The sequence below is a fragment of the Thunnus maccoyii genome, chromosome 4 (assembly GCF_910596095.1).
Source record: "Thunnus maccoyii chromosome 4, fThuMac1.1, whole genome shotgun sequence".
NCBI classification, from domain to species: Eukaryota; Metazoa; Chordata; class Actinopteri; order Scombriformes; family Scombridae; genus Thunnus; species Thunnus maccoyii.
The window spans coordinates 3,466,349-3,520,107 of record NC_056536.1 but is presented as its reverse complement, the minus strand read 5'-3'; the positions used below and the strand labels follow the sequence as shown (position 1 = coordinate 3,520,107).

At 41.0% G+C, this 53,759-nt stretch overlaps 1 protein-coding gene across 7 annotated transcripts; it reads right to left on the bottom strand.

The window, feature by feature from the left end:
- Positions 1-26,331: 26,331 nt before the first annotated feature.
- wu:fa11c10 (protein FAM110A) lies at positions 26,332-52,176 on the bottom strand. Of its 7 annotated transcripts, none has more exons than XM_042407854.1 (5): positions 51,958-52,176; positions 46,499-46,572; positions 44,863-44,976; positions 29,270-29,662; positions 26,332-28,857 (listed from the first exon to the last, which is right to left on the bottom strand). In XM_042407854.1, exon 5 carries the CDS (start codon positions 28,845-28,847, stop codon positions 27,426-27,428), a length of 1,422 nt encoding a protein of 473 aa, XP_042263788.1. In that variant the 5' UTR covers positions 28,848-28,857; positions 29,270-29,662; positions 44,863-44,976; positions 46,499-46,572; positions 51,958-52,176; the 3' UTR covers positions 26,332-27,425. The 7 variants fall into 7 exon arrangements, with proteins under 7 accessions (XP_042263788.1, XP_042263789.1, XP_042263787.1 ...); XM_042407855.1 differs by having other exon boundaries at positions 44,870-44,976; XM_042407853.1 differs by lacking the exon at positions 44,863-44,976.
- Positions 52,177-53,759: the final 1,583 nt, after the last annotated feature.

The following is a 53,759-nucleotide window of genomic DNA, read 5'->3' as shown; positions in this document are numbered from 1 at the left end:
AACACAGAGATAGAAAGATACAGAAAACACTGTCTAGCAGTCAGTCACACACACGTGCACATACAGACACACACACTCTCTCCAGTGAAATTCCACACCGTTGCTCTGTTCTGCCTCAGGTTACATCGTGGTGTACGAACAGCAGCTCCAGTGATAGGACTGAATTATAGAAAACAAGTGAGCATACTACTGAGAACTTTTTCAAATGGGAAATTCTTGACAAGAAGAGAAAAAGACAAATGCTTTAATTGGAGGGTGAAGTCTATTTGTGTGTTTCCTTCAGAACGGCACGAACTTGCTGTGTTAAGACAAAGCTCAAGGCAAATTTTAGAGGTGGTGCAATCTAATTTCAGTGTCAACACACACAGACAAACTCCCACACACACTGTCAATGCATCCATTTCTAGCTTGTTTGCGTCTAATGTCTTCACAGACAGTAAAGTGGTTGTTTGGGGTGAATTAATGGGGATTGCACAAATGGTCCACTGGTTAAATTTGTGCAATATCACGTGAAGTGAAAATATGCTTCGCTCTCTGTTTGGACACACTTTTAAACTCAGATTCATAGCTTTATTTTTATTTTTCTGGACACTTCATACATTTTCCTACTGACTTCATTCAAAATGTTGGGCTCATTTAGGACATCTGTGCTTTTATTCCAACTTTGCAATTACTTGCATTGGAATTTTAAATGCTTTTACCACTGACATGTCAACTGACATGAACTGTTTTATCTCTTAGGTGGCATTCAGACTGACTTGACTCCCACATGAAAAAACAAAACCTCATCTTTCAACACGCCCCCACCGACAAAGCACCTTGCATTGTTTTAACACAGGGCTGAATGCCTGCTTATTCTTAAACTCACATTTCATCTGCTTTCATCTCTTACTCTTCAAATAACAATTCAACTGCTTTCAGAACTCCACTGATTTCATCTCTTATTCTTTAGCTGTAAGTTCATCTACTTCCAGTGATTACACTTAAACTAACACATCAACTCCTTTCACAGTTTACACTATCACAGTTTACACTACCACCCTTTCAAGTCTCTGGTCTTCACCTGGAAAAAAAAGCCTTAAGCTAAGTCCCACAACTTCCACTCTCATACACTATCAACTCACACTTGCTTTATACACTTCAACTGGTATTTCTTTCTTTCAGGACTTACACTTCAACTGACTCTTCTGGCTACAACCTATATTTTCTATTCTTTTCAGCACTTTCAGTTCAGCTGATAACTTCACTTGGCACTAAATGAACGCTTCAACATCACTCACTCTAACTTTCTTTCAGCACTTCCATTTATAAATTCTCTCACAATTTCAACTATTTCAAATGTTTCAACACACCCACAAACACTAGTTGTTCCTCTCTCAGCCCACACTTACCAATCTGATCTGACTTTGCACTGTTGCACTGAAGGCTTCCAATCTCAATAATTAACACTTGAGCCAATCATTTCTGCATTGTGGGGATGTAACAGATTGCATCAGTGAGTATTGAGAGGGAGATAGGTTTATTTAAATTAGTGGGGCTTTTTTCTATACCATCAATATTTCTATCCTTTATGCCCCTTCCAATTCTCCTAAGTGACAGCATTTCATATTTGTTTACTACAGATAATACAACATTATACTCATGAGGGGTGTTGAATTATTTTCAGTTATGTTTTTATCATTCCTTCTACATGCTTACAATACCAGCTGTACTTTCCAACATACCATTAGAACCAAAAATACAGTTTTGTCTACTAAATCTATTTTGAAAGTGGAAGTGTGTTTTGCCAGATGAGGTCAGCTGGATAAGAATGCAGACTATTCATGAAGGCACTGATGTTAAATCGTTTGTACAGAAACTGATACTCACACCTTGGTTATTGATCTTTACTGTCCTTTCTATAACCTTGGACATGTTAAAAAGAACTCTGAGAGAGAAAAATGTGGGAAAAGTACCATTGATGATTCACTGTATGCTGAAATGCCTCAATGAGTCAATGGACAGTGTTGCATAACATAAAGCCAGAATGTTAAGGAGTCAATGTGTGAATAACAGACATGTGATGAATGTTGTTTGCCAAGCTTCAGTCCTTCCATGAGGGCTGCTGCCTGAAAAAACACTTTGTTTACACTTTGCAAACCTGGAACAACAGTCTGATGATGCACAGATAATAACAAAATGTTCTCCAAATCTGGGTAGCTTGACTCCTACTCAGCTGCAGCAGGCAGATGTTTTCAGCAAAAAAAAAACTATACATTTTCAGCCATGGAGCACATAAGATTGCTGGCTTCATCTATCTGATAAATGAATGTTCCTTACAGCCTGGTTCAGACATAACAGGACATCTATGGAGAGAGAGCAGTGAAGAGTATATAACGGAGGAAGAGTGTTTTCTGTTCTCTCAGGCTGTATCACTGATAGATTATAAAACTTATTTTACTGTGAGCATGAGGGACACTCTCCCCCACATCTCACAGTGAACCTGCTGATACATTTTCACGTTCAATTTTATCATTTAAAATCATTAGACATCAAATTTTGCTGCCTGTTTTATAAAGTCCAACATGCACATGCATTGAATGACAGGACGTTAAGTTGTGATTTCCCTTCATATATATATATATTTTTTTTTCAAAGTTTATTTAACTGATTTTATTTTATTTGTGAATAATAAATGCTGATTGAGATAATAAATATATTAAAGTGGCAGCATTCAGTTCAGACTTGTGCCATGTTCAAAGTGTTAGGAAAATGTCACTAGGTCCAACCTAACAAGATTGCTGGTGTGACTATGACATAAAAGTGACATGGGCGTCTATTCAGACATGAGACCGATATGTTAAATTGCCATCAGATGAACGTGACAGGGTGCATGTCTGAAAGGAGCTAAAACAGTGGAACATTTAGCGGCTAAAAAGCCAGATATTTTCTTCAGGAGTTACTGGAGACCAAAAACAGAGCAAAAAGGAGAGTGAATATTGGACTTACACTCAGTAAGTGGGCACAAAAATGACTCCAAATGAATGATAACATCGCTCTGTGTCCACAGGATATGTAAATAAGGAATTATGTGCTAACAGGTTTGCCATATCAACTTAATATGGCAAAGGTGTGTTTACGGTTTCAATAAATGGCAGTAAATCCAGCTTCAGTCAACTTCCATTCTTAAGTCATCCAAACCTTCACGTCCACCCACCTTCAAGAAGTAGTTTGACATTTTGGGAAATAAGCTTATTCCCTTTCTTGCAGAGAGTTAGATGAGAAGACTGATAAAGTTCATAACCCCACATACGGCAGTTTTACTTAATGTTGTCTCCGGAACCAATTAGCAAATCAAACCCTTGACATGTGTTTGTGGGATTGTATTATAGCAGATTGAGGGCCAGACGTTAAAAGACTGTTTCTGTTCTAGCATTGATAATAGACTTAAGCAAAATGGAACCAAAGGAGCTAAAAAGTACAAAAGCATTTTTTTTACAACTCTCCTGTCGTCACTGCAGGCAACAGCAAACGCTTCCAATGAAAGGATTTCCAATCAATGACTGACGCAGGTTGGGTAAAACACTGCAGTGCTCTGTAACTGTGTGGAGCTGACTGGGAATAAGAGGTTGAGGATTAGATGGCCGCAGGTCGGGGTATATGTAAGAGGATTGGTCGTATATCCAATAGTCTGTGGGGAAAACAGACAGATGAACAATCAACCAGCTGTAAGCCTGGAGTCAACTACAATATACCATAATCTGCCCTCATCTCCTTTCTGGCCCCATCTATCTCGTTTTTTATATGCTACCTTCCCCTTAAATTCAACCCAAAAGCTCTGTCTATTGAATCTTATTCATGCATTCACAGGTCCCCATGTATTCACTGTTTACTGTATGATCCATTTTTATTTGCTCTCTAACCTCTGTAGTCTTTTTTCATCTCCTGCCTCCGTTATCACCCCCTACTCTCTCTTTGCGACTCCTCTTCTCATCCTCTTTTTATCCCCCTTTCATTTACAGTATGTACCCAGCAGACAATATGAAAGAGGTTTACTATAATCATTACTCTAATCACCCTTTCCCCTCTGAGTACCCCTGTTTCTTCTCCGTATAATGAGGGAAATTGTAGGTCATCAGGCAGAGGCCTCTGTGAGCTGAACCAATCAAAACAGACGTTCACATAAAGAAGCACCCCAGTCAAAGCCATAACAGAGATTACACTGCTGATGTTTCAGAATGAAGATATTACATCATTTGACTCGAACTGTAACGATCAGAATATCTGTCTGTTCTGTTTATTCAATAGTTTTCATCCTTATGCCAAGAGGAATTTAAAAGGGAAATTCACTGCACTGGATAATCTGTCAAATCCTCAAAATGGACTAAAAACCTGTTATTTTATGCTTTTATGTTATTTTATTACATATTTAATTATATCATGTCAATGGTACTATTGACTTTATGAGATATTACATTAACAGTTAGAGCTATGTTTAAATAAAATTATAATAAAAATATATATCATGAAAAAAATGAACAGTAGTCATGAGCATGATTCTATCATAACTAAAACAAGTGAAAAAAAATGTGAAGGAGAGGTGGATACCAGGTTCAAAGATGGCACCCCGTTCATTCCTATGAAAGTTGCTCAGTGGAGCATGACGCCAAAGAATCGGCTTCCAGCTGAGAGTAATTACGTGAATGTTCCTCACACCTCTGTGTTTTTTGGGCCCATGGAACATACTCAGAAGAGTCCTTCTCAAGTTCGTCCGAGACTTCGGCTGACCAAGTCAGCTAACTTCTGGTCAGCTCTCCGCTCACTTGAATGGGATAAAATTATTTAATCATACGACTCTTCTAGACTTTCCAAATGTCATTGGAACGAATTAATCAAATTCTGAAAATAAACCAAGTAATTTCATTGGGATTAAGAAGTTCAAAAACTGTATTCACCATTTTACAGCTGCTCCTTTTCTGGTCCTTGTGTGGGAAAAATGCTTTTTGGGCCGGTTTGCATCACGCGATGGACCTGGAAGTTGTAATTACACGTTTTGGCCACTAGGCGCTGTTCCTGAGGACTTGATTGTAACACACATAATATGCCTGGGCTTTTGATTGTGGTTCATGAATATTTTTTCAGGAGAACTCTGACATTATTTATTGTAAACTGTATACTTACAGGAATAGTTGTCCAGTCTTTGTGCTAAGCTAGGCTAATCACCTCCAGGCTCCAGTTTCATATTTAACACACAGAAATGAGAGTGGTATTGATCTTATCACGTAACTCTCTGCAAGAAAACAAAGAGTATTTCCCAAAATGTATTCCTTTAACATAAAATGTGCTGTTCCAATTCAGCCCTTTTAAAATATTATATTATAATTGGCAGATAAACATTTGAAGTGACAGCCAGTAGATCAGAGTGGGTCTCATCTCTCCCACAAAGCAAAGCACTCATCTACAAGTCAGTCTGAGGAAAATATTTCAAGTTAAAAGCAGATATGTAGATATATGATTGTTGTGTTTCAGTTACAGCCATGCTGCTCTCCCTGCAGACTGAAGCTGTGTGTGTGTGTGTGTTGACATTAGAAGCTGCAGATCTTTTGAATCAGCTCTTCATCTGGCCTCACACTCAGGATTTCAACTCTATATTTACCTGGCCTCTTTCTTTCACTGCTCATGTGAGCTACACACACACCCACACACACACATATCAGACATACTGTACATACTACATTACCCCCTCCCCCCTGCCTCACATGTTCTGCATGAGCAGACAGATTTCTTCTGCTTCTCTTTTCATTTTCACAACCATTGCTGTATGGAAAAGTGTTTTGGCTAAATCCTTCGTGATATGACCACTCCACAATTCACCAAAGGTTTGACTTTCCATTTCCAAAGACAAGTCAAATCGGAATTCTTGTAAAATCTTTCCATATGGGAACCATGTCTTTTTCCTATTCTTTATTTTCTCTCTCTAATCCTCTCTTCCTGACCCTATTTGCCTCTGATCCCCCCACCCCCCCACCCCCTCCCCTCCATTTCTTTTCCATGTTAATGTCCTTCTTTTCACCCTCATCTTTGTCTCCACTGCTGTTTTCTCATCTCTCAGCTTGATCTCCATCATTGCTTATCATTGCTAGTCTAGTGGTATCATACAAGATTCCCATTCTTGTGACCTTGGTTCAATCACCAGGCAGTGCACACATATTATGTCAATCTTTTTGTTTCTTCCACTTGTTATCTCTAGCCTTAGATTTAAAAATTGATTTTCTATGTCTGTTATGTTTTCTATGCATGTTTTGCATCATTTTAAAAAGTCATGTCAGTAGGTTAGTCCACCACTTTGGTCCAGACTGAAATACCTCAACAAGTGTTCGATGTTTTGCCTTGAAATTATTTACAGACATTCATGGTGACCACACAATGTATCCTACATTTGTTTATTCCCTGACTTTTCCTCCAGCCCTACAATGAGATGACTTTTGTGGTTTTGAGCAAAATCTGTCATTAGATAGATGGCCATTAAATTTGGTCCACACGTTCATTTTCCCACAGGATGAATTGAATCATGTCAGAATTTAATTGTGTCAACAACTGACATTTTCACCAGCCTCAGCTGTACTAAGATGGTAAACATGGTAAACATTATACCTGCTAAACATCAGCATGTTAGCATTGTCTTTGTAAGTATGTTAGCATGCCTATTTTAGCATTTAACGCAAAGCACCGCTGTGCCTAAAGGTCAAATTATGGTCAAGCAGAACTGATTCTTACAATGATAAATCTAAGGCGTTGTGAGATGATTAATGAGAGAGAAAAGAAGAAAAAACAAAGTTCTTTTTGGACTTTTCCTCTAATCATATCCTCTAATCTATTCTAAAAACCAGTGATTTTTGACCATTAAACCATGTGAGAAGTCGACATCAAAGACACCAAAAGCCAAAAAGGTTGGAAACCTCTGGTTTCATCTTTAACAATGTGTTGTAATTTTAAACTTGTTATATTATCCATTGTGTCAAATCTTCATCTGAAAAGTAACTAAAGCTGTCAAATAAATGTAGTGGAGTAAAAAAAAACTGCCGAAGGAGTATACCGGCCCCTTAAGGGCTCAGTTAGGCTAGCAAAGAACTAGTTTGTACAAGATGTTGTCCGACCCCGTCACGAGGAAAATGTTTGTTTATAGCTTTTCTGAAGGGTCACACTCAAAGGCGGGGTGAAAAGCTAGCCGTCATAGAGCAGAGGGAAACATGATAAATCACATTTAAATATGGGGATAACGGCTTACATTCCTCATTCAACAGTCTTATCTGGAACTTGGTTGTAAATGCAATAAAAGTTTTGTGTAAAGAATGAGCAAAAAGGCTAAAACCATGCCCACCACCTTTCTCACCTCCACACAGCTGGCCAGTTGCTGCACGAGGCAGGTGTGAATGTTGGATTGCTGATTTTGGAAAGTAACAGAAATTGTCAGACAGAGCCACCCAATTCCAATGTCAGAAATGTGTGGGAGCAGGGGGTTTCTGTAGCCATTCGACCATTCGACATGCGTTTATGATGGAGTACAGCAGCAGCTTCAGTACAGCCTCACAGAGCCGCTAGCATCGATGTAGACTCTTAGTCTTGTTAAATGAGTAATCTAGGAAGCTCGTTCTTTTACTGCATGTATTTAGTGTAAAGTCTCTCCAGAAAAGCTGCATCCAGCCAATGTGAAAAGCAAAGAAATAAAATATGTTACTGCCTTCAACTAACTTATTCTCACTTATATTCACTCCTTTTTTAGAAGCAGTGCCTTCATTTTCCACCACTTTCATGCATCAGCTATACAGCTGAAATATGAGCTGTAATGTCTGCTCACTTCCAGGCCATTTTATTAACCAGTCCTTATTTGAGGCTTCTACTTCTCACATGAGAATTCTCGCATGAACAACCACCAGAATTTGCCTTTTTCTGCTTCTTTTGATCCCACAACCACAGGCAGGGCTATGTGGGAAAACCACGCTAATAGGGTACATACTTGTCCCTCCACCAGTAAATTACACATAAAAACCACATGCATTTACATCGCAGATGAGCCAAATCTGAACTAGAAGCTACTTTTTGTTTTTTTAGTCATGAGTGATGTCTTGAATTTTACATTTTTTTCTAGGCTTTAAAGAAACTTATCAAAACTGCTAACTTTTCAAAGCTAAGAGGCATGGCAGTCAGCTGTAGCACCACTAGCAAGTTAGCAGGATCTGCTAAGTGTATTATTAACTATATCAGTGTGGCTGCGTGCAAAGGCAGGTCAAAGAATGTAAAGATTATATGCATGCTGGACCAGAACCATGTTCATCAGCTGCAACTACAGCTGCTACCCTTCTCTGATAGCCTGATCTCAGAGAGCCAGTGCCTCTCTATAATTCATCTACAACCTTTCTACACACTCGTACAGCAGACACACACATACACGCCCATGCATGCTTGCAGGCACACATCCACAACTGTCAACTCACACACTCACACACGCACACAAAGGGCTAGGCTTATGACAAAATTGTTTACAGAGTCTCTGTTTACATATTTCATGACTTAGACATGCAGCTCTGAGTTTTAAAGGAGAAATGCAGTTGAATTATAAGCCCCCAGGGTGCCATTTTTTTTTACTGGTCACATGCATACACGAGCTTAACAAAGATGCTACTGTGGCACACTTGCTCACACACATTCAAACCAACACCAATACCTCTTCACCTCTTCACTTCTTCTCTTTCTTTTTGAATCTTTATCTCTCTCTCTCTCTCTCTATCTCTCTCTCTCTCACATGCACACACACACACACACACACACACACACACACACTCAGCTGCAGTTTGTGTTCTCTGTTTGACAGTAAGATGTTGAAAAGGCCCACGGGATCTCACCTCGTCAAATGTAAAAGCTTCCTGGGTCTGGCACTCAACTAGGCTATTATCCTCACATGCAAGAACCCCCCTATCTCAAACCATTAGCCACACACACATACACTCATACCCCTCCTAACCACCAGCATTAGGGCAGAAAGAGAAAGGGAGGGGACCTTTAATGGTGTGACACCTCTTGCAGATGGGACGATGTCAATCAGACAAAAACGGATGGAGACGGGGGGAATACCATCATCATTATCTTCCACCTCTTCCACACGGGAGGCAGTGGTGCATTTGAATGCTCATGCACAAGGCCTCAGAGGTTAAAACATGCCCTTATCTGAGATAGTTGTTGTCTGAATTTGTCGACAATGCTGGCAGAGGAACATTCTGTCCTCTTCTCTCGCCGTACCCCTCGTGATTTCACCCTCATCTTACCTTCAACTCTGCCTTAGTTTTGCATACAGTAACTCTCTAAACAAACAATACAAACGTGCCTCTTAAATAAATTAATGCCTTTATGGCATTTTTAAAGCAAAAAAGCAACATTTTGAAGTGTCTCCCCAGACCCAAATAAATCCAACCAGAAGCATTCACTCAGGCCCGAGCGATTACACCTTAATAATGCACTATTTTAACCCCCCACCCCCCACCCGCACACACGCACACACACACACACACACACACACACACATACACATACACACAAACTTTCTTTCCTGTCTTGCAAAATTCCTTGGCTCATTCTGGCGACCTAGTTTACAGCCCTCGCCTCTGAGCCACAGAGAGTTGGTTCCTTTTGAAGATGCATTGAGCAGCACAGCATGACAAGCCCATTATAGAGCCGGAGGAGGAGAAATCGCTAAATTACCAACTGGCAATTCTTGAGGGAAAGGCAACATGCACTATTCACTTAACAATATCATTTTTTTTATGACTCAGTAATAAATATTCTCAACTGTTATATTTCACACAATAATCTAAGAGTAAGAGTTATATTGATATATTTTCTTTAATATGTAATCTAGTTTTGTTGACATGAATGACCATGTGACAGACAGATGGTTGCTTCTTGTGCCAGAGCTAGGTAGCATAATTGTAATAATTACTTTTTATTACATTTGTGTATCAGCGATCATATGTCACTGTGCGCATATAAAAACACTCCTACACACTGTTGTACCTTAACACAATGTTTCCTGGCCCACGGTAAGTAGAGGAGCGACAGAGAAAACCACAGACTACTGTGCATTAAGTAATGGTGAACTGTCAGTGTCAACACATAAACATTGGATTGAAAAAGTATTCAGACATTTTAAATTATTTATTGTGTTAGATTTGTGTAGATTTGATTTTTGACTTTGACTTTTAGCAATTAATTCTTTTAAATCCCAAAATGACGAAGTCAAAAACACAAATCGTTATTCCCATTATTCAGACTTGATTCAGCACTTCGTAGCTGTTGACAGCAAATACAGGCTCAAGTCTTCTTGGGTTACGGTAAAATTCATCCATGTGTCTTTGTGAAATACGTGATTCTAGAAGCTTGGAGAATGACTCCCAGGGCTAGTTGGTATACTATTGTAGCCGGAGAGCTAACTGCTAACATACTAGCGAGCCAGTAACATGCTAGTTCTAGTCATTCACAATAGCTTCTTTCTGTTTTCTCTGCATTGTGCCATGTAATCCCCCCTTGCATTTTGCTCTCAGTATTGTAGTTGGGCAAGCTAGTTTGCTCAGTTGCTAATGGGAAAATAAGCCCACACAGTCAACTCAAAAAACGTATTTATACCATCGACTCCTGTCTCATAACTGTCTCTCTCTTGCTTAAGTTAATACTCCAGCAGAGGAGAAGTGGATGGTACAACACAGCTAATAAGATACAATACTTTTCTACATTTTCTAATGTCCATCTCTCCGTTCTGTATGTCAAGACAGTTGCTATTGGTACAAGGTGCAAATTCACGTGTCAAAATTTACCATTTTGCACAGATTCATTTTGCCCCCATGAGGGAATCAGTGTTATTGCAGTGATTCCATCAGAATGAATTGTTGTGACTGGGCAGCTGGTTTGGCAACCAGTATCTAGGCTATTTCTCCTATTCTTCCTGGCAGATCCTCTCAGGCTCAGTCTGATTAGATGAGGAACGTCTGTGAACATCTCCAGGTCTCTCCACAGATGTTCTCTGGGGTTCAAGTCTGGCCGTTCGAGGACATTCAGAGATTTACCCCCAAATCAACTCCATCGCTGTGTGGCTGGTGTTTCTGATTGTTGTAGTGCTGAAAGGTGTACCTTTGCCCCAGTTTGAGGTTGTATGCACTCTGGTGCAGGTTTTCTTTAAGAACCGTTTGGTATTTCAGTGCGTTCATCTTTACCAAGCAGCCCTATGAGCACAATGCTGCCATCACCATGCTTCACTGTAGGGATGGTATTACCCAGGTGATGAGCTGTACCTGGTTTTCACCAGATATCAGCTCTTGAAGTTCAGGTCAAACAGTTAAACGTTTATCTTGTTAGATGAGAGAATCCTATTTGCCAAGCTCTCTGAGTCCTTTTAGTGCCTTTTGACAAACTCCAGGCATGCTGTCATATGCCTTTTAGTCAGCAGTAGCTTCCTCTACCCTAAAGGTCTGACTGACAGAGTGCTTCTGAGATGGTTGTACTTCCAGCAGGTTCTTCCATCTCTGCAGAGGACTGGCTGTCACAGACTCACAGTGGACATTGGGTTCTTCAACTCCCTGACTAAGGCCACTCTAACTTGGTTACTGAGCTTTCTCTAAGAAGAGTCCTTTGGTTCTAAACTTCTTCCATTTCACAGTGATGGAGCCAACTATGCTCCTGGGAATTCATTCCCAATAAAATTAACTCAGTCCATTTATGGACATATGTGCAAAAAGTGAAGGGATCTGAATACCTTTACTGGAAGCTACTGTATAATACAAGATTTGAAGATAACTGTCCTTGTGGTTTGTTGTTTGTTTTGTACAGTTTATGTCCTGTTGCAGCAAGGCAGGTCTGCAGAGCCCATTATCCAGCATCAAGAACAAGACAGTGATCTTTGACCCGATAAAGTAATGATGGCTTTGTAAAATAACACATAAGTGTGCATGCAAACACACTTGAGCACACACACTCAAATGAGTATGCGAATGCATTCGCAGAAGCAATCAGGCAGACATGCAGTACAGTAGATGCAACCATGCTGCACTGATGAATCTGCAAACACACACACACACACACACATACACACTAAAATCCCTTGTACAACAATAGTGAAATATTAATCCAGGCACACAGCCGGACTCATCCTCAGCAAGTTGAGTGGTGAGATGGGCCAGCGAGATGGGACACAACACCCAACAGTAACCTACATTTCAGAAGGTTTCATGCTGGATCACCAGGTTTTTTCACATTAAAATCGCTCCACTTATTTTACAGTCTTGCAATGCACAATTATAATTCTGTAACAGGCTTCTGGCTGTGCAGCCCTGCATGGAAGATGAAAAGAAGGCAGTGTGTTAAAATAGAATAAATCTGTGTGACAAACTGCCACGACAGCCCTCTGAATCTGTTTATGATCTGAGTCTGTGTAGCAGCAGCGCTATCTCGTCGCGCACAGATTGAATGTGACATAACGTTTACATAGTCTGTATGTGGATGCAGCTCAAGCAGTGTTAAATTCATCAGGGCGTCTTTCCTTCTCTGTGTATTGGATGTGTTTTTCTTCTTCAAAAGCTCAGCCATCATCAGAGTGTGTTTTTCACTATCTGCACCATCAGAGACGAGGTTTATTTACCATACTATGGCACTGAAGGGTATATGGTACGGTATTAGACCTGCATCTATGTGCGTTCAACATGACACGACATATCAGCATGCAAGAGGAGAGGATATTTTGTGTGTTTCTGCCTGTGTGACATATTGCACGTTTAACTGAAACAAAAGAGATTGAGCAACGTGCAGCCTCATTGTGCAGTCGAGTATAAGCTTTACAGCCTTATGGAGGCAGTTTTAGCTGTAGCCAAAAGTGGGCTACATCGTGCATTTGTAATTAGAGCAGGATTTTTACTCCCCAGCTCAGAGGATGAAAGAAGAGCTGAAAGAAAAACATAAAGGGTTGTCATTGTGAAAATGTTTTTGTTGCAACTGTGTGTATTATTTACATGGTCTGAGCACCCTTAGTGTGTAACTGTCTCTGTGTGTATTTGTTTGTGTCTGTCTTTGTTGCAGACAGAAGAGATTTGGGTTGAATTCATTACAAATTCTGGTCAATTTGTGAAATCGAGGTTCTGCCCTGGGAGTTTTTCATTCACTTTACCATGTCAGCAGGGAAGCAGCGCCTGAATCAACTTGAATTCGGCTTCAATTGTGAAAGCATCAGGCTTCTCTTTTTCCTCTGGGAAATGCTCCATTGAGAAGACCACACTTAAAGTACAGATGAAGCCATCAAGCAAGTTTTTTTCCAGCTGTGCTGCTGCTGTTTTGTTCACTAAAACGCTTTAAAGGTTTAAATTGGATTCACATGTACAAATCAAGTTGTCAGATGAAACATATGCAGATGCTGTATATGTGTAATGTATGTTTTTCCAGTATAGTTTTCTTGTCCGCTACATCATAACTGGCATAAACACACTGTACTTGGCTGGTTGTTTTCTATTAGATACTTTCCCACAGTTCAGTTGGAATGACAGCTGCTCCTGACGGATTTACTGTATCGCTGAGTACCAGCTGTGGTCCAACGGTCCACTCTGAGAGACAACTGGTGCACACACACACACACACATACACATACATTCTCTTTGCACATGAGGCACCATGACCAACTGGCATAATGACCCTAGTGGCACATGAGGACGCAATTGAGGCACGTGTTGAAAACATCACCACTACAGATTTCCCAAGCACAATTTTGCACAAATTTTCCTTTTAACGATGACCTCAATTTTGCTTAACATAGAAAATGGGACTCAGATAATATAACAGTCCTATAGGTTTATGTTCTGACCATCAGTTTTAATCATTTCAACTTGAGACACAAGCAAAATCATGTTGGCATGGTGGACGCTTCTAAATACTACAATACCCATGAGCCTCGCCACCATTAGTGTGGAGAAGAAGCCAGACACACTGTAACTGATTTTGTGAGCAAAACATGGCACCATAGAATTACTGAATTACTCAAAAATGAACCCATAATCTGCAAATGAACTGATGTAAACCGCAGATTGTATTATTATTTTTCACAACAGCGTAATCTTTAGCTTCCACCTGCCAATAGCAGCGCACATAGCAGAAGTTTCAGCTCTGTGATTGGATGTTTATTGCCAAAATTCACCTTGGGAGTTGTACTTCACTTCTCTAATGTACACAGACGTACCTTTGAATTTTTAAGAACCGGCTATTTTCTTACACAGTTGTTCATCTTTTGTACAGATGCTTAAACCAGGAGGATATCCTGCCCATCCAAACTTTGAAGAACTGTGAGTCACGTAATATTTGCTATGGGAAAAATCAAATGAAGGATGGTACTTACATGCCCGAAATAGCTTATCCAACTACACAAATCTGTACTTGGAAAGATGACTGTAACTAACCAGCTGACCTCCCTAAAACATTTAAATGGACTTTTATGCTGTTTCTGGTGATCAACTAGACAAGCATTCAGGACTAATCCTGTACATACGACAATATGCAATTAATCTCCACATCCCTTGAAAAGCTAGTATGAGAAGGTTTTAAAAAGGGCTGACAACTCTACGTGCCTCCAAAAATGAGTTTCCCTTTAACTTTAGGAGACATTTTGATGTCACGTTGTTTAGGCTGTAGATAATCTCATTTTAGAAAGAGATCTTCATCATCACATCTGCAGAGTAGTGACTTTTTTTGCTCTTTAAACCCTCCATGCACTCAGAAATCTCTCTCAGTGTAGGGATGCATGTCTGTTTCAGTGCTGCAACTATGTAACAAAGGGCAACAACTCCTGCTATCTTATCAAACACACACACTAATCTGTAGAAAAACGTCATGCTTGCCTGATGAGCACACAAAAATAGGTCAGAGGTGATCAGATACACATGAGGTGGATGTTGTGACGGGAGAGGACAGGGAGAGAGAGGAATGTGCTGCCTATGTAGGTATGTTTCCATCCGCCTGTTTGTATTCAAATATTCAATTTGCACATAAAGAAACCTGAGTGGAAATCCAGAAAATTAAAAAAAAATACAAAATATTAACGTTTTTACACTGTGTTTGCTGAAGAGAAAAGTTGGCGTATCAATAAAAGGAAATGCAATGGAAATCATGACACACATGAAGCATGTGACTTAATCATCCACAGAAGAGACCAAGAACATTGGCAGATGATAACATCAGATCTGTGTGGACTGATGATTACACTGTAATACTCCTCAAATTAATACTTGAAACATGCATGAATGGCAGTAAATTTCCATCATGTTTTTCCACATTGTTTGTCACCGTTTGAGGTTTGACTGGCGTCATCTTATTGCGTTTCTGCTTCTTCTTCAATGGCGACAGGAAAATTAGCATCATCTCAACAACCTCATTTCAAATATTCACCTAACAGTACCGTATGGAAATATGCATTAAAGTCCAGATGAAACGCCATTTCGAGAGTATCTAACTTCTGTATAGTGACGTATTTCTGAGTGAAACAGTAAAGACAGGCGTGACATAAGGTTGGAAGGATTTTGACTGGAACATATAAAAGCGGCATGTCATAATGAATAAAAGTTGACGATGATGGGTGGTTGTCATGATATTATTGGTTGAAACTGGTTGCTTCAAGCCTACATAAGCACACGTCATATTTTCATTTTTTGTTTTACTGGAAGAAAACATAATTGGATTTTGATATAAGAATACAAAGAAAGTGATTTTTTGGGGGGGCTGGGGGTGTGGGGGGCATATATTGTTAAATAGGTGTACAATATGACCAGGGATGTGATCTAAAAGGGTTAAAAAGGCATTTTTATCTCAACTTTAATCCCAATTTTCTTTTTTTATTTTATTTTCTATCGTCTGACTCAACAGTCCATTCAATTTGTGTGTATTGATTTGTTTTTTGATTTGATTTGTGTCTGTTTTGGACATTGTGACTGAGGGTTTGGTGACTGGCAGAAAATGAAGAGATATTTTTATTCTGATTAAGCCCAGTCCAAAACAAAAGGCTGCCAAATGAACAGAGAAGTTTCAGTCAACACTGAGCCAGTGTTGTGGTGCTTTTACACTGGAGAACTGGAGAGCTGGTTAATGGGTCATAAGTTTACAGGTCATATGTTCTGCTGTAATGACCCCACTGTCAGTCGCATCAACTCCATCGATGTGTCCGGTCTGGCCTCCAGCCTTCTGCCTCATTAGAGCTGCTGAAGGACACAGGATGTCAACATGCCCTTTAACTACAAATCACTTACAAGTTACACCATAACTAACTCAACTCACAACTCAACTTAGCTCACAACAACAAAGTAACTTTGACAAATATGCATTACTTTACTTCACTGTGATGTAGTAGAAAATGAATGTAAACTAATGGCTGTCTAGACCTGATGGAAAAATAAAACTGTATAGCCAACACATATAAATGGTTAGCAAAAAATATTAAAGGAATAGTTTGACATTTTGGGAAATATGCTTATTCATTATCTTGCCTACAGTGAGATGAGATGATTGATGCCACTCTCGAGTCTGAACACTAATGAACTACATCGAGGAGGCAATTAGCTTAGCTTAGCTTAGCATAAAGACCGGAAGCGGTCGAAAACAGATAGCCTGGCTCACTCCTAAGTTCAAAAATAAGCCTTTTTTTCGCTCGTTCTTCAGATCAGTTTGTGCCACTCCAAGGTTAATTCTTGGGTACTTGTTATTCAATTGTGTTGCCTCTAAAATTCGCTCTGTAATCAGGCTGAACACACTGCCATGGCACAGGTAGTACTAGAAAATGATTTGTTGCTACATCTAGGGGAATTAATTAACACTAAGCTTTGCGGCTATACCGGTTACAAACAGGCCACAACAGATATTGAGTGCTTTGCTTACCAACAAACAAGAAAGGACATGGGCCTACGTGATCCTTTCCACAGCTGCTTCTCTTGTCTACCACAGTGTTGACTCACTGGACTGCATGGTAGAGACCAGGCCTGTTGTTAAACTGGGCTCAGTACTGGTTTCAGTTCATCTGGGTTAACATATTAACATAGACAGACACTAAAGCAAAATACTTCAGGGATGAGGTTTAAAAGTCATTGTCCATCACAGTCTCACTACCTGCAACAACCCAGATTTATTGAGTTTTTATTGAGTCCTCCTCATCTCACTCTTTTCTCACCTTTTTTGTCGTCTCCCCTCTGACAGGTTCATACTGTATTAGAAATTAGAAATAGATAGATCTTGAGGGAAACCAATCAATATGACGAAATCAATATGACGAAAATGACAACTTGTGATAAATGACAACGTTATGTTCAAAAGAGGAGTCATTTTGAAAGACCCACTGATGTTATGTTCACATTTTCATAAGGGGAAAGTTTCTGATAGCTTCTGATAAGTTCATGAAATGTGGTATCAAGAATATGCATGTACTCAACTTTCCAAACCAAAAATACAACCTCAAAAGTTCAGTTTGAAGTCAAAATAACATTTCAATTACTCTCTTCTTTCCATAATAACAAACTAGAGGTTATAAATTGGATTTACACATCTGTTTACTGTCATTACCACATTTTCATACACTCAGAATGCCTTAATAATTAGTATCTATCAGTATATTATTGACTTAAACACCAAACAAATTTCCACCAAACACCAAATTCTGTTCAAAGTCCAGATTGGTTAAGAAGCGGCAGGACACCTGGAAGTTGGAAATAACAGGAGGGTGGGAAACTTCCTATATCGTGGTTATGATGCTGGTCAGTCAGAGATGGGGATTTTTCATTCAGTCAGAGGTTAGGTAAACACTAAGCTCTGGAACCCAACTCTCTTTCTCTCCACACATTTGCCAGTCACATTTTATGTGTGTTTGGCAGCCTTCATAGGCGGGTAAACTCCATGTTTCCGTTGATTGCTGCTGTGGAGCTGCTGGCCAGAGATTTTGTTTTGGCTGCAGATGGACGGTGTGAATTCCCTTCCAAACATTGAAAACAAAAATCCTTCACGCTGCTTTTAAGCTCTGAGATGACGTATAATGGAATAAAACTTTCCTTGCTTATACTCTGCGTTTTTCCCTTGTTGATTGCCCTGTCCTGTCAAGAGAGCTCAGTTGTTTTGACCCTTTATCCCACCTCCGGTGCTCCCTCACAGGCACTGGCTACTGAATGAAAAGGAATTTACATGAGAGGAAAGGATTGTGCAAGATCCAAAACATGGCCTGCAGGGTATTTCATAGCGGTGTTTGCACGTGGGACTGTTGACGTGTCAAAGTCCAGCAAATCTGTTCCCAGATTACTTGGCTGAGTCTGACGTCTTTGAACTCACAGGTCAGTCCGCCCCCAGTCGGAAAGTCCTCACATAAATTCGGGAGTCATCACTTAGTCATAAAATGTCCAGACAAATGAATGAGATTTGCAAAAGAAAAAGATTTTTTAATTTTTTTTTTTAAAAGGAACACACACAGTGCATTTACATGAGCACACAGTTTGGTCATACTGCTCAAGTTAAGTGACATGAACTGACAAACTTAAAGGAGAATGTTGGTATTTTTCCATTCTGACTGTGGGTCATGCTAATTTTGTACTTCACCTCTGTTGTAGAGATTCGGAAAACACAGACTCCAGCAAAACAACATATTGGGGACAGTAGCGCAATCTTCTTCAAGCTCTCCAAATACACTGCAAATAAATTATTTCAAATTTGTCTTTGAGTCCAACTGAAATGACTTGTATTAGCTATTAGCTAACTGCACTTCCAGAGCAACTTGCTGGCTAACCAGACCAGCTGCACACTGGTTAGTTTACATATGTGGGACTGTATGTCGCTGTTGATTTAGCATGTGCTAAAAAACAGTAGTCATTCCATTTCGAAATTATTTAAACCAAAGTACACCAACAAGGAGCTCATGGAAGAAGAAATATGAAGAATGGAGGCAGATACCGAAAGACAGCAAGAGAACCATAACATAACATAACATAACATAACATAACATAACATAACATAACATAACTTAAGAAACTGGTGGTGTTTCTGCAGTCACTGCAAAGCAGACTGAGGAAGAAAATGTCAAGGGATGAGAATGCAAATTGGCTAATTCTCCATCTCATTTGTATGCTAGATGTGAAATTGAAAATGGCCACACTTATGAGAACATGACCAAGGTTCAAGAATACTGGAATTTTCCTTTAATACTTGTTATAGTAAAGTTCCTGATAGTAAAAATTAATTTCCATTGGCAAGGTTACACATAACTTCTGTGATGCTGAGTGTCTCCCGAGTGGCTTTCACACACCACTTTATAAGCAAGATAAATTATTGATAATGTCTCTTTGCGTTCATTCCTTAAAGAGTCTTAATGTGGTTCCTGTGAGGACGTGTGTGTGTGTGTGTGTGTATGTTTGAGAGAGTGTGTGTTATAGTTCAGCAGCTTGGTGCTGTCCTGTGTGTTTGATGTGTGAGTGTGTTCAGAAATGTTACTCTTTGCTGTGGTCTGTGAGTATGTCTGTGTTGCGAAAGCTGAAACATCCTGCTTACTAAAACCCAACTCACACACACACACACACACACACACATCTAAATGTAAGACTCTTAATCACAACATCATCTCATGCTTTCCTGTTCATCATCCCACATCTTCTCATCTTGGGAAACACAGGACTTCTCATCTATCAGTTGGTAGACAATCGGTGTACCAAACATTAGGAATCCCACCTTGCACAATGCAGTTATTTCTTTCATCTGCTGTGGTATTAGTATAATATTCCGACTGGAGAAAATAGTTTGCTGTTGTTTGTCTTTGTTGACACAGTTTTCACTTAGTATCTCCTGCTCAGTCCACTTTTATGAAAGGATCAGGTGTATGATAAATCACTGGAGATATATTTTACACATGTGATTAACACTAATGTTCTCTATTTTCAAGTTGACCTAAATGCTAACATCATCATGCTAACATTCTCACTATGACAAGTTAACATGCTGATGCTAACATATGTTTACTGTGTATGCTATCTCAGTTTACAATGTTAGCATACTTGCTAATTAGCACTAAACACAAAGTGCAGGTGAGACTGATGGGAATTTGGTTTGTTTTGCAGGGCGTCCAGTCATCCTTAAGGTACCAACTGTCATGCCATGAGTTGTGTCATAATGTTAAAGTTAAAGTTAAGTCAGACACTATCCCTGTTTGGTTCCCATAGAAAAGCAGCTGTATGAAATATCTTTAGGTGAGCAAGTTAACCTAGAAGAATATTTGCCAAATTAACCAATTAGTCTTCATCAAGACTTCATCAAGTGTGAAAACACTATGCTTTATCAGAGGTGTTTTGCAGTGTTTTTGGTTTTACAAGAGAAAATACCAAAAATATAGCACATGGGGAGGAGGTTGGCGTCGCGGAGAACCTGCAGCAGCAAACAGTGTTGGCAGCAGAGTGATGGTGCAGACACACTGGATCTGTTGACAAATGTCAAGTCGATGGATCTCATTCATTTTCTAAGAAGAGCAGGAGGTCCGGCCGTACGGTGCATGATGGATACGGCACAGCGAGTTGATGGACCATCCGGCACAACACTGGCTTGCAAAACTCAGATCAAACTGTCAAACTAGGCAGTGCTGATCAAATATCAATCAAGACTCTGTTACTGCACTGCCTATATAATTACTATTATGTTTAGCAGTAAAAATGAGAAGGTTGACGCGGCTGCCATGCCACCCAACTCACAGTATGTCACCCATAACTTAATTGGCTGGAGCATTCAGTGGTCTGGTGCGTCCAGATGCATTGTTGCCAGATTTGGTGTGTCTGCACCAAATAGTAACTAGTGCTATTGCATGAATATCACTGGACGTTACTTGTCAGCTGATAACCACACAGCTGGTGAATGAGCCAGTGATTGTTCTTGTGTCAATCACCTGCAGGAATACAAGTTCTCTGCCTGAACGTTTCATTTGTACTTTTAATAAGTGAAGATAAAACTGGATTCACACATTGCTGTTTGGTTCAGAAACTACAAAACAAGCAGTAGATTTGTTCAGAGTCAAAAAAAAAAGCAGTAACTAAATGACATTTGAACATTGGTTCCACCAGAGTTTTGGCAGTTTGCTTCTTTTCCAACACACTGCTGTCTGTTCAACATGCTGGATAATCTGAACCACAGCAGCAACTTGTTAGCATAAGCAAAAGCATGCTTTAGAGAGAAGATGGAAAAAAATAATTTGAGTATCATTTTCACTCCAACAGAAATACATCAGTTTACTTTGAAAAGGACAAAATACTGTCTCGCTGCAGGCTGCAGAGTTGGCTAGAAGACTGAAGACAAAGACAATAAGCTCTTCATTTCACTGCACCACACATTTGGACCAATACTGCAGCTCAAAAATCTGCAAAGAGTCATCTTTACAGGACGACAAACCTATCATTATGTCAGTTTTAAATGGTGTGATGACTTTTGGCATTTCACAATGCATTTTTAATGGCTACCACTGGATTTTTGTTATTTTACACATGAGACTATGTAACTATTTTCACTCTCACCAGTCAAATGTAAAAGCTTGGAATAAGATTGAGGGTATTTGCTGTTTGATCCTGTCTGAAGCTGGCTGGATGAAAGATTAAAGCTGCGCTGGGTCCAAATGTATAGAGCAGTGTGAACAAAGCAGAGTTCTCTGTGTGTTTAGGCAGCAGGCAGACAGCAAGGCTGATATGAATTAGATGAACAGATAGAGAGAGAAAGATGGATGTCGAGAGATAAGGAAAGCAATGCAGGGCTCTGCAACAACATGTTAAACTAACACAGACAACCCAGTTTTGTTTTCCCACGGGATATACAGTAGGTCCCAGTGACACACACACACACACACACACACATACACACACACACACACACACAAATATAGTCAAAAACAGAGATCCCATCTGCCCCAGCGCCTTAATCAGCTTATCACTGCCTGCACTGTGGCCGTTCAGAAAGGCTATATCAAGCTTTGACATACATTAGTGGTACTACTGAGATCAAGGAATATAGAGTTCCTAACCGAGCACCCCACCCCCCCTCACCCCTCACACACACACACTCACTTATGTCCAACATCCTGAGGCTGACAATACATGTACAAATCTGGATTTAAGTATGCATGTATGCAATGTAAACACACACACACACTTTCATCCCAAAAAGATTGGGAACATCCTCTGCATGTAAGCACAATAAAAATCATTAAAAACGCACACACACACTCAGAGAAGACTCACTGCTTAAAAAATTTAAAAAAACACAAGACGGAGCCACGCAACAGAACATGCACAGGCAAACAGAAACTCTGTGTCTGTGTGGATTCTGACCGGATGCCAAAGCCCAGCTGATCTCTCAGTAAATATGGACATATGGTCAGCCTCTGTGGGGAGAGACAGAGAGAGAGAGTATGAGAACGACACAGAGATGGTTCTTGGCATGTTTTACTCATCTGTCCACAGGGAGACCGCAGCAGGCAGAGACATCTTATCCTCCCAGGACATGTGTTCCTTTCCCAAAGCTGAACTGTTTAGTCTTTTTGACTCTTCACATCACCCCGGGGAACGGGTCAGAGGTGTCCACTCTTGGTTATGTAACGATCATGACTGTTATGGGATGAAAACGAGGGTATTGTCGTGCCAAACTGACTAGTTAGTTATGTAAGTTGTAGAGAGCAGTTAGAAGAAGCGATGCAAAATGTGTATGTCATGTGGTGAGATGGTCAAAATAAAAAACGGTGACAGCTTGGAATAAAAACTGGTAGCTATAGTCAATCTGTGATTTCTGTCTTTTTTTTAAATATCTGTGTCAAAATCCAAAGTTTTGTTTTCAGTATCTCAGCACGATGGAGAATCCAGTCTGGTAAAGTGTTAGCATCTTCTCAGGGCACCAGTGGCTTGGTGGTTTAGACTCATACCTGCAACATACCAGGTTCAACTCTGTCTGTGGACCTTTTACCTCTTTCTCACCCCATGTTTCCTGTCTGTAACTACACTGTCAACTGTGCAATAAAGGAAAAATGTGCCCCCCCCCCCTCCCACCACCACCACACACACACACACAAAACCTTAGCATTTTCTTTTCCAAGGACATACTGAAATGTCATTGATATGTGACCATCTCTGTTTGGAATGCTAAAAATATGAGCTGTTTGCTACTGCAAAAACTATGCTGAGAAATATCCGTAGATGTTTTCTCAGCAGACTAAAACTAAATAAAGAAATTGTAACCTATGAAAACAAGCCATCGCAAATTATTTCATAGTTTTCATCAATGATTAAAAACAAAACAATAACGTGAAAGACGATTATGAAATGCTCTTGACAGTTAAAACAGAATCCTGGTAATTTAGCTGCTTCTCTTTTTGCACAGATGTCCCTGCCAGTTATGGAGGGCTGTGGATGTGATGGTAACATTAAGGTTAGGCTTATGTTTATAGGAATGAGTGCAGGTTACATGAATGCTGTCAACTATCTAAATCTAATTCTAGTTGTTTTAGCTATTATGTAATGTTTTAGCTACTTGTCTCAAAGCTAAACACGGGCAGTTGAAATTTCAATTTTATGAGCCACTCATGACCAACAAAAACTATGAATGAAAATCAGGCGCCGAATTTAACACTACATCACCGGCTCTGATTCTGCTCAGAGGAAAAATGACCTCCTGATTTAATTTTTAATGCAAATTAATTGAACCGGGTCCATCCTGCCATATGCACTGCTGATCTCACTTACTAGATATTAAAGCCACAGAGATACACAGCTGCTCCAACACTGAGGTTATTTGAGCCTCTATTAAAATCACACCTTACTTATCGATATGCAAAAACGCCCTTTCACTCTCCCAGCATCATTTCACTCCTCTCCTTCTCTCTCCCATCTTCACCTCCCTCCCACCAACTTCTCCTCTCATCTTCTTTTTGTGAGTATTTAAACTGGAGAGATCTGTTGGCTTTTAAATCTCCTCTTCTCCCTCTCCCCTCAGTGTTGCTGGCTGTTAATCAGAGCTGCCTGGGACATCAGGCGGCTGCTGTCATGATGCCCAGCCCCAGGCTCCAGGCAGTAATATTTATCATTTTAAACAGTGCGCTCCACTCCACCACACTTCTCCAATCCTCAAGCTACCCACATCCTCAAAACCAGTAAATTATGAGGGCAGCAAATCAAGGCCACGTTCTGGAGGGGATTATGCATGCGATGATGTCATGATGCGAAGGGACAGTGATTTCTGAAGGAGGCAGTGAACCGTAGTCCAGCTGTCTGAAAACGCTGTGATTTCACACTCAGGTGGAAAACGTCAAATATGAAAAGTGCTCATCAGAAGTGGCACTTGACCCTGGGAGCTAGTCGGTGCAGGGAAATCAAGCACACGATGAAAGTTTTTACTGTGAGTTTTATCCCTCTGATCCCAGACTGTTCAGAGACCCAGGGTGGTTGGGTACTGTTCAGTTTAAATTCAACTTAAAGGGGCACTCCACCAATTTTACACACTGAAGTCAGCTTACATGTCATTTAGAATACTACTCAGCCTGTGAAGAAAGTTACATAATGTCTTCTTTCCAAAGTCTGAAAAAGTAACCCTGATGAGAGATTGAGATTGGACAGCAAAAATATATAACAAAACACTACACAGTTGCATTATGGGAAATGTAGGATCCAGTGATTTCGTAACTTGGCCCATAATAGAGACTAAAGGTTATGAGGATGTCTTATAAGTATCCTACTATTTACACGATAGACTCCAAAATTACTAGAGTAGCTCTTTAAAGGAATATTCCACTGAAAACAGGTTTGAAAACAAGTGGCTTTGAGAAAATTTGTGCCTTGTGACTCGTTATCCACATTCAAGGCAAAAAAAAGTGTCAGAACAACCAAGAAACTTCTAAAACCACTCCTGCAGCATAATCTACTTAATTCTCCATCATCAAACCTTTTCTTCTTGTATGCTTTAATCTGTATCTGTAAATTGGAAACTACAGGAGGTCTGTAAAACACAGATTTTCAGTAAAGTATCCCTTTGTTGTTTTGGTCTTAGTATTTTTCTGTTTTTACCTAAACTTACAGTGCTATAAATACATTTTAGTGTGGACAGTTTCAGTGGAATAGCTAGCCAAAGTACCTCTTTCATACCCGTTCATTTTACACTCCCTGCCCTCCAACAGTGTTTTATTGAGCAGTTGCTGTCTTAAGAGGGTCTGGGTGTGGTACTGGGGAGAAGAGGGAGGAGAGGTCATCACAACGGGCTTCCAGACTGCAGTCATTGGAAACACCGTCATAATACAGCTCATGCAATGTTGTGTGAGCGACTGAATGAGAGACTGAAATGATGCAGTAGTCAGACTCTCATAAGAACGACCATCAAAGAAAACAAAAATCATCCAGGGGAGCTCAGTGAAAGTGCTGTGTGTCAGTTGTTGATGCTAAAATGAGATTTGATGGGCCAAACACCTGCCTCTGCTGAACTGGACCCGCACCAGATTTCAGATTAGAAAGCAAGGACTTGGCAGCAGCGCTTCATAAACTCCCAAAACACTGAAGAAATCAGAGGAGTGCTTGTTTGCAGCCATATGCTGGTACCAGGTGGGTCCATCCCCATATTTACAGTCAACTCAAATGTCAGAATTTCCACAAAAATAAGAAAGAACAGTAAACAGGGATGTACTTTAACATTTTTTTTTTTATTACTAGTTCAGAATACACCATGGTAAAGCATTTTGGATCTCTCACTTGAAGACTCTTTGGGCATCCAGCGCCGGATACAACAGCACACTTTGTTCTGTCGTGTTCTCCAGCCCTCTGATCTGACTGCCACTGTACGCTGCTCTTCTTCTACCTGCGACAGGATAGGCACGAAGAGGAAAAACCTGACTGGTGCTCATACTGAATATCCTGAAGAGCTAAAGGAAGTAGATGCAGAGTGTGGAGAACTTGTACAGAGGAGACAGATCTCCTCTCAAAATAAATACACAACAGTATCGCTTTCTTTAAAGCTCCCCACAGAGCAGTGATCACTCGTAGCATTCCCCTGTTTACAACATTCACACTGATCATGTGACTGGTGCCTGTATTTATTGGTACATATGTGTATGAATTTAACCGTGACCCTACATATACTGTAGATATGTAGATATGTAGATATGATCAGATTGCACTTCAGAGCAAAGATTGAATTCTGTACACAAAGTTGTCCAATATTAAAAAATACATTAAATTACATTTTCCAAATAAATATTGGTCCATTTTCATTAGTATGCCATCTTCCTGAGACACTTTCAGATCCACAGACATATTTATATACCATAGATATCTTTTATTATCCACCAGTATACTCTCTTCAGCCTTTCATTTTACCCATCCTTTCATTTTCTCTCCATTACTCTGGAGACCAAATAACTTTGTCATGCTACACTTACTTCAACCATCCACTTATGAGATCATCCCTCATCATATGACCTGCTCTCTCATCCGTGCCAAGACATACATAGTAAACAGATTTCTTTCACCGCACCAGTGCAGCATAATCCAAGACATGAGACCGTGTTTCAGATGCAAACGCAATAAACGATGTTACAGTGGGATACGCAGACAGGCGCTAACTGCAGCTGCTACCGTGTTCACTGTAACTGACCTGAATGTACGTCTGTGCTGTGAAGTGATTATCTGTGAGATTAATGCATGTGCTTTGTTGAGATGACATACTGTAAAAGAAATGTGTACAACTGTTTCACTCACATGCAGACAGAGATTTGTATAACAGTCTTGCAGCCGAAAAGGTTTTTGAAAATACAAATGGAAGCTTTTGTGTGTGTGTGTGTGTGTGTTGTGTGTGTGTGTGTGTGTGTGAAGTTTCACAGTATCGACATGATTCTCTTCCTGGCTTGCTCGACAGTCACTGTACTGTGTAGCGTAAGAGTCTCTAGCCAAGTTCCAGTCTGGCTTTGTGCTGCGTAGCTTTCTGGTACACACACACGCGCACACGCACACACTCACACACACACACACTCACTCACACACACACACACTGAGTACCTTAGCATGAGAAACCACATCACAAGCATCCTCTTGCCTTCATCCTCACCATCATCATTTATACCAGTCTATTATTGCTTTCAAATACCAATATTATTATACAAGTGAAGTAAAAGGGAAATGTATTGTCCGTTTCGTCTCCAAGGGAAGCAGCTCTGACTTGCGGCCCAGATAAAAATCACTGATGAGTAATTTCCAAAACAAGTGAGTCTTCACAGGAAACAGAAACTACTGGAATATCCATAAAGGTGATGTAAGGCAGCAGAGCATGAACAGATGGGCTTCCCTTCTTCAGACATACAAAAAGTACTGCTTCCCTGTTTTTGTCTTTCAAGTCCTCTGCTGTCATTAGTCTTATACGTTAGAGACAGCACTGTTGGCATCTCGCGCCTGACGGATGCCGTATAACCACTTGATGACTCGAGCGTTCCTCTCGATGACAGAGATGCCGTAGGGGACCCGCTCGTTGGCTCTGGTGGGCCCGTCCTCGTCGTCCTCGTCGCCTCCGTCCTCCATCGCCCGCTCGGCTTCGTCCCCGCACTCCGAGCTGGGCGTGCTGACGCTGCGGAGCTTGGAGATGGAAACTATGTCCGAGTTGGCTCTCGTGAAGCGCTCCACTCCGCCCATCCCGTCCACCTCCTCCGGGTCCAGCCCGCAGTAGTTGAAGAAGCGTTCCAAGTCGGCTGTAGCGCGCGAGTAGCGGTCGCTCAGGTCCGACTTGGAGCGGTGCAAGGACGGGTGCTTACGGGCAGAGCCCTTGGAGCTGGCGTTGGATAGACGGGTGAAAGCGGGGGAGGCTGGTGGGATCACACCTGCTCGGATCAGCATTGGACTGGGCGGCAGGTAGGCTGGAGGGGAGGGCAGGTTTTGTGCGGGGGTGGTGAGCTGAGGGTGAGGTTGGGGTTGGTTCTGAGGGGCTGGAGGAGGCGGTGGTGGGACTTGGGGGTGTGCTACCTGGCCCTGGGCAGTCTGTCTGGGCCTGAGCTGGGGCTGCAGCTGAGGCCTCTGAGGTTTCCTTATCTCAGCGTGAGGCCGAACATCCACCCTGCGAACTGTCACCGAGTTAGGAGAGCTGTAGGGTGCCGGAACCACAATGCGGGGTGCTCGTGCAGGGATAGGGGGTGGACGACGGGTGGGTTCAGCTGCGGGGGTCCCGAGGTTGTTGTTAAGTGGAGAGGAAGTGCAAGAAGAGGTGGATGAGGAGTTGTTGGTGCCATGATGTAATGGTTTGAGGTTGTTGAGAAGTCGGTTGCTCCTCTCCTGTTCTGCTGACAGACTGCTGCCGATGCTCTTAGCCCCCGATGAAGGAGATGAGGATGAGGGGGAGGTGGAGGAAGAGGACTGGGAACAGGGCATTGGTCCATCACATACATCATTGATAAGGTTATTCAGAATATCCAAGTTAAGAGCAGGTCCTCGTCTCCCTCCTGGCCCCTCTCTCCCTCCTCCATTCTCCACATCAGCTGGGCAGCGGGGAACTTTTCGGGCTGGAGGAGTGCTGATCTGGCACTGGAGCATCATCCCTGGTGGAACAAGAGGCTTCCGGATGATTGGCGGCTTGACAGGCGCCTGGCGAGTGAGAGCCACCTGCTGGCTCTTTACGTACTTGGCCTTGTCAGCCTCCAGACGTTCTACAGCACTCAATTTACGGGCCCCGGGCTCAGCCTGGCGACGGAAGTAATCTGGACCCTTGTTAAGTATCCTGAAGGGCATGGCAGAGGTGAAGGGGACCCCGGCCAGACGGCCGTCTGAGGGCCGCAGGGTCTCCACCGGCATGCTGAAGAAGCTGACGGAGAGGGAGAAAGATTTTCTGTCAGTCACAATGTTTTTGAAACAGAATTATGGACAAATGAAAAACAAAGCGAATGAGCAAGAGGAGAGAGAGGGAACAAGAGAATGACTCACTTCTGTATTCATTGTGATAAATATAAAAAAGATTTATAGTGTTAATGTGAGAACTGGAATGTCGCGGACATGAAGCTAAACATGGTAGAGACAAGCAGAAAGACTGACAGAAGGGGAGGTGGGTGAGAGTGGGACTTTAATGGTCAGCGAACATCCTTTTGGAGCTCTCACATGTCCTCTCTAAGCTTGAGAAAATAGCTCTTTTGTAGTCTCTCTTTTCTTCCCACTCTCCTCCTCCTCCTCCACCCTCCTCCCTCACACCCTCGGTCCCAGAGCTCCTTCAACTTCCTTACCGGTCGCTGTGCTGCTGCTCTCGCCTCTCCTTTTCTTCCTCCTTTCTTCTCTGTCACCCCTCTTGCTCTTTTATCCTTCCTTTTCCCAGTCTGGGCTCAGTGAAAGGCTTCTTGTGGGACAGGGTCAGTCGGGGTCAAATTCCACATCAGGCCCGGCCAGACCCACCTCTATTAGCTCAGTGGTGACCCAGATGGGGTTAGGCTGGGGATCGGGGTCACTGGTCAGCCACAGTGCAGCTGATGGGAGCTCTTTAACCAAAATGCAGGTCTGGTAGGTCTGCCGGCAACAATACAGCCGACACAACAGCCTTTATGATCCCCGTCACGATCTCTGCCCGCCTGGTCTGTCCAGCTGTGATCCCTCACAAAACTCAGCTGGAGAGCCCCACAGTCCTGGAGAGGGTTAAAGCAAAAGGAAACAAAATCCAAGTCAGATAACAGTAGCGCTCTCTTCTTCTTCTGTCCGTCTCTCATTAATAAAAAGCATCCACACACACTGATACACACACACACACTCACACACACACTCCGGCAGACAGACGGGATTCTCTTCAACACTGAAGTGGAGCAGACGGGACAGGCTTTAATACTGCGTCTGGCTCCTCCCAGCCGGCCAATCGCATATCAGGTCGGGAGCCTCAGTGGGGCACGGGGGGCGGGGTGAGAGGCGGGAGTCGAGCTCGCATTGGTCCACCTCGAAAGGGATTCTGACCAATTGGACCCCTCCCCCCTCGGAGCACAACAAAACACTGAGGCAGGGTTTTCATTCAAATGAAAATTCTTTGAAAGGGAGAAAGTGGGGGGGGGGGGAGAAAGAGAGGAGGGCAATGGGCAAAACAGCTGCAATTTTTTACATTGACTTGCATCAAGCTCAGCAGGGCGCTATGAAAACATTGTGAAAAAAACATTGTGAAAGCCCACACAACTGTTCCTCTTGCTCTTTGTCTTCATCACCGCACAAGTAGAAACAAAGTGCGGATGGTGTGTGAACAACACAGCTAACAATAGAGGATTAACAGATTTAAAATCGAATTATGCTTCAATTTGTGTTTTAACCATTTGGCTTGATGCTTGTAGCGCAATGCGCTCAATGTTTACAGTGTCTACAAACTATATGTGGCCTAATAAATGCAACACTAGTTCAGAGACAAAGACATCTGATCAAAGACAGACTGCAAGTTTGTCCCCGTGTTTCTATAACAGCCAATTAACTTCTCTATTATTTCTTAGTTTTAGGAGTTTAAAGCACTGATGACACACACAGTGTTCATCTTTCTTTGCCCTCTTTCTCCACAAGCTTTCTCAGAAAAACAATTCTCTCCATCCCCCAACCCCCCTCCTTATCATTTACAACAGTACACTCCCGGGTTACATCACAATCGTTTCTCCCCCTCCTCCTCCTCCTCCTCCTCCCCCTCCTCCTCCTCACCTCTACCTCCAACATATCCATCCGCATATTTTTAATTAGTCTTTTTATAGCTATCTTCCTTCTTCTCTCCCTCAACATGTGACCTTGTTTTCCCCCCACATCTCCGTCTCCCTCTCTCATCCCTGAACAGCAGACTAGTCAGGGAGACAGCAAAAGCAACTGTGACAGCTTACACTTGGACACACACACACACACACACACACACACTTGTTTTCAGGTGCGAGTACTTCAACACACACACGCAGTCACACGCTTTGCTTTCATCTTGACCCTCTGACAATCCAAAGGAGGGTTTTACCAAAATAGTCAGGCTTAAATTAAAAAGATTTGCATCACAGAGGATGATGATGAACAAATAAAGGCGGGATTGTTCAGCCAGTTTCACTTAGAAGGAGACAGAAACCCATTAGATGAAGACACACAGGAGATGATGACATCACCCCGGTTTGGATTTTTGGCCTATCAAAGACACACACCTGTCTCCAGATTATTGAACTTTTAATGATTAGATAACACAAAAAATGAATGTCTGTCTGTCAACAAGCCCGTACACACACACACAACACAAGACAACACAACAGCCGCGCTCCACCTGCTTGAGAAAATGTTTACACCACAGTAGAAACTGGAGCCTGACACTGACACTTTGTGCTTACAGTATCCAGCCCTGAAGGTCAGTGGAGAGTATCTGAATACACAAAACACACATTCATCAGAAGAAGAAGACATTAAAGACTGTTCTGACTCTCTGTATATGTCAGTTACAAGTACATTAGGCTAATATTTCTTGTTCCAAAACACTTAAAGGCTTTCCTGAAAATCTCCTTAGATCTCCAGCATAAAGCCTCCTGCCTCACCATCTATACACTGAAAACAACAGTTGCAGTCCCTTACCTAATATAGGTAATTACAGAAATGGCTGTATATGTATGTATATATATATGTCCATTCATAGAAACCTGTCCACAGCTACAGTGAAGACAAACGTCAGGTCACAGAAAGCTCAATCAGCTCAGGTTTAGTATGCTGTGGCCTTTTCATTACTCTTAAATAGACCTGGACTGAAAGAAACATCCTTTCACTTCAGATTTGGAGCCTTTTCATGTCCACAAAAGCTTTATTTCTTTAGGAACGGCCAACCTTTGGCTGCAGTTTTCCATTGAGTAAATGACAAATACTTTGACAGAATCCTAAATGGGTTATAAAGATCTAAAAAGTGTACACATACCACCCTCCAAACATACCATCATGTCATTTAAAGGGTTCATCCCCGCTGGTGTACAACAGGCCTCTGACACACACTTTAAACATGAGCGCTATTGTGGACGAATCACACCAACACAAAGGGAAATAATTGTTTCGGGGAATCATGGGATATCTCCTAGTTCAACACCACAAAACACAAGGTTTTAAACAACCACACACACTAGCTCTGTGCCTGCAAACACACACACACACACACACACACACACACAAAGATCCCTCTCACACCCACATAAACCCATTTCAGCTGATAATCCCATGATCCAGTCATCATTCACTCCCTTTGTTACCTTTCTGGACCTAAAAGTTAGCCATGGATGCAGTTTGGAGATGGAGAAATGAAAGATTTTGAATTACTAACAGTAACTATTGTCAATGCAGGGCTCCAGAAATCTGGACTTAAAGGGCCAAATAAAAACTGTTAAATGAATTCATGCCACAACATCAGATGTGTAAGTGTGTAAATGTAAAGCCAGTTACCTTCCTTCTTTAAAGCTCGGTACTGAGAACAGTCGTCTACATGCAAATATTCTCTCTACATAGTCCTAAAGACAGCAGCTATTGTCATTCATTTCCTCACTCTACCAGTCATATCACTGTATTCTTCACTCTATCAAGGGACAAAAGTGTGTGTAAACAGTGCCGTTAGGCCACGTTCAGGCCTCTCATTCACTTGAATAGGGAGAGGCCGTTGACTCAGGTTAAGAGGCAAAGACAAGACAACACAAGGTCGTCAGGCTGAACTTTTGCTGTTTTTGAACACTGTGTTTCTGCTGTTTACTTTGTGACAAAAGAATGAAGTAGTCATAATATTATAAACAAATTTCTTGTGGCCTCTGATGAGCCTTTAAACACATAAATCTGTTTAGAGCTGCAACAATTAGTTGCTAACTATTAAATGAAGTAAAGAAATGTCCAGATTTCCTGATTCCAGCTTCTCAAATTTGAATATTTTCTGGTTTCTTTAATCTTTTATGACAGCAAACTGAATGTCTTTGGGTTGTGGACTGATGTGGACATTTGAGCTGTGGAGACCCCTCAGTCAACTGAGCTTCTTCAAGCCGAGCGGCCGTTTTTTTTTGTCAGTCTGTGTGTAGTGTACTTCTGGGGACATTTCAGAGTTAGCACTCCTCGCTTCAACGCTGCCCTCCGGAGGAAAATCATCGCAATACGTCAAGTCGTTCTGTCAAATCAAGAAAGATGTCTGCGATGGGTACGGGCGGCTGCGGACCTGAGAGTTTAGTGAGAAGACAGTGCTGCACACCCAGCAGCAGGCCGAGGAGACAGCCACCTTCCAGGAGGTCATGATGGACATCATCTCAACCAGAAGGAAGAGAGGTCTTGCCTGAGCTTGTCAGGCTTCTGCTTAGAGCTTAATACAACATAGTCTCTGGCTTTTGTTTGATATGTAGTGTTATCAAAAAATGTTGTTGCCCATTTCTGATCCGTTGTTAGCGTAGTTAACACGCATTCACTCCGAGGGCTAACTTGTTTACTATACGTCACCCTGAACATCCCACCAAACCTACTTCAAAAACCTCGCAGTTCAATAAAACATTGCTTGTTGCCACACATATAATGTACAAGTGATCCTCATTTCCTCACATGATCCTCACTAATCAATTGAGAGACAAAATAGCTCTTAATTAACTCATCACTGAAACTCATGCTAATGGATTTTCTGATTGCCAGACAGTCTATATGAAAAAAAGGAACAAATAGTCAAATTTTCATATTGAACAGCCAGATCTGATTCCACTGACAAAATTGTGAGTCAGGTACAGCTCTAGTTAGTTGCAACCCTAAATCTGTTACTCCAACTGGACTTCCAGGATCATATTTCATCATCCCAGCTGTACGTCAAACAACACGCCCCCACCAACGCAGCCTCCTGTGCCGTTTTAATGCAGGGCTGATTCTGGCCTGAATCCCTGCTTGTACTTCTACCTGCCACTGACCAAGGTGTGAATTAATCAAGCGCCACCACAAGTCTACGGATCTGTGTGTGTGTGCGTGCGTGTGTGTGTGTGTGTGTGCGTGAGAAAGAGCGACAGAGAAAGTGTGAGTTAGGAATAACTTCCTAAGGAAACAAAAACATCCCTCAGCCCAGTCTTTTGCTCTCCATTCATGTTCTGTTCTGCAGTTACACAAACAGCTGATGTCTCCAAAAGAGACAAGCGCACCGCAGGCGACCGACCACAGCGACAGGAATGAGATTTCTGTTTCACAATGGAAACTGTTGAACTGTTCCATGATCATAAAACTATGCTAACTGCTATGTTGTTATGAATCTGACTGCTTTTACATTTGGCTTTCCAACCACCTTATTAGCAGGTAATGGTACAGCTTATGAAGTCTGCTGTGTGTGTGTGTGAGTGTGTTTCATTATGTGCAGGTGAATATGTTTGGACAGACAGAAAAAAAAGAACAGAATTGTTGCAGCCTCCTCCAGCTGAGGAGGGAGAGATGAGCAGCACTTTACCACAGCTGACTATGGTCACCTACCAACCAGCTGGCATGAGACTAATTATAGGGAAAGCCTGTGACTGGGACCGATTTGCCTCACCAATATTTTTAAACACTTAGTTACGGAGTGACTGAATCGACAGCAAACAGCAACACGTGAGGAAATGGCTTTCAGGAAGAGAGGAAAGGGAAAGAGAAACAATATCTGATAGTTTTCATACGTTTTCTTCCTAGAAAACGTCCTGAAACATGACAAAAACACAGGAAGATGCAGCACTCCCAGGCTCCAAACATTGCTGGACAGGAATAAGGCGTGTTCATGCGTGTGTGTTCTGGGATGCCAGCTGGCTTGTCATGTCACAGTGGCCTTGGTCCCAGCGGACATTGACCCCAGATTGTACAAATAACACAACAGGGACCTCATCTGAAGAGGTGTCACCCAAAATCCTCTTTCTTCCAACTCAGAAAAAGAGAGCAAACTCATCTTTTATGAGTCTTGTAAAGGTATGTGTTGAAATAGAAGTGCAGAAAGAAATGTAAGTGTCGATTCAAGTGTCAGTTAAGTGAAGTTGTGAAGTAAGAGATGAAAGCCGCTGAAATGTTGAAGCTGGTGACGCTAAACAACGACCTTCATCATACATTTGGAAGAGTCACCTTCACCCCGAGAGAGAGAGAGAGCGAGAGAGAGAAGGGGGTGAGCTAGTCAGCAGTGATTTCTCAGGTTTGTCGCCCACTGGAGGGACGAGCAGGAAACAATGACGCATTTCACAACAGGGAATGTGTGAGAAAGACAGAAAAAACAAACAAACATGCGCTTCTGACTGTGTGTGTGAGTCAGTGAGTGTGTGTCCGGCGTGACCCGCAGGTTGAGCCTGTTATACGGTGCTCTTAGTCCTTCTATTTCTGCACACTTGGACTTTGCCATGAAGCCTGCACACAATGCACTGGTAACCACTGTAGAGGAATCACACGATGAGGTGAGCTGCAGCACTGACCATCAACACAAACAATAGACTATATATATATAGACATATAGACTTCACTAAAGCCTCTCCAGTGCTGGCAGGGTTACACTCAGCATCAACTAGGAGTGGGAATCTTTGGGAATCTCACCATTTGATTCAAGTCCGATTCTTCAATGTCGGAATTGATTCTCAATTGAATAAATAGAATAGGAGGCACAATTTTCAGTCTCTTGTTCCACTGTCTGGGTACAGAGAGTTTATATTATTATCAGTTGCGTCTTTACTAGACAAGAGACATGCATCAAAGTTCATTCTTCACCTTGGAAATAGTTGTTTGAAAAGACATTCCCAAATTAAGGTCCACTTACAAATTTTTCCCAGAGCTTTCAACTGCATCACAGTTGGACAAATGAAAAGTCTGACCTGATGATGGCACTAGATCAGTCAGAGATCACCAAAGTTATTACAATTCATTCTGAGGAACAATAAGGTCTGTGCCGAATTTCATTACAATCCATCCAACAGTCGTTGAGACATTTCACTCAAATTGACCTCCTGACCAACAATAATGTACCGTTACCTTTCATTACCACTTTACCCTGGCAGAAAACATCATTAAGTCAAGAAAATATGTCAAGAATGCAAAGACAATCACAGAAACTGGACTGAAACGTGTTATTGCTAGAATGAGAAACTGTGGAACAGGATGTTGGACAGGAACTAACCTAGAGAGGAAGTACTGAAAGACCTTTCCAAAATTTGACCAACTCTTATCATGGCTACCATTTACACACTGTAGGCTTAATGAACTCAGTTAAGCATCCTGCTAGTGTCTTCTGGTTGATTGATAGTCTAACCTGATGAGAAATGGGGCACAACCTGGGTTTAAACCGATCAGGTTGTGAGTGTGCAACACAAGCTCAGCCCATTAGCCCGAGGGACACTTCAGTTTCAGTTTTTAAGTCAATAAAAAGCTTTAAAGAAGAGTTCAAAAGGTTATCAGCCACTCCCCCTCAGGAGTGATTTAGGGAGCTCCTAAGACAGATAATGAAGACAGAGCTCACAGGATTCGACCCTCAACGCCCTGCCTTCACCACACAGAGCTCTGCAGCGATCAGCTCTGATCACGCTGCTCACTTCCTACAGAAAACAGCTCTCGGCTGGGTCGAGAACTCAACTGGCATGCATGACTGAAGTGTCTGGACTACAGGGTTATGCAACTGTTATATGCACTAGGGTCTAGTCAACTGCAAAAACAACCACTGAACCATAAGCAGACAGTTATTATAGCATCTAGCCCCATCTTTGTATGGCCCTTCCCCTCTCTCTCCATCCATTGCTCCCCACCCTCCACCTCTGCCCCATCACTGTCTGCGTCTGTGGCCCCAGGAAACACACACATCCATGCATGATTACACCCAAGGGTGGGATGGGGAGGGGTATATGTGCATGCGTGAATGTCAGCATCCTCATTTTCTGTGTGAGTGTGTCGGGGAGAGAGTTTTGACTGAGTAGGTAATCAGTGGAGAGCAGGTGGCTGAGTCTTCCCTCAGGAAAACTAAACCTGGCAGCAAAGACAAACATATTAGAACATCTGCTGCCATGTGCCCACATTAGCCAAGTAGGGGAAAAAAAGTGATTCAATAATGTGTCCACAACATAGGAACTTAGGAGGACTAGGCTGTAAATATGAGAAGTGACAGATATAGTTGCGTAAAGACAGAAAAAAGAGGGCTCATCCTGACAACATGCTCACATACACACAGCTGGCCAAACGCTGCTGAATTGTGCATGAATGTCCCGTTGTATGATTTTATTTTATTTTTTTTCTTCAAAATTTAATAAGAGGATAAACCCCTTGAGTCATCAGGCACAAAGCATGACAGTTAACAAATATTTAAACATAAAATAAATATATAATAATAATGATAGTAGATTAAACAATCCAACCACACAAAACAATCAACAGTCAACTCGGAGAGTAAGAAAATTGACCAATATAGTATACTGAGACCAGCATTTTAAATCAATAAGAGGCCTAAAAGAAAATTCAGAATCAATCCAAAGTCCAATATATTTAAATGTATCAACTATTACCTATCAGTAAAATAACAGCCAACTCAGCAGATGAATTATTAAGAATATAAGTAGTACCAAACAAGATCCTTGAGGTACACCCTTTTCAACAGTTAAATAATCAGATTGATTGTAATGAAAAGAAACACACACACACACAACAGTTATGGAGGTAAGAATTAACACCAATACCAATAGCATCAAGTTTATCAAGAAGATGATAATAGTCAACCTGATCGAAAGCTTTGGTTGAATCAATACAAATTTCACCTGTAAATTGACTTTTGTCTCGGGATGAGAACACATCATCGGAAAATTTTACAAGAGCAGGAGTAGTAGAAAAATTAGAATGAACATCAGACTGAAATGGGGATAAAATATTGAGATCATTGATATACTGTGATAACTGATTAAAAATTAACTTCTTAAATATTTTAGCTATAGTGCAAATAATAGAAATCTGTAATTATTAAGATCTAGTCTCCTCCTTTATGAAAGGGAGTGACCAAATAGATAGACAAGTAGTCTTACAGAAATTTCCTTATCAAATCAGAACTAATCCATGGTAAATACATGGTGATATTCTACCTTTAACTTTCATCGTCTTCCATGAGACATGTTCATCACCAACTTTAATAAATTCACTCAAAAGAAGATTCCATGTGACTTCAACATAAGGTATCAGCTGAAACCTATCCCAATCTATTACAGTAACATCTTGAATAAAATGATCAATATTTATGTTTTTACACTGCCTCACACTTATGTATCTTGGAGGAAGACAGGGATTTTAATCTTCCAGAGACAGATTAGTTCAGTAATAAATTGAGTTAGATTTATGTCAGTTTTGGAAAGTTACTGAGATTGACAGACACAGCTCCCCCAGTTCCCAATTCTGACACTGGAAACTGGAACGATTGCAGGATTGAAGACCAGGTTTACAACCATCATTGCACTGGTTTGCCCAATCATGACACTAATATGTACATCTATCAAGTTCAAGATGTTTAATGGAAAGTTTCTTTTCCAAATTAAATAACACTTTTACAAAATGATTAACAACACAAAATTCAACCGATTCTTGTACATTTCGAATGACGACGGGCAACTTTATGTCGTGTTTGAGGTACAAAAGGTCCATTCTATTCCAGATATAATAATGATAAGATGTTGGTTGATTTTTTTTCACTGGATAACTAGCATGCAAGATTAGAACCCCTCAGATTTACAATGCCTGTAGAGATCCTGGCACTGCTGATCCTCTAGAGGGTGAAATAACTGATACAGCGAATCATTTCTGCTGATCATGAAAACTACTATTAAACAGCCCAAACTGATCTGCAGATCTGAAGAAATCAGTATAAGTGTGTGTGTTTGGATTGGCGGCTGGAGGCATCTCAGCTACAGCTTCTCGGTTAGGTAACACACACCTAGGGACATATGGGCACATACACATGCACACACAACTACCAACTGCATACTTAAAGACATACAACTGAACTGTCACATGCACACATACACAGCTCCATGCTGCAACAGTAAAGCCTGAGGAGAAATGAAAAATACAAGGGGAGAGAGAAAAATATATCCCCCTTCAGCACGGTGATGAACACATTCCAGAGTCACGCAGGCGTGGACGCAATAACATACTGCTGTCCTCAGTCAGCTATAGAGCCACCACGCAGGGTGGGAGGGAGAGTGGTCACTGTGGAGTCGCCTCGATGGCTAGGCCTCACTGTTGGCTTGGCTACAGGGAGTGTTTTACACACACACACAGACACAGACACACATCGTTGGTTGGACTCACATGTACAAACACACTCGCACACAGGACTCATTCTCCAAATGTTAACCCTTTAGAAGCTTTCCACTGACAGAGAGAGGTGCTCAGGAAAAAGTGAGTTTCTGTTTGTTTTAGCTCACAGCCTGACAATGACATGCTGTCTGTGCTTCTATCTCAACCAAATACATATGACCTTAATTACAAATCATACATCTCAGAGAGAAGAGCTAATCAGACTCTGATCTTCTGATCTTTATCAACACAGATAAACTGAAGCACCTCTGGCGCGATAACGCTCTGGAAACACTTTCCCTTTCTGCTTGAAATCAAACGTCAACATCAAACTAGTTTGAGGTACAGTACATCCACTCTGCCAGCCTGTCGCACAGCTTCTCACCCTGTTACAGACGAGAGGGCTGAGAGAATGAAAATAGTCCCAGAGCAGAGCTGCCAAATGTTATAATCAAGATCAGTATTTTTAGATTTGGCATTCTATCTCAAGGACAAGGAAGCACAAGCAGGGACACAGAAAGAGACAATAGCTGCTTCTCTTATAACGGAGGTTTTCACTTGTTCTCAACACTTTTCCAAACTGACACAATAAAGATCCTCTTCTTAATATACTATGTTTAAGATACTATTAGCGACAAATGATTACATGTCTTTTCATGAGCAAGCCAATAGGATAAGTCACTAAATTATGTTGAAAAAAAAAAACCCATGCAAAGTATGAGTGTTGCTGTTAATACCTGGCAGAGCAACAGGCTCTTTTAACATACACACAACTCTGCGTCTACACACTGCAAGCATTCCGATGTGCTCAAACAGGACAGAAGGTAAAGTTTACTTACATTATATCTTTGGTCCCTGCAACACAGGAAAAAAACCAGACTGCATCAACTTTAAAAACACCACAGTCACGAGTTGCAGTGAAAGAAGCAGGTAGCAACTCTGAACCTACACAGCTGCCTTCAGCTGCTACGAGTGCCAAAGTGCCGGTATGTGTGTGTGTAGTGCGTTCCTGCGTGTTGCGAGCCAAATGAACAGTAACCTGAACGTCTCCTTAGGCTAATATATACACTCTCTTCCTTCTCCTCCCACTGCTCAGACAGACTCCGCCCCCTGTGTCTAGAAGCAGGAAGAGAGTTTGGGAGAGAAGGAAGCAGGAGCTTTTCCTTGCAGCCACATGATTTTCCCAACACTTTCTCAGTCACCTGGTCTTTTCTTTTGAAGTGTCATTTCCACTACGTTGGGGACTGGAACAAGTAATGATGTATTGCAAATGGAGTGAATCATTTCTTTTTTAACCCTTTTGATGCAGAGGAGTGGAGACACATATCAGAGATCAGCTGTTAAGTACACTGTGTGAATAGTATTGTGAAGGGTTTTTTTAACAGTTTCTGTAATGCACACTTTTGTGTGATTTCACAGCCATGATTTTAATCGCTTCTCATGAGAACTACTGTCTTTTTCTGCTTATTCCAAACAAACTGTTGAAAGTATACAATGCATCCTTCCTGTTCTCAAGAAGATTTTTCCTGAGAAAGGCCCAGCAGCAGGTGCAGCAGAATAGACACAACTTTAAAAAGGGAAACTCCATCAATTTCACTCATCAGAGTGTTACAGGTGTTGGAGAGTTTTACTGCATATGTAAAAAAAAATTTAAAAGCCTTTTGTGTGTGATAAAGCCTCAAGTGATGTCACTTGAGTCACAACGGTTGGGGCAGAAGACTACTACTACCCAGTCCTCATCTATATTGGCCGCTGCTAGCATAACACACCAGAATCTGTAGAGTCCAGTGAATCGAGCTACACTGCGGGTGATGTAGGCACCACGTTTTAACAAGGAACAAGATTGCATGGAATAAAAAAGACGATATCTCTGGTTCTGCTGCATCAATTCAGATTTTTTTTTTTAAAACTGTCCATCACGAGTCTGACAATGTTATAGGAGTGCAATACTAAAATCAGAAGAGTACTCATAAAACCTCTTTGTACACTTCACAAGTTTGACACTTCCCATGAATAAGACCAGACATATTACCTTATAAAACACTTACAGCTCCATAAGAAAGTATCTATTACATCTCTGACAGCATCCAAATAATGTTCACCGGTAATGTTCTACCAGTAATATCAGATAACATTAGCCTTCTTCCTTTCCAATAGATTCTTCTGGAGGTAATAAACAATGCTTTCTAGTAAGTGAGAAAAGTCAGGGAAGGGAAGTATGATAACATAGACGGGAGGCAATTGAGAGAAAAAAGAATATCATTATGAAGGAGGTGTGGTCAAGGATATCCTGTCATTAGGGCCGGCAAAACGGTGGTTGAGGAGAAGCCATAACTACTGGAATATCTCTTGAGTTTCTATATAAAGATTTAATTAAAAAAAAGTTAATAAAAAAATAAAATCAGTAAATGTATTTGTCTTCATTCCTATCAGTAGTTTATTTTACTTCCAGCACACAGCACAGTGGCTGAGCTGCCCTCGCTCCTTACAGTCCAAACACACACACACACACACACACACACACAGTGGTGCTTATTTAAAGGAGTCAGCAGGGCGGGGTGCACCAGACGAACCTCCCTGTGGTACACACACACACTAAAACACATGTATACAAACCGACACACAGGTTCAGGCACTCACACCCACAGTCTGAAGGCAAACACACACACACACACGCACACACACGCAGTGGTCAGTGACTCTCCAGAGGCAGCAGCAGCAGCAGCAGCAGGGAGCAGACTTCCACTCATTGTAGAGGAAAGCTACTGGCAGCTCTGGAGTCAAAAACACACACAGTGGGAGTGGACGGGATGGGACAATAAATATTTATACCGTGTCAACAAATCTTGACACTTTCTCTACCTCCGTTAACACCATCAATCACACTCTCCTCCCTTCCTTCCTCCACTCCTTCCGTACACTGATCCTGGCTGATAATCACAAATTCATCATCTCTTCTCTTATCCATTATCATCTTTCACCACACGTCCACTTCTCTCTTTATCCATTTTCCCCCCAAACCTCTACTTCCCCATCCATCCCGTCTTCCAAGTTCCCCTTTCATGTTCTTCTTTCCCCCTTTTGTCTCATTCCTCTCTTCGGTCCTCCTCCTCCTCCTTCTCTCTTGTCATTCTTTCTCAGCCACACAATCTTTGTGCCAGGGGGAAATAATCTCAACATAATACCCTGTGAGCATCCAAGCCGGCCCTGTGGCAGTAGTAATGCAGCCCCATGAGAACACACACCTTTGCTGTGAGACATAGAGGAGGCAGGTGGATTAAGAGTATTAGTGTGAGTGTGTGGTGCCTTCTCATTTGGTGAAATACTCAGTGATCCATGATACACACACACACTCACTTACCCACAATATGACGAGTCTTTACGGATGCACCACTGGATGTTTACTAAACACGCACCATTCGCTCTATTCACAATTCTCTTTTTTTTGACTCATCAGCTGGAAATGTCTTTTTATAGTGACCGCTACAAGAGTAAAGTTACTGCAGCTCCTTCCTCTCATACCAGAATCATGAGCTCCGTGACTAGTGCACACACACATACACACACACATTCCACAAATGCAGCAATTCAACAGTCTAACGTCTTGCATTACTGCTCACATTACACACTGGCATGCCCAAGCAGGCCCCATCTCTGTCACCCAGCATCCTTGTTTGGTGAAGATACCAAACTGCACCAAACTACAATAAATCATCTTGAGAAAATGAAGTAAACTTCTCAGAGAGCACGCTTGTAATGTCACAAGCACAAGACGTTACATGCTTGTGCTCACATCTGTAATTCATGTCTTGAATTTGGCCATATAAATTACAGATGATAAGAGATGGCAGTTGAAATTCAAATTTCTAGAGGGTCTTCTTCTCAGGCCTTGTGAGCACTGACATTCAATGCATGTTGACAGTCACATACTCCAACGTGCTGCAAACAGGCAGCAAATATTTTCGGCTTGTTTAAACATTAAGAGTTCTTCAGGGCAACATGTGACTTGTTTCGAAGCCTGTGACCCCTTTTTCAAACAAATATGGTAGATAAACAAACCGTACAGCCCTGCAGCACAGAAAACTCTGTTTTGAATGAAAATAAGGCATATTAATGTCCCTGTTGACCCTCTCAATGAACTGTTGAGTGCTCCGAGGGACATCGTACCTTCAACTGCTGTAACCGCAACACATCCTGTAGGATCAGCTGATTATGATCATATCTAGCATGTTCCAATCATTAGTGAGCAAGCTTTTAGATTTTCCTCAAGAACAATCCGCACAAGCAGCTTTTTCTGGTGTCTATCACCCATATGTCTCTATTTCATCAAATGTAACAGTCTACAACAACTCAGAGATGCTCTTGAACATACATCGTTTTATGCTCAGGCGTTCTTGGTGAAGAGTAATCTCCAGTAGTGCTGCAACAAATGATTATTGATAAATGATTATATATGGATTAGTTGTTTGGTCCATAGGATGTCATCAAATGGTGAAAAATGTCAGTCACTGTTTCCCAGAGCACAAGGTGACATCTTTAACTCAATAATATTAAGTTTACTGTCATAGAACACGAATGGAAAGCAGGAAATATTCACATCTGACAGGCCGAAATGAGAGAATTTGGACGTTTAGACTCAAAACAAATAAACAATTCTCAAAATAGTTGGCGATTAATTTAATAGTTGGCAACTAATTGATTCATCGTTGCAGCTCTAATCTCCACAGCAAATTTCTGATCTTCTTCAGCCTGGTGAACACGGTTTGTACGCTTGTTGTCTGTGACGGGACAGCTGCTTCTGAGAACACTGAAGCTGTAATGGAGGTTGGAGTTGCTGTAAAATGATTGGATGGAGACTTCAGGAGGTAGATTGGGTGGTTCGATTCCCGGCTCCTTCAGTCCACATGTCGATATGTCCTTGGGCAAGATACTTAACCCCTAATTGCTCCTGATGGCTGTGAATGTGTGTGAATGGATGAATGTGATTCGTAGTGTAAAAGCGCTTTGAGTGGTCGGAAGACTAGAAAGGCGCTACAAAAGTATAGTCCATTTACCATTCAGTAGAACTTACACACTGTAGATTTCTCACGTGTGATGTGGATTCACAAACACACTGGGTCACACATCCCCACCTGACTGATTTAACTGTTTCAACTTTTCCCAGCTTGTAAAAGCTCAGGTTTTCTGCAACATGTTGCTCTCATTAAGCCAAGCCTCCAGGAACAGCGCTGGGCTGTGAAGCCTTTTTTGTGAGTGTCACAAACACCCTAAAATTTTCTTTTTCATTGACAGAATTTGATCTCTTCAGTCCAATAACATTTGGAAAGTCTAGAGGAAGTGTGTGTTTAAATTATTTTATCTCATTCTTGCGTGCAGGGAGCCAACAGGAAGTCAGCCGGCTTGGCCAGTGGACATTATTCTCTCTGCTACAATAGGTTACTGGAAACCTGCATTACCACCCAATCATTATCATCAGTTATGTTTTACATTTTAACTAAAACAAATGCTGCTTTCTTTAGTTTTCACTAACTACGGATCCTTCAGTTATAAATCAAAGAAAAGGAAACTGATTTTGCGACAACACAATTACCAACCAAACCTTTGACCTTTTCCTCTCGGTTCATTTGAACTGTGATACCCTCACGTGTCGTTCTGTAGAAGGTCTGCGGCTACATAAAGACAGTATGGTAGACGTGATCCCAGCAGCAGGGATCTATAAACACACAGACATGTTAGAATCAGTTTGTTTGAGCTCTCTGGTTAGTAGGTCAGTGAGGGGGCAGGGCAAATAATGGTTAAACCAGAAGCATGTTGCTAAACAGCAACCTCAAAACAGCCAGAGGCGCTGACAACAGGCAAAAGGGCAGAGTCTGTCTCACGTGCTGTGAGGAAACATGGCCTTCTGGGAATGGGAAAAAAAGGAGGGAATGATGAAAGGATGGCTGGCATCTAGAGCGTCGTTTGTCTTGGAAGGGTGAGGCAGAGAACGACAAGAGAGATCCTCTAAAAATACATGAGCAAACACACCCGCATGTATTCACATAAACATACAAATGCTCTTCCGAACAGGAGGGATTCATACAGACAAACTGATAAGCACACTAGCAATGTATGAAAGACACACAAAAGCTCATCAAACCAGAAATTCTATTTGCGTTGTCATTGTTGATTCAGCCTTAAGTGTCTGGTTCCCAGTCACAGTCCCAATTATGATTAATGACTCTATGTGTGGGCTGTTTGCATAAAAATAGCAGCAGACAGAAACAACACTTGTGCGCCTTCACCTGGCGGAAAAAACACCCCGTTTAAGTAGATCAGTGCAAGACTAATCTACTTCAGTTTTCATCACAAGGAGGTCAGCTCAGCTGTCAACTGCATTGAAAAAAAATGAGCAACATCACACAAGGTCCTCCTCTCTACGTCTCTATGTCACTTCTCATCGAGCAAAGCGCTGTCAGTTTTTTCTCCGGCTCACACCTTCGCTCAGTCACACAAGACGAGCTGTTTGCATGTGAGGAATCTGCATGTGAGCCCTGAGCCGCTGACCTCCAGAGTTCAGCAGAAAGAGAGAGACACAGCTTGCCAGGACAAGGAGGCATACTGACCTCATTCCTCAGGGGGGAGACTAGCACAAACTGGGAGGACCCAATGACTGCTGTGAACTCCAGCCACATGACTCCTACTGTCTAGGATATTCGGGCCACAGAGGGCTTAACCTGACTGTGCTGGCAACACTACAAAGTGCTCTCTTTAAAAGTGAGACATCACATCTTGGAGAAACTGTTATGCAGAAGCCAAAATAAAACACTCGAGTGAAATTATCCATGAAAGTAATCTCTGTTGTTCCATTTCCTAAGACTATGGGACAGCAGGTGTCCCATAGTTGAATATTTCACTTTTATGCTACTTTATATTTCTACTTCACTACATTTCAGAGTACAAGTATGGTACTTTTTACTACTTTTATTTAACAGCTGTAGTTACGAGTTACTTTGAATATCAAGATTTGACATAGAAAACATGATCATTTAAAGGTGCTATATGTAGGAAATTAGAAATTCCTTCTCATTAGTGACACTGGTGGCCATTAAGTGAACTGCAGTCAGCGTCCTGTTGCTTGTGTGCGGAGCGAGCAGAAGCAGGTGATGTCTTTTTCCTTGCTTACACTTCTCATAATAACATAAAAGATCTCTAACATTGTGTTTTGCACCGTGTTTCTGCAAAGCATCTCTTACTCTCAGTCAGTCAGCCCCCTGTGGCTGGGGAGAAACGCGCTGTGGCCAGAGAGCAATGTGCTGCAGCCAGGAATCTGTGGAATACCAACAGAAAAAACAAAAGAGTTAAGCTATGTGCTGCTATGGCTGCTATCTGGAGCTTGTTTTCTCCTCCTTTGCTGAGGAAATGATGTTAGCTGCGGGAGTGGCTGACTTGTCATTGCAGGGGTGTTTTGTTGTGAAATGTGTGGTGGTTGATGGAGGCAGCTAGCTGACGCATTAGTAATAATATTTGCAGGGGTGTTTCTAGTTGGATAGCACTGTTTTCGTCATGATAGATGCTGGTCGTTTCTTGACGTTAGCGGGAGAGAGACAAGGCACTTGGAGTGTGCAAAAATGATACTTGCTTCATAATTCTTACATATAGAACCAGGTTGCAACATTAACTTTTTTGTCCACCGCCTAAATGGCTATTAAATGTTCAAATTTTACCGGCCACTCAATAGACTACTATTGTTTTTTTGGCTGGTGAGTGAAGCAAATTTGGTGGCTGGTGCTAATTTTGTCCCCCTTAAACTTATATGAGGCTATCCACCAGTAGCTATGTACTGTAGTAAACGTTAGCTCCACCTCCACCAGCTTCAATATTAAAATAATCCTTGCACATTAATGCATCTGTAATAATTAATAATGATCCAATAATAACAGGGGCCCTTCCTCCACTTAACAAGTTTTTTACTTTTTACATTACAACTTTTACTTTTGATACTTAAGTACATTTTGCTGCTTTTACGTGATTACAAGTAAACCTTTTTTAACTATATTTTTATTGTGGGATTAGTACTTTTACTTAAAGATCCCCTCCAGACATATTTTAAGATGTATATAAAATACTCTATGTATTTAATTATCTCATTAAAATCTTTAAAACGGCATCTTGTTTAAGTTGCATGCTGGACCACAATTGGCTCCAAACCAGTTGTGATGTCACAAATCATGCTGATAGGCCCACCCCTTAAAACTGGATTTTCAATGAGTACAGAGAAACTTTCCACTTTCAGCAAATGAATGTGAAAACAGCCTTCTACTGTCAATCTCTGCACATATATCATCCTGCAGACTGAAAAAACATCCAACTAAAGGAACAAGAAGATCTCAATACTTTTTTCACCACTGTTCATGTATGTACATGTGCATTCAAATGTGTATCTTTTTAATGCTTGTGATATTTTAATCAATACATGAGGAATCTGTTACACTGAAATGGGTGCTTAGAACAGGGTTGCATAATGCCAGACTGTATGTGTGTGTGCGTGGTTGTGTTGCATACTCTGGCCAAGTGGAGCAGATTACTTTGCCTGGTCTGAAAAAGGATTGGCAACATAAGATGACTTCATCATCACATGGCAGCGCCGATAAACCCACAGAAAAAGCTCCTTCAGAGCTGAAATAAAGGCCGAATACAGGTGGCACTGGAGAACTGACGACAGCCACGGAGACAGATAGACAGGGAAACAGAGAAAGGGAGACAGGAAGAGAAACAGAGACAGACAACAGCAAGACTTGGCACGGTCAGCAAAACAATGCAACACTTGGACAGCAGCCAGACAGCAAGTGTGAGAACTGAAGCAATGCAGCTTCTGACTCAGTCCCTGCAACATGATGAATAATACTCTACTTATTTCTGCAACGAGGGCAGTGTGGCACCTACAAACACAACACACCAGCCACTCTACTGGAAACACTGAAATAGCACTCATTGTATTCTATACTAAAAGGGATACATTTACAAACACAAACACATTTTCGTATGTTGTTCTGCGACAATGACTACAATATTATAGGCCACAGCCAGTGGAGCATAATCTAGCATGGGCTACACTATCATTTGCTGGCTATTCATTGTGATGGATGGTATGTAGGTTTGGTAGGAAAAATATGATATTTTCCAGCTAATCACAGCCTTGCTGTCATGTAGCCATTTTGGATGAGCCCAGAGAAGACAGAGAACATCACCACCATTAGCCACAGCGGTTAGTTACTCTATTAAGCATGCCATCACGCCATCTCAGCAGGCTGATGTAACAGTCGAGATTAAATGTTCCAGTGTGTCTGTCTGTGTGTGTGGCAGCTATGTTAGGCACCAACTGTAATATTACCCCCGCTGACATCTACCATAGTCCTTAATTAGAAAGGATTCCCTCATTTTTTCCCAGGCCAGCTAAATTCACAATGAGGCATCACCACCGCTAGGACCAAAATACTGAGAAAGTAAACAACAGGATAGGAAAAAAAAAACACTCTGAGAGCCTCCGAGACAGCAAACCTCATGAACCAAACCTCAGACATGGGGACACACTGGAAAATAGTCTACGATACAATACACTGCACAAGCACACACATATCATAATGCTAAGTGTGTGTTTGCAACAAAATTATTCATCTCTGACTTTTATTTTTGAGCACAAACATGTAATAAATGTCACCTCTCACTACCCTGGTTGTTGCCAAGAAGTCAACTATCAGAGAAATTCTGCAAGGTAAAGTCAGAAACATGTGTTCAGTGTAGGGCTGCAACTAATTATTATTTTCATTATCAATTAATCTGCCAGTTATCTTCTTACTTCATTGATTAATAGTTTTTTCTATGAAATGTCAAACAACGTCTATCACCATTTCACAGAGTCCATCTTAAATGGGCCATATTATGAAAAACTTGTGCGTATGTATTTGGATATCTGATGTGCCTACTAACACACAAACTGTGAAATAAGACCACACAGTCAGTTTGGTGAGGGCTGGCTTGCTCTGTACTCTTGTGATTCAACAAGCCATTCACATTTGATGCCCCTTCTTACATCACATGGGGCAAAGCTAGGCTAAGCAAAGCTACGGGTGAAAAATGTGCTGTGATCCTTGTGGTATTTTGACCAAAGCATGTCAGATACATTTTATTAAGACCACAGGGAACTGTGTTAACTTGTGGAAAATGGGTATAATATGGCCCCTTTAAAATTGTTTTGTTAGATCAACAGTCCAAAACCCAAAAATATTCAATCAACAATGATATAAAAACTGAGAAAAGCAGCAACACTCACACCAGTGAAGATGCAACATTAAAATATTTTGCATTTGCATGAAAAAATTGATTAAACAACTGATCGATCAAAACAGTTGCAGATAGATTATAATTCATTATGTTTCAGCTGTGTTGGCTAGTTTGCTGTGCTGTAAATGACAAGTCAACATGTCTCAAGATGTGGAGGCAAAAAAACTGCTACGTTTCCATGTGCCAATCAGTGAATGACTACTCAATCAACTGCAAAGAAATTAAATCAATTCAAAATGAAGAGATTACATTTTATGAGCAATCAGTCTCTTACAATTCCTGTTTCACTGTGAGATTAAAACAAAGTAGTCATGTGCACATCCACAAGACCTAAGTGGGGTAAGTGCTGGATACAAAGAACAGTTCAACTAGATACAAAAAGTACCCACACACTGAATCAGCGCTCTCCCTTTTTCTTTATTTGTTAGTGACGTTTCAACCGACTATAGTTCTCCCTCAGGCAAATCACTGTAAGATTAATCAGAAGTAGTTAACGTAACTTTAATATTTTGCCCACTGGCACTGCAAAGCTGCTGATCAAGCCAATTTAAGCTCCACTGGCTGTGTTACCACTGGAGTATAATCAGCCGACATTACATAAGCAGAAGCCTAGTTCAGCATCGATAGCACTGATGTAAAAGTACACCCCCTGGACAGGACACTAGTGGGTTGTGGTGGGCCTCTGTCTTTAGTTAAAACCCCCATAAGCTTCTTTCCAGACATCACCAACCCATGCTCTTCCTCCCATTTGATGGATCCCCTTGTCTAAATGAAGGAAACTAAGTCTCTGCAGATTCTTCAAAAGACAGATGTGAATAGCAGTAGGCAGTTCTGCAACACTGCTATATGCAATCTGACACAGGCTGTTATTAACGTTTGAAAAGTGCTATGCTTTTTCCATTAAGATATAAGAAATAGAGTCAGAGTTCCTGTCAGTGTGAGCCTACTGTTGTTCTTGTTTTTCCCAAGATGAACGCTTGCTCACTGAGGGGCCCATTAAAAAAAAAAAAACTCTGCACATACAAGCAAACTGAACATTTCTAAGCTGGAGGATGCACATTCCTGGACTGGGAATGATTAAGAATGGAAATTACAAGGTGGTGTTTTTGTTGCTGTTGCCCAAGGTGAACAGCTTTTACACATCAAGTTCACTCTTTAGTGAGTATGAGCCAATTATCAAACCCATATATTGTGGCTGGTTTGCTTTTTTCTCATGCTTTACTCAGCGGTGAGAGAAGTAAGAACACAAGTACATAACAAGTAAAAGCCAGACATTTTAAATCCAACAAAAGTAAGAGTAAGGAAGTGTTATTTCCAAAATGTACTTAAAGTATTTAAGTAAAAATACTCATTCTGCTGAGATACCCAGAACAATCACTAAAAGAAATACTCGTGATTGATTGCAATTATTAGATTTTATAATACTGATGCATCAATGCCTAAGTAGTAAAAAAAAAAACTGTAGTAAAAAAAAAAAAAAAAAAAAAACTATAGACCTTTACTACAGAATTCTGTTATTTAAAAAAATACATCAACCTGTGCAGTCAAATGCTCAAAGATCTTGATTTTTAAGCAGACTATGGACTCAACCTGCTGATTCAAAGACAAGGCAGCCTGAACAATACAGGAAGGGACTTCCAGTTCAACAGCAGTACATTTCAGGCCTGAACTTCCTCCTCCGATGGAGAGAAAGGAACTGCTCTCCTCTCCCCCTGGCGAGAACTTGAGTGTAAATATATCAACAACCACAGAGGGTGAAGCCTTATGTGACCTTTAAGCCAGACTAGATTTACATCCTCTGATACTCAAGTGGTCTGCCTCATTTTGTGCAACACGCATAACAATGTTACCTCACACCTTTTTACACTCCTCTGTGAGTCCAGCTAAGCCAGGCCTGATTTCCCAACATTACCTCCCCAGTAGGATCATCTGCAGCGAATTACAGAGGAACTGAGATGATCTCAGAGAGATTATAGATTCACTGCAGGCTGAATGGGACATGAATGAACAGAGCACCTAAATTTTGAGTCACTAACCTACAAAACAGTAGCCATGTTGCACACCTTGGAACAATAAAGCAAACACCAAATTATTTGCTGCTGAATGGGAAGAATATTAAGAAGCCATGTTTGTCATGTGCCATGTGTCAAAAGAAACAAAATATTCTTGCTAGTTTCTCTGAACTGTTACTTTCAAAGAAACATTTAACAGTTAGCTAACCAACTGCAAACGATCACTTGGCGAGTTCAGACCCGTTTCTTTTCATTTTTTTGTTCAGCTAACGTTACATTTTTATTATGCTAACGTCGTGATAAAAGTTTAGTTCATTTATTGTTTTAGGATACCAATTTCGTTTTAAAAAATTACTTACCTGTAACCACAGCTCTTTATCACGGCCAAACGAAGAAGGTGTGTTTAAATGTCGTATAAGATGTGTTGAAGCCAGTATTTCTGAATACAAGCAAACGTTAAGACATGAGCAGGATTCACTTTCACATAAACGTTCAATGTTGGCGCGGTTGATACCATAAAAGAACTACAAGAACACTGCAACAATTAGGGTTTTATAACATACACTTATGAAAAGCGTTACAATCTCGTGCATGGTTAATAGATTAATACTCTCGAGTAAATGTCGATTCAGTGGTTGTGGAATGATGAATTCGTTTACGTTACGTAGTTTCTTTAAGAAAGAAATTTGGCGCACCCCTAAAATTATCCCCTACTTTGGTACGGTCGCGGTTGGCCTCATTGGTCAGTGTGGCCCATTTACAGTTTTGGAGGACGCTGCGTGCCCGGCTCCTTGGCAACCATTACTTCTCGCGAGAATAAAGGCAGGATACGTTGAACAAAATGACAATACATAAAGTTGAACGTGAATAGTCTCAGGACTTTTTTTTTGTCAGACCTTCACTTATGCTGCAGATTGAAGCCCTGACCTTTACCTCTGTAGCAGGGCTTGTAATGTTCTAAAAGGAAGTGTGGAGTTGTACCAATACAATCTCAGTCCCCCTAATCTTTCTTTATTGAACAATAACAACAACAACAACAACAACAACAACAACAACAATAATAATAATAATAATAATAATAATAATAGTGATACATTTCACTTGTACCACACTTTTCATTCATAGTGCTACAGTATTAATAACATAGAACACACAACATAAAGAAAATAATAAATGTTAAGATGAAAAAGCCCCAATCATATCATATGATTGGACATAGATGACTGTGTGTTGTTTGGGGGTCTGTGTGTGTGTGCATATGCATACAGTTATGTGCCTTTATGTACCATCAGTTGTGTATTCCTTACATTTCCTTTTTTTATATCATATAACTCACTTAACTATTATGATGATGATGATGATGATGATGATGATGATGATGATGATTTTTATTATTATTATTATCTATTTTATTTACTTATTAGTATTTTGTTTTTATGAGCAGGGAGGGGAATGTTGGGAGACTAAGGGGATATGATGGAGGAATATTAAAAGAAAAATACAAATCTGTAATATTGCATCATATGTGCAGATTGTTCAATAAAATCTGGACTCAAAAAAAGATGAAGGTTTTTAGGCCTTTTAAAAAATATATTAATAGTATTATAGTAGTTTGGAAGAAAATAACATCCATATTGCTAAAAAGGGTATTTCATTAGTTAATTTATTGGGCAATGATGGAAATATATTAAGGTATAAGGATTTTATTGATAGATAAATCTGAATTGATAATTTACAAAATCTAATATTGTAATAAAAACATTCAAAAGCACTAAATAATTTATTAAGAGGTCATTGGATTAGTAAAACTCAGTCACCCACATTACAGCACATGGACACTGGGGGAATTCATTTTGTGGACCAAAATTGGTAAGAAATGATTGTATTCCAGGCCCAAGAAGAAGAGTCTTTAATTTAATGGGCTTTATACAATAACAGATCATATAAAGACCAAATATTTATAATTTCCCATTATGACTAAATGCAAAGAAATATACTTCCTACAAAAAATGTGCATGAAATACATTCTATCCCTCATTGGAATATATTAAGACACAGATTTAACATATGTAAATAACTGTGGCAATATATATTTATAATTGTGGAATATTTTACATTTCAAAATATTCAATTGGGATTATTGTGAAGGACTAAGAAATGA

What these genes read in the sequence shown, in the direction of transcription:
- wu:fa11c10 (XM_042407854.1), bottom strand. Translation starts at nt 28,847, where the DNA reads ATGCCGGTGGAGACCCTGCGGCCCTCAGACGGCCGTCTGGCCGGGGTC.